The 68,020-nt window shown below is 31.1% G+C and overlaps 6 protein-coding genes across 10 annotated transcripts; 2 read left to right on the plus strand and 4 right to left on the minus strand.

Annotated features, from left to right (window-relative positions):
- Positions 1-16,546: 16,546 nt before the first annotated feature.
- On the plus strand, positions 16,547-20,460 carry LOC113862997. The gene is made up of 2 exons (XM_027496352.1): positions 16,547-17,284; positions 18,026-20,460. The coding sequence occupies exons 1-2, from the start codon at positions 16,672-16,674 to the stop codon at positions 18,223-18,225; spliced, it is 813 nt and encodes a 270-aa protein (XP_027352153.1). The 5' UTR covers positions 16,547-16,671; the 3' UTR covers positions 18,226-20,460.
- A 1,316-nt stretch (positions 20,461-21,776) lies between these two features.
- Positions 21,777-31,035, minus strand: LOC113861874. 3 transcript variants are annotated; one of them, XM_027494959.1, is made up of 9 exons: positions 30,732-30,980; positions 30,473-30,662; positions 28,956-29,324; positions 28,620-28,879; positions 25,789-25,930; positions 25,249-25,620; positions 25,001-25,132; positions 24,798-24,926; positions 21,777-24,685 (listed from the first exon to the last, which is right to left on the minus strand). In XM_027494959.1, exons 2-9 carry the CDS (start codon positions 30,596-30,598, stop codon positions 22,400-22,402), a joined length of 3,816 nt encoding a protein of 1,271 aa, XP_027350760.1. In that variant the 5' UTR covers positions 30,599-30,662; positions 30,732-30,980; the 3' UTR covers positions 21,777-22,399. The 3 variants fall into 3 exon arrangements, with proteins under 3 accessions (XP_027350760.1, XP_027350762.1, XP_027350761.1); XM_027494961.1 differs by having other exon boundaries at positions 30,772-30,959; XM_027494960.1 differs by having other exon boundaries at positions 30,473-31,035.
- A 6,288-nt stretch (positions 31,036-37,323) lies between these two features.
- LOC113862033 (probable protein kinase At2g41970) lies at positions 37,324-39,512 on the minus strand. Of its 2 annotated transcripts, none has more exons than XM_027495191.1 (7): positions 39,419-39,512; positions 38,729-38,982; positions 38,507-38,633; positions 38,147-38,420; positions 37,711-37,843; positions 37,542-37,628; positions 37,324-37,449 (listed from the first exon to the last, which is right to left on the minus strand). In XM_027495191.1, exons 1-7 carry the CDS (start codon positions 39,510-39,512, stop codon positions 37,324-37,326), a joined length of 1,095 nt encoding a protein of 364 aa, XP_027350992.1. The 2 variants fall into 2 exon arrangements, with proteins under 2 accessions (XP_027350992.1, XP_027350991.1); XM_027495190.1 differs by having other exon boundaries at positions 39,413-39,512.
- Positions 39,513-41,870: 2,358 nt separating this feature from the next.
- On the minus strand, positions 41,871-45,855 carry LOC113861853 (E3 ubiquitin-protein ligase SINAT2-like). The gene is made up of 4 exons (XM_027494924.1): positions 45,554-45,855; positions 44,024-44,313; positions 42,639-43,025; positions 41,871-42,254 (listed from the first exon to the last, which is right to left on the minus strand). The coding sequence occupies exons 2-4, from the start codon at positions 44,243-44,245 to the stop codon at positions 41,934-41,936; spliced, it is 930 nt and encodes a 309-aa protein (XP_027350725.1). The 5' UTR covers positions 44,246-44,313; positions 45,554-45,855; the 3' UTR covers positions 41,871-41,933.
- Positions 45,856-49,189: 3,334 nt separating this feature from the next.
- On the plus strand, positions 49,190-52,671 carry LOC113863003 (gamma-tubulin complex component 3). 2 transcript variants are annotated; one of them, XR_003504510.1, is made up of 4 exons: positions 49,311-51,637; positions 51,749-52,213; positions 52,291-52,374; positions 52,558-52,671. XR_003504510.1 is itself a non-coding variant. In XM_027496362.1 (2 exons), exons 1-2 carry the CDS (start codon positions 49,401-49,403, stop codon positions 52,041-52,043), a joined length of 2,532 nt encoding a protein of 843 aa, XP_027352163.1. In that variant the 5' UTR covers positions 49,190-49,400; the 3' UTR covers positions 52,044-52,662. The 2 variants fall into 2 exon arrangements, 1 of the variants encoding a protein (XP_027352163.1); XM_027496362.1 differs by having other exon boundaries at positions 49,190-51,637; positions 51,749-52,662.
- A 2,555-nt stretch (positions 52,672-55,226) lies between these two features.
- Positions 55,227-58,089, minus strand: LOC113862135 (DNA-3-methyladenine glycosylase). Its single transcript, XM_027495269.1, has 6 exons — positions 57,689-58,089; positions 57,543-57,614; positions 57,309-57,432; positions 56,562-56,632; positions 55,471-55,528; positions 55,227-55,396 (listed from the first exon to the last, which is right to left on the minus strand). Exons 1-6 carry the CDS (start codon positions 58,007-58,009, stop codon positions 55,227-55,229), a joined length of 816 nt encoding a protein of 271 aa, XP_027351070.1. The 5' UTR covers positions 58,010-58,089.
- Positions 58,090-68,020: the final 9,931 nt, after the last annotated feature.

Raw genomic sequence — 68,020 nt, forward strand, 5'->3', positions numbered from 1 at the left:
AACATTTTCAAAGATCTAAAAGGGACAGCGTTGGGATAAGGGCTTAAATTAATTTTGCTTATCAAGCAGTCAAAATTTTAATTAGTTAATATGTTGCTAACAGGTAAGTTTTTGACGTACATGTTTTTGCGGATTTTTTTAGTCAACAGAATAAAATTTTATCAGGGAATACAACGAGTACACTAACCCATAATAGATATATAATAGTTAAAATCGGAGGCAGACTAAAGTGGCCTTTAAAAAAAATAAAAGATGAAAACAAGAAAAGGCTCTCCATCATCAAAGACAACCATGATCATGACCTAACCTTGATAAAGTCTAATGCATTATATAAATCCATCTTCTGACCGCCCAAAGTTATTTCATTTCTACGAAGCCATACTAATGTGTTTTTGTGGTTGTTTCTAGGTTAATCAAGCATCCTAAAATTGTGCAGGTTTGTTTGGCATGCGCCTGAAAAAGCTTTTTAACTTTGAATCCAACATAATTCCAAAGACATGTCTTGGTTTAAGATGGTGCATACATATGGCTTTAAGTTGGGACATATAGATCACGTTACTGTTGTAATCAATTCTCTGCAAGTGTTTAATTCTTCTAATGAAACAGAATCATTCCTAGCCAAGTAGCATTTATTTGTAGTCAAATGCTTGACTCCGATCAAATCTTCTTACCACCATTATTCTATTCGGATCGGTCATGAAAGAAAACATCAATCCGTCAAAGTCACATATAGATTGTGATCATAAATCCTAATGTCAGATTTAAGTTTCTCTCAGATTCAATTGCAACTATAAGCACAAACTATTACACATACATCCTTCCACTACTGCAACAACTTTAACATTCTTGACACATTGTTAATTTTATTAACTTATCATGTGTTCCATACAAGCATTAGATGCACTTACTTACCTAAATGGTTATAGTGTCAAATATGTTTTTATCACTATTCTATATCTTTACTTTGATCAATTTTTTACTAACGGAGTATTTTCTAGAAGAACGTCACCCTTTAAAGACGGCCAAAACACTATGAGGAATCTTATTCAACCTTATCCAACCCTCAATACTAGAAGCTCAGCCGCTCCTAATACCAAGTCATAACTAAGCATATTATTCAAGATTGTTATTGGCTGTCAACTCAGTTCTAGGAATTTAATGTCTCTTTCACACATAAATCTTCAGATTTAGTAGCACATAGCCACATATGTTAGCAGTCTTTCGTTTCCATGACGGAACTTGGTGGGGACATATCCGTCAGCTTGGTTGTCATCAATTATTGTATCTCCCATTTTGGTTTCTAAGTAGCAGGCAAGTGCTTTGCATATTGTTTCTCTCTACTACGGGGGAAATGCAAATAGTAATTTAAATCGCATCATGATATCTTATAACAATGTTAGATCAACTTCTCTATTATTATTTTAATTCTTTTGGTATATGGCTGCAAGTGTTTTCTATAAACGACAATAATGTTTGAATCAACCACATTTATATGACGATATATAATAGAACTAACTTTCTTAATAAGGGGTTTATATGTCTTCATGTACGTACGATGATTGAATCTAAGACCTTAATTATTTAAAGACAATTAAACATATGTCATTATGAACTAATTACCTGTCGATTTTTATTTAGAGTAATTTGGCAAGGTTAAATCTAGATGTTTTTCAGTTAACCATAATTTAAATAAAGCAATTGTATATAACTCTCAGGGTCAGTCATAGATAATTCAAAATTTCAAAAACTTTTCCATTAATATGTTTTAATTTACGGTGTTAATTTGATTTATATTTTAGGTGAAACAGTTTGTGTACCTGAAAACCAAGCACTTCCATAGGTTCCTGAAGATGATAAAATCTGTTTTGAGAGTGAGGAAGCAGGAGCGTCGGCTGCAAAGATTTAGAAGAATAAATACCAGAGTTGTCATGGGTCCATGTTCGTGAGTCCTTTTCTTCTTTCAGTGTTCACTTCTTCTTCCCATACAAACAGTCTTCTCCATTTTAATTTTCATTTCCCACATCATCTGCCCATTGTACATGCAAAGAGAATGATAATTGGTCCATGGCACATATTACTGGGACAACAAACTAGTTGAATGTATAACATTTTCCTTCACGTTATGATATCAAGGCCCATATATTTTGAATAAGTTAAAAACACATCTATAGCAATTCAAAAATGTTTGTACATTTTCCCCTAGTGCTAAGAAATGGTATTTTCTTCAGAAAATAGTCCTTTTATGTTAGAACAAATTAAATTCAAGTTTAAGTCACGGCTATTGGTTACTAAGGTAGCTTAAAGAGTTGTGCTAGTGCAATTTAATGCTTAATGCAAATGTATTAAGAAGTAGGGAAGATTGCTGTATACATACTTAAGTAAATGAGTATCTCTTGTACTCTTTGTATTTTATTTTTTATCAAAAAATTAAATCGCTAAGTAAATACACATAAAAAACTTTACATTAGCGATCTATTCTAACCAATGTGATGGATATATACAAAATAAACATTAATTGGAGAGATTGATTCCATTTTTTCAGTGGTACATAAATCTTTTACAATGCATGAAAAAATGGAATCTTTTACATAATTATAGGTACAATGAATAATAAATGGAACCTATAATTATGTAATCTTCGTAAATACATTTATTATTCTTTGTGGATTAAAAAAACACTATTGGTACAATGAAGAAGCAAAAAATTAAAAAATTTAATTTAGTAAAACGAGATTATTAGAAGCACTAAGTTAGTGTTATGTTATCTTCTATTATGTTGCAACATTCTTCGCACTTCTATTATAATCATGTAATCCCACTATCATAGGCAACTTTTACTTGAGGCACTGTCAATGTAATAACTGTACATACAAAATTTTAACAATTAAGATGTAATAATACATTTACACACAAACTTCAGGTGTGGTCTAGAGGTATATATACATACAATAGTTTAGCAGTTGCCTTTCAGAATTACGCCTTCCCCCTAAAGCGCAGCGCTAGATCACAGTTGTACGTAGAACAACAATCATAATCGATTGAATTTCAACGTGTGGCACGTTGATGTTTTTATTTCTGACATCATCCGAAGTTCTTTTGTTCTTCTGATGGATTGGATTTTTTTAATTTTTAAGTCTGGCTTCCGGAAGAGTTTTTCCATTCTCTCGCTGGTGGTACAATATAACATGAGATTAAACAACAGGAAAACAATTTCGTAAAAGAATTAGAAAAACAAGATCATCAATAATCGAAATTATTATTAATCAAACAGTAACTACATCACTAGAGACCCAAAATCTGGAGTAATCGAAGTACAAGACCCTAGATCCCATACCAGACAGACAAGTCCGACGAAGACTAGTCGACGACCAAACTTACAAACTCTAAAGAAAACAAAGCGAAAATCAATTAAGGTCCACAGAACACCCCATCACTTGCTTACACCTTAAGCAAAGAAAGATAGCATCTTTAGCCCCATACCAAATCAACCCAAAACCCTAGATCAGCCTAGAGCTTCAAGTCCAAGTTCACTTCGTCACTTCCGATTCCAAGACGAATCATAGCACCCCATTCAGCACGTACTGCACGATCGGCACCGTTTTCAATTGGTTGGACCGAGTCGGTGCTGTCCATCCCGGATAGATAGTCCCTTGTGGTATTTCTCCCAGAAAAGTGATTATCGCCACGCTGCTTCACATAGGGATGGTAGCGATTGTTATTAACAATCCCATGTGGATAACGAGGCAGAGGGAGAGGGACACCATTTCCCTTGCTTGCACCACCGTTGATGGGTGGTGCATGTGTTTTCTGATGAGGTCTTGGTGGTGGTGGTGGTGTTGATGTTGGTGCTGGTGTTGGTGGTGGTGGTGTTGGTGTTGGTGTTGGTGGAGGTGGTGTTGGTGTTGGTGTTGGTGGTAGTGGTGGTCGTGGTGTTGGTGTTGGTGGTGTTGGTTTTGGTGGTGGTGGTCGTGTTGTTGATGGAGGTTTGGTCGTAACAGGCACTGGGTTTTGACGAACTTGATCATCATCGTCGACAACGATGATGGTTTTGGCCGATACAGCGTTGCGACTTGGTCTTGTTTGGTGTTGGGACAGCAATTGAGAAGAGGGGATGATGTTTGAGCATTCGGCACATTTTACGGCATTGGAAACAACAGGGACATCGTTAGCGTTGTCTCTGTTACTTCCAGTACTGCTCTCGCTGTCTGAGAGCCCAGTGAGATCGATTGTCACATTCTTTTTCATCTTTGGAGTTTAGTTTTTGGAGTGAGTGATAAGGCAGTGGCTGTGTCTGAGCGTAAAAGATGAATTTATAGTGAGGGTTTGGACACTGGAGTTGGGAGAGGGTTTGGATGGTTGTGATGAGGGTAGATTTGATAGTGAAGTGAGGGTTAATTTGGACCTGGGAGAATTTGATCTGGATGTTTCTGATGAAGCATAGCAGAATGTGTGCCATTTGTATCCATATCTTTTTTATAATATTATGTTTTAACTTTTAACCAAAACAAGATTGAAATTAAAATGTGATTTATTAATGCTAAGGATTGGATTCTAACCAAATAAGGTAGACTAAACAGGTGCAATGAGAAGCTCCATAACTCGTGTGACTGCTCGAGAAAAATAAAAGAAATAACATACGATTTCAATTCTACCAAAAAAAATATATTATTTACTAATAATTTAAAAAATATAAACCGGAGGGTTACTTAAAAACCTTTTCTTTTTAATTTCCCTCCTCTCTTTCCCTCCATAATCTTGAGGGATTTAAAGTAATATTGTTGCTTTCAATTAGATTCCATTAAAAAAAAATTAGGCATTTCATTTTCTTAACATTATCCGAATTTCTCAGGCGTTTTGCTTTTCAAGATGGGACTTTCTAAGGATACATAGATATATAAATAAATACAAGTTGTGTAACATATTTTTGGAACATTAAAAAAAATTAACAAGCAATGGTTGCTGGACTTCTGTGACACCAGATCAATTCAAAGGCTGAACCTTTATTTTACAACACTTCTAGAGCTGATTGTTCTTTCAAACCGTTTGCTACGCCTTTATTTCTTGCCTTGGGATGGAGCACCCTCTAGTCTCTTACACATTTAATTAACCACTAGACAGATCGAAGAGAGATCCATTAATTAACTAGATAAATAAACACTTCCATTTTACACATTAATATAATAGTTTCATTTTCAATAATAAAAAGTTGATATACACATCACAAAAATACTCTCTCTCTCTCTCTCTCTTTCTCTCCCTCTCCCTCTCTCTCTTTCTCTCCCTCTCTCTCCCTCTCTCTCTCTCTCTCTATATATATATATATATATACATATATTTATTTTATTTTATTTCTAAAACATAAATCCCTGAATTACACGTACAAGATTTTGTTGGCGGATAAACGAGCTTCTGCAATTACGCCCGACTACCTAGGACACACATGCATGCAGTATATTACTGCGATCAGCTACAAAAGCTATAGATAGTGTTCCACGAGGAACGTCCTTTTAATTCGTTGAATTCCCGAACCCAAACGATGTACCATTTTGCCACCGTCAGCAACAGTACATTTACACGTTTGCATCTTTATTTCATTAGCCACTTGATAGTGCAACTAACCCATCAAGGGCTAACTACGTCAACATCAATGCATACAACAGAATTAATGCTAGCAACAAGTATACTCACTTACACACTGTTATACATATTAGAAAGAGTGTTGCTGGCTTTCTCTTACAGATATTATATAAACTTGTATAGAAGAGAGGTCATTTAATTTTTTAGTATCACAGCTTGAAGTCCAGTCCAGCCCAAAAGTGATTTTGGTGGTACCCTTCCTCCACAGAGCATCCCCACTTATTGATAAGCATCACTCTCACAGGTAACAAAAGCCTTGAGAAAGCTGTCACCCACCAACACCATAGGAGCATTTCAGCTACTTCATGAAACACAGTAAAGATTGGCCATAAGGAGCAGGACTCACATAATAATGATGAGTCCGATCAATCTTAACATAACCACGTGTTTGGTTCTGGATTTTATATACTTTGAACTCAAGTTTAACTTCCAGATAATGTGGATTTTTAAGAATTTAACGAGAATCCAGACATGTTGTGTTGAATCAGCGCGTCCTTCGTCACCTTGTTCGAAGTACAGAAGTAGGGCGCATTTCCAAATCAACTTGAGTCTGATCATTGAAGTATGCGAGAAAATGCGGTTTCCCTCTCCTTTTCATCTAGCATTTTCATGTACATGTTGTGCATCTGAATTGGCAGATCGCGAATGTAATGAACAACTCATGCTTCTGGCGGATTCATCAGAAGTTCATATCTCAGCAGAAGAAGAAGCCCTTCCCAAGCGCAGCATTTTGATTTTGTTGAGGAAATCAACAAGACTAATTATGAGCTTCAACATAAAAACTTTATTATTGCATTAAATTTGGAGTGACTCTCGCAATGCCGCCCTAAGTAAATGACGCCAAGTTGTGATAGCTAGAAAGAGACATGAAACAAAAATGAATATAAGTGAAGAAAGTTTAGCGTTTGATCTTTGTAGACAAACTGCAAGCAGAAAAGGATTGGCAATTTCAAATAAAAATAAAAGGATTCCAAACATAGTTGAGTTGAGTTAAAAATTATAATTAATGTATTATTAAATTATAGAAATTTCAGCTAACCAGCCTTTCCACCGCTTTCTTTGTAATTTTGAGAGCATGGGTAGTATGATACCTACTAAAACATTAGGAAAATAGTTCGTATACGTACATGTACTTGAACAGGGAAAGAAAAAGATAGGAGAGAAATGATAATATATAACAGATGATACAATCTAATAAAAAGAGAGATAAGACGTGTTGAATGAGATTTGATATTTTTTATCGAAAAAAATCAAAATTAATAAATATTATTTGTAAGAAAAAAAATGTCTGTTCAATATATCTCCTTTAGTAATTAAAAATGTTTAGTTTCTTATAATGGAGAAAAAAAAAAGCCGATCTATTCGAATATCCTCTACTTCCCTCCAATGGTAACTAAAAACTTTTTATTAAAACATGATGCATGATCAATATCAATGGGACATGACTTAGATTCTGTGATCAAACGCATGATTGCACCCAAACAAAATCACAATTCTTTTCTGACGTGCATTTGTTCATCATTATTAACTGTTAGTTACAAAAGAAAACTTTGAAATTTTTCAGTAATGCACAGGATCTTACTAGTATAAATTCTAAAAGAATGAAAATATCATGTGAAAAATGTTTCCCACAAAAGTTCACGGCCTTAAAAAATATATAACAAAGGGGGAAAAAAAGGAAGTGAGAGTGGAACAAAACAAAATTATTTTCAACTAATTAAATAATATTTTATACATGCTTTTTAAATGAATTATTGCAAGAGTCAATAGCTTTTAATAATATTTTAATTGATAATTGATTGTATAAGACATATTGAATTAGCCAGTACATTTTTATTGAATTTTGAAAGAATTGACAAATAAAAAAATAAAGAATAGGTGGAAATTATATGAATAATATAATTTATGATTAAGAATTTATCATTAACGATATAAGCAGCTGGGACCACACGGTATCGAAACAATTGGATGACTTTTTCGTATGTTGTAAGTGTATATTGTTACTTTAAATAAAAAAATTAAAAATTTTGTTTGTAGGATTTAAAAAATAAAAATAAACTACATGTAATTAAGATTTGACTCAAAAAGAAATATTTGAATACAAAAAAAAAATTAAAGTAAATAAAGCTGAAATGATTATTCAAAATATTAATAAAAATAAAAGAAAGTATAAATATAAATATATATATATATATATATATATATCATAAAATGAAATTTTGAAGCAATTAATAATTTAAGTATTAAACAGAAAAAATGTTAAATAACAATAGATTCATATATCATAAAAAATATAATAAAATTATCTTACATTAAAAAATTATTTATAATATTTGGATTGACTAATAAAAATAATTTTATCGTTTAAAGCATCTCGTATATTAAATAACGTATTTTTTATTTTATTATTTTTTATGAAAATTTAAACACATCAACTACTTGATTTTGTATTATTGTCGTAACCATAGGTTATAAGAGACTAAAGAAAGTTTTTTTTTTTTTTAAATGATTTTATAAATAAATATTTTTTTAAAAATAAAAGATTATTAAAAAATTTAATAGTCATTTACGTAAATAGAAGGTATTAATACTAAATAATAGTTATCTAAAATTAATCATATAAGCTTATTATAATTTTAAAAATATTTGTTTAATCCTTTAATAATAATTTTTTCTATTTTTACTTTCAAATGAAAATAATTTATTTACTAAAATAATTAATATTCTAGAAAAGAAAATATTTTATTTAAAAAAAACTCAAAATCACGTAATTTTATATAAAAAAGTTGGATAAACAAATTTTTTATTTGAAATTTATAATATTTTTAAAAAAATTATTTTAATATTATTTTTATTTTTAAAAATAAAATTATATTTTTTAAAATAAAAAATAGTGCAATTATACATGTTATTTTATGATAAACAATACAAAAATTGAAAGAAAATCATATATCCACATTGTAAATTGATGCAAAATAATGTACTAATTAATATAAGATATTTTAACTTATGAAAAATATTTGAATATATATTTTAATTTAAAATTTAATATTGAAAAAATTTTTATATAGCATAAAATATACATAAATTTCTTCTAACTTATTCATGAGTGAAAAGACAATGTAAATCATATATTTGTATCACAAAATATTGTATAGTAAAACAGTGAAATAAATTTAAATAATCAAATATTTAGTTATTTAATTTATTAAAGTGTTAAAAATATAACTTAAGATTTGTACAATATAAAATTAATTTATTTTTAAAAAAGAGAATTATTTAAAAAGAAATATATATTTAAATTACTTAGTAAAGATAATTATTTAATGAAATAAGTTGTAATATAACTTAATAATTTTTATTATATAAGGCTCAAAGTAATGTTGATATATAAATATTTTCTACAATTTATAGTATATACGAGTAAATACCTTACACATTGACATTACAAATTATTAAACTTAATTTAGTGACTTAATTTTATTTTAGTTAATAAATTAATAAATTATCTTTTGTTAATTAAAAGAAAGAAATATCTAAAAGAATATATTTTTATTAAATTTTAATTAATTTAAAAATAAAAATATGATTTAAGATAAATTTGTATTAATTATAATTAAAGAAATAAATATTTAAAATAATATATTTTTGTTAATAAAATGAGTATTTAACAAGTTAAAAATAAAATGTACTTTAATTTTTAAAATATTTATGTATTGTGTGAGTCTTTAAGTAATCTAGGTACACATAAGTTTCAATGATTTATCATGCATAAAAGTATGAATGATACACATTAATATTATAAATCATTGCATTAATAAAATAAAATAGTCTTAATTTAATTAATTAATTATATTTGATAATAAAATAGAAAAATATTTAAGAGAGTATATTTTAATTAATTAATTAAATATTAAAGAAAATATACTTAAACTAATAAAATATATAATTAATTGGAGATAAATATCATAAGTTTTAAAAATTTAATGTTATTTAATAATTTAATAAAAAAATATTTTAAATTATAAATTTTAGTTAAATAAAATAATTATATAATTAATTAATTTTAGAAATTTAATTTAATTTTTAAACATATTGATAGTAGATAAGACTTAAAGTAATATTAATATATATAAGTTTTAATAATTCAAAATACATGATGATAAAAAAAAATTATACATTAATATTATAAATTATTTTATAAATTTTATTTATTTATTTATTTGTTTTATAATCTTAAAATAAACTGTATTTTACCAATTATGAAATAAATATAAGTATAAATCAAATTATATTACTCTACAGTCTATATATAGATGAAATAACAATAATGGTAATAATAAACACATAAATAAAACAAATAAATAACTAAGAATGGAATATTTAATAAAAATTATAAAATAAAATTTTTTTATAATATTTTGAATTCATTTCATCATTGATGTTATCACTGAAAGAAAATTAAAAAATATAATAATAATTGTAACTTCAAGAAATTAGGAGAGGATGCATTATTAAAAAAATTGACAATTTTTTAGTTTTATTATTATTTACAGAATTAAAAATATTATAAATTTATAAAAACAATAAAACAAAATAAATTACATATTAAAATAAAATTTAATTAAAAAATTAATTTATTTAAAAAATTAATTCATAAATTTTAATTTTATTTTAAGACTTTGATCCTTTTTAAAGAAAACAAAAAAAATATTTTTTTCTTAAAATAAAACAAATAAAGTTACTTTTATATATATATAGCTAGAGTACATTATTATGTATAAAAGCGAAATGTTGGACATTTTATAAATTTAAATTCTCTTTTTTGAAAAATGGAATAAAACATGTATACGTCTTTTTACACGTATAACCGCTTACTTTGGTCATTTTATAATACATGCATTATATATTTTTATATAAAATAAGTTAGTATTCCTTTAATTAATTATGTAATTAAATGAATTTTTCAATTTCATTAATTATTTTAATTAACATTCAAATTTATTTAATTAAAATTAATTGTTATAAAATATTTAGAAACTAGCTATCATTAAAATAATGATATAAAAAAATTTATTTTAAATAATATCTATTTAAAATTTATGCTTTAAGTATATCATTTTAAAGGCATAATATAAAATCACTTGTAATAATATAAAGTTGTTTGTTAGAGATGTTTTGGATGTTCACCTGCAGTAAACATTGCAAAAAGTGTTAAATTTATCAATCCATAATTGGTATGATATTAGATATGAGTTATTGACTTATATTTGTGAATAAAATGTCATTCATTAAAATATTTTGAAAGTGGATGGAAAATCCAAAAAAATAACAATAAAATAATAATAATAATAATTCATATTTAAATTATGTAAAATTTTATAGATTCAATTTATTTTACAATAATTGTAATTAAACAGTTAAGTTAATAAAATTCATGATAAAAATAAACATATTGAAATGTTTTTTTTTTAAAGTTTGACACATAATATGTTTAATTAGGCATTTGATTGTATACTTTATACAATTACAATACTATTATTATTTGCAATAATAAAGTTATTAAAATAAATTTAAAGTTGTCAAATTGGTCTGTTTTAATTCACGTGAGTGAGTTAAGGTTCAAAAGTCTATAAAGTTAAAAAATTTATTATATAAAAAGTTTATAAGGTAAAAAGTCCACGTTATTAAATAGGATAAGAGCTAATTTATGAATCAATTATCTTTTAAGAAAATTATTTTAGTTCCCTATTTATAAAATAATCATATACTATCTTATAAAATAATTTATTAAAAATATTTATTTTACATAATATATTTTTTAATATAAACTTGTAAATAAATAAATTGTTTAAAAAATATTTTTTTATAATATTAAATATTTATAATAATTATTGTTATTAAATACTATTAAATAAAATATAATAATTTATTCTTAAATTAAGTTACATATTTATTTAATTTTAAACTATACTATTGATAAATATTAAATAATTATATCAATTTTTGTGTCAAAAGGCTAAAAATAAGTTTTAGCGCATTTTTTAAGTATTAATTATAAAATTTTCATGTTCTAGTATTTTTATATTATTACTTTTTTAATTTACTTTTATAAAATTATTAAAAATATTAAATATTTTATTTTATTTTATTTGTGAAAATCATATTTTTAATGTAATTTGTACAAACATCTCATGTTCAATAAATAAAGTTATAATAAACACATAAAGTTAATAACAAAAAGTAACATCGACTAAATTCATTGAGTCGATTAAATAAAAATTAATATATATATATATAAAAAGAATGTTACCATCTTGAGAAATGTAGATATAAAATACTTACAAATAAATTGCAGGACATGTTAGCAAGCATAATAAATTTATGGATACAAAAAGTAACTTGTAAATATAGTAAAAATTAATAAATATGCTTGCAAATAAAATGCGGGATATATTAGTAGGCATAATAAATTAGCAACAATCAGTATTCATATAAGGAAGAAACATGTTAGATAGTGTATTTGTTGTCAACGAGGTGGTGGATTATGCTAAGAGTTAAAAGAAAATATTTTGTGTTAAAAGTAGATTATGAAAAATTGTATGGTTCAGTAAATTGAAATTATGTTATATATGCTATGAAAGTTTGACTTTGTAAAGAAGTAGGTAAAGTGAATAGAGACTTGTATATATATGTGGTGGTCATTCATCGTTCTTAGTAAATTAGAGCTCCATGGAGAAAGTGACGATTAGTAGAGGCCTTAAACAAGACGATCATTTATCTCTTTTCTTATTTTTATTGGCAACAGAAGATTTGGGAGAATTGATGAGGAGTGTCATATCAAAAGGACTTTTTTTGGGAGTCAAAGTTAATGATGAACCTAAAATCTCATTGTTACAATTTGCAGATAATACTTTAATTATAGGCAAAGCTACTGAGCGAAATTTGTGGACGACAAAGATTATTCTACATAACTTTGAGCTTATATATGAGCTTAAAGTTAATTTCATAAAAGTTGTATTGTAGGGGTCAATGTGACAAACGACTTTCTAGATATTGCTTTCTAAATTGCAAGGTAGAATCTTTGTCTTTTCTTTATTTAGGCATCTATCTTAGCGATAAATTGGAAAGAAGACGTGCTTGACAAAAACTTATTAAGGTGCTTAGACGCAAACTAACATCTTGGAAGCACAAATACATTTCTATTGGGGGTAGAATAACACTACTTAATGTTGTTCTAAATAGTCTTCTAATACATTATTTATCTTTTTGAAAAATGTCACTGAGTGTCATCAAGGAAGTGGTGAAGATTATTCAACATCAGTTTCTTTGAAGTGGCGTGAAAGAATCGTAAAAAATAACTTGGGTTAAATGAGAAAGAATATGCATGTCAAAGAATAAGGGTGGTTTTGGTGAGAAATGTAAAATAGTTTAATTGAAGCTTGTTGGGTAAATGAGTTTGTAGAGATTTGAAATTTTCAAATTCATTATGTCATAATGTGCTACAGGCGTGGCATGGTTCATATGTTGTTATATTAGTTTCTTTGAAGGTGACTCATAATATTTCAGATTGGTGGAGGGATGTGATGTGGGTTTGTAAGTAAGCTAATAGATGGATAAATTCTAATGTTACATGAGTTCTTAGCAATGATTATTTCTTTAGTTTTTTTGGAGGAATAAATGGGTGAGAAATATTGCATTAGTGAATTCATATCCAAGGCTATTTTCAATAGTAACTAATAAGGAGGCACAAGTGGTGAACAATAGACGATTTGAAATGAGCCAATGGGTATGAAAAATTTATTGGAGAAGACAATTATTTTCATAGGAGAAGGATTTAAAATATTTGTGTGAGATTGTGGAAGGGAAAAAACCAAGAGAAAATGTGAATGACATGTTGATGTAAAAATGTAATGGTAATAAAGAATAAAGTATTCAATCCCCTTATCTCTACATTTATAATTTCTTTACTGCAAGCAGTGGTTTGGAGTTGTGTTTAGTGCAAACATTACTCAAAATTTGGAAGGTCAGTGCACTCAAAAAAAGTAGTGATATTCATGTGGCATTTGTTGCTTAATGCAGCTTCGGTGCAAAGAAATTTGACTAAATGCGATTTGACAATTCCATCAAACACTTGTGGGTTTTGTGATACCAAAGATGAGGATTTACTTTACCTTTTTTTTTTTTTTGGCATTGCAGTATTTCTATGACACTATAGTACATGGTATTCAAATAGTTTGGTGTCTATATATATTTACCTGAAAATTTGCATGAGTCATTGCAAGGGAGTTGTAATGGTGTGATTTGCAATAATATGGATAATTTGACTTCAGTAGAATAATATTCTCTTTAATAACGGCATGCTAAATGTCAGTGAAATGTTTAATTTTATTGAGTATCATTCTTAAAAGTAGCTTACATTAGAACTTTTGAAAAACTCGATTGTATATATGAATTGAATTAATAATCTCTTCACGTGTATTATTAATTCCTTTTAAAAATGTAATGGATTAAAGTACCCATTGTACTCTGATTTTATCTTTAATAAAAATATAAAATGTTGATGCTTAACAAAAAAATAAATATTTACAAATTTAACTTTTGTTTTATCTTAATTTTATAGAATATTTTTTTAAATTAAAATAACTTGTGCTTCTAAACTTTTATCTTAAAAGCTTAATATAAACTTTTAAACTCAATGCTATATATATATAAAGAAAATAAAATAATTATTAAATACTTAATTTATTTCACAATACTATAATATTAATATAACATAAAAAATATAAAATAAATTAAAACACATATTTATATATTACATAAAAATTGATAAATTAAATAATAATTTAATTTTTAACTTATTTTTTATTTATATAAATATTTATTAATTATTAAATTTTAAATATATATTAACAATTTTTTTTAATTTTTTTACAATTTTTTAACAAACAAATCTATTTATATCTATACGTCTATGTAAAATTTATTAAAAATAATTATTTAAAGTTTTATATATTTATATTTATATAAAAAATTAACTATATCATATATAAACTTAATTTATATTTGTATCATTAATTATTGTTATTTTAATGACATTTTATAAAATTTTCTTTTTATAATAATAAATCATTAACACACCATATTAAATTTGATTTAAAAATTAGATAAATATAAAAGGCAAAGTTAAATTTAATTTAATTTAATTTTATAGTATTTTTTAACATAATTATATTTGAAATTATTTTTTATGATAATTTTTTAATATAATTTAAAAATAATATGTTTTTATTTTTTAAAAATGATTTAAAATATAATTTTAAAATTTATTTAAATACAATTAATAAATATTATATCCAAATCACGTAATAGTTATTAATTACTCTTTAACTTAAATGTTTTTTTACTTATATTGGACCTTAGAATTTAAGTAAATTTATTAATTATAAGACTTTAAAAAATTTATATAATGAGTTAAGTAGAGTTGACTGAGATAAATTTATTTTTTATTACTTATTGCATTATTAAGAAAATAGATATTATATAACAACCATTTATAAATATTGCTACAATATAAATATCTCTCAACAATTTATACATCGTTGAGAGAAAATCGCTCTGAAATATATTAATTCCTGTGGTGAGTCCAGCATAGCGTAGAAGGTTCTCAACCCTTATATTCTTGGTGACAACTGACAAGTGTCAGCTGTATAAACATTTGTGTTTAAATGGACCTCAAATTTAAGATCCAACTCAATTAGGTTGCAGCTCGTTGACGTTCTAAGATTATTGGATTTGGGTTTTGGGCCTTAGAATATACAAACATTCCAACATGAATGCATATAGACAAATTCACTTTATTTAAGATTTATATGTATAAATATAAATAGAAGTCTTTTTATAATTTTTTAAATTGAAATATTTGTAAGGAGTTGGTTTTGTTTCTAATCATATCAAGTGATTCTTTTTATTTTAAAACTTTACTTTTAACTCAATGTTAATTTAAATTTTGATTTTTTCTAGTGCATTTTTAATTTAAACTTTATTTATTTTATTTTATTCATTGTTAATAATTATAATATTTTTTAAAAATATTAAATTTTAAAATATGTATATAATAAATTTTAGATTATTTATTTTAAACTTTTAATTTAGTACACTAAAAATTCACTGGCTAAAAGATAAAATAACCAACGTCTAATAAGCTTGAAGAGATGGCGATTATACGAAATAACCGATGTTCTAAAATATTAACATTAAAACATTTAAACATAAAGAAAAAATGTTTACAAAAAATTTAATAAAAAGAAAAACAATTAAATAACCATTAATTTTGAGTCGAGGATTTTATTATGTGGTATAATAGTATTCTTTTTATGGAATATTTTTCAACTCTTTATTATAATATATTTTTAGAAAAATAAAATAATTTGAACTCCTAAATACTAAATAATAATATAAGGTTAAAAAATTATTTTAAAAGCTTTAAATAATATATAAAACTTAAAGCAAATGTTGAAATAATATATGTAAAATTCAATTAAAATACTAATAGTTGTGAAGAGTTTGTATACTATTATTCAAGCATAAATTTTCATATAATAAAAACAATTTTAACTTTTAAAAATAATTATTTTAATGATATAAAACTTTATACTAATAATATATTAAACTCAAATTCATAATGTAATTTATATTAAGAATTTAACATAATTTATTCACTTGAAATTAGTCTTGTTTATATAACTCTAAAGATAAAGTACTTGTTGTGTAAAATCTTCGCTAATAAAAAAATAATACAAATTAGTTTTATCCACAAAAATTGAAATATTTGTTTAACAATACACCACAATACATAAATCAAAACTATCATTTTCATTTTAACGTATTAGTGGGTGACCTCAGACCTAAGACCTAAGACCCAAGACCCTAAGTTGTCTTCTGCTCTAATCCATTTTGTTTTTTCGACTTCGGTGCCACCGTTGGTTTGAAATTACTTTACCCTTCAACTTCTGAAGCTTGCTTCTTCCATCCATGAATTCACTCTCTTTGGGTTCCTTCGTTCTTATAAGCCCACCAGTATGCAAGTTCAATCCTCTTCTTCAAACGAAACACCAACCTTTTTCGCATACTCTCTGTGGCAATGGTCTCAATCTCTCTCCCATTTCTCTGACATCAAAACCCACTTTGTTGCGAGCCACAGACTCAAACACTGATGCCCCAGTTTCTATCCCTGAAGGGGCAGCATCTTTTGTTCCCATTGCAGAAATTATTGAAAAGGATTGGTCCCTGCTCGATAGTGGTGAACCCGGTCCGGAAGAGGAATTTAAGCGAAGCATCGAGCGAATTATATCTTCTGGGAAGGTTGAAGAGAGTTCGAGTGTTTTGGTTTCAACTGGGTCTGAAGAGTTTGTAGATTTCTTGATGGGGTCTACACCCTGCAAGTCTCTGTTTGTTGTACATGATTCGCTTCTGATATTGGCTTGTGTCAAAGAGAAATATGATAAGGTTAAGTGTTGGCAAGGAGAGATTTTGTATGTCCCGGAGAAATGGGCACCTTTTGATGTTGTCTTTCTTTATTTTCTTCCTGCGTTGCCATTCAAACTTGATGACATTCTGGTGTCTTTGGCTAAGAAATGTTCAGCTGGTGAGCTTTTTCTCTTCCATTTCGACAAGTCTTCAATTAGTTTCCTGTTGTAATGAAAATTTGTTGGTTCCTGTTGCTACTGTTCATTTCATTGCATATTGGATGGTAAGAAACACAACAAATCTGCTTCGGTTGTTTGTGGATTTATACTTTGAGAAATGCTAGTTAAAAACATTTTATATACTGGTCTATTTTTTAAATAGTTGAAGTACTTACTTCGTAAATTAACCACTTTTTAAGAATTGCTTTTAACTTTTTAAATATCTAATTAATCCTTAAAAGAATTCCTTGCAAGCATTACACTTTTTCTTATATTTTAGATGGGAACTTCATTCTAAAATATGAGCTGTCATTCTATTTACTTGTTCCCACACTGTGTCTCAAAATTTTCCTCTCATGAGTGTTGAATAATGTTTTTCTTCTAACTATTTTTTTGAAACATTGAGTAATTCTGCATTAAATCCATATGCTTCATGAAAAACATTCCTTACATGCTGTGTTTTCTAACCTATTTTTACACAAGCTCGTTATTTACTTATGACTTTTTTAAAATAAGATGATAAATTTTAAATATATGATTTTGTTTTACTAGTTGTATTTACACTTGACTTTATCACATAGAAAACTTGATGTATTCTTTTAGTGCTCCATACATTATTTACCTTATGCTTGCCTATTTTGAAGTTCAGCTCAGTGCTCCCAAGATGTTTTCTCCTATTTAATTTTGAATTTGACCTGTAGGTGGAAGGGTGATTATCAGTCATACCCAAGGAAGACAAGTATTAGAACAACAACGACAACAGTACCCAGAAGTAGTAGTTTCGGACCTACCTGATGAAACATCTTTACAAAGAGTTGCAGCTGCTTATTCTTTTGAAGTGGCTGAGTTTGTGGATGAACCTGGCCTTTATTTAGCTGCTTTGATCTACTCGGGGGCTTAAAAACTAGAGTGGGTGCATTTGAATACATAATTTGATCAGACTTTCTATATGGTGTTTGGCTTTATGACTGTTAGCTTAAATTTTTTGGGTAAAGTTATAAAATAATTTAATTTGATCGATAGGTGAGTTTTTCCCTCACTTGTAAAATCCATTGCATGGTATTTGGAAGGTTTTTTGTGTCTAAGTTGAATTTTCCATTCCACTTCAAACATTCCATTAGTCTAACAAAGCTCAACCAAGACCACCTTTCTCCATTCAACTCGAATCAAACCAACACCAAGATTCATCATCAAGCACTGCCATCCCCAATGGTAAAGACTCAGCATCCTCACCACCAAAACACATCCATATAAAAAACCACGATTCACCACCTTCTTCCCCACCAACAGAAGTTACTGGTTCTGCTATCAACATTCACGGAGATGTGGTGGCTTGCTAGACCTTGTGTTGGGATCTTACTAAGGAGGTCAACTAGCTCTAGTGGTTGAAGCCTGAAGGCTGGATGATGCAGTGACTAGCTTTCTGCCAGAGTTCCTTCTAGTTTGATCATAGAGCAAGGTTTATGATTTGATTTGGGGCTCTGAAGATGGTGATGGGTTTTCTTGTATTACAGGATGATAGTTCTAATTTTATGGTTGGGTTGGTGCTATGAGTTTTTGATTCCGTTTCTAGCTTGATGTGCTTCTAATGATCTGTGATTCACAGGGAAGGAATGGTCCCAAATGAGATGAATTTGCTTTTCCTAATGCTGGGAAATATGCTCTGGAGGTGAGGTGAGGTGAGAATGCTACATCTAGGTTTGGTCAATTACAAGGTTGAAGATGCGCTTCGGTGTCAATGCCACTTAAATTTGCTTCCATTGTGAATGAAAAAGGACTGAGGGTTTACATTTTTTTTTTCCTTTTTGGTCTGTGAAATCAAGACCTTTTAGTAAGGAAGCTCTCTTTGGTGAGAACATGGCTTTGGGGAGGATGGTGGCTTTTAGTGTTTTTCAATGCTAGTTTTTGTGTGGCTTTTGGAGTATAGTTTAAGTTACAAGTGCATCTTTTGTTTGAGGTTTTGATGGAAAGATAGTGGTGAGGTTCTTTGACGATGAACTTTTATGGGTTTGTTTTTGAGATTGGAGCATGTGGGAGGTTCTAGGTCTAAATTGATGGCGCAATTAGGCTTAGAGATGTGAGAACTTTAAATTGATGAGTTGATTAGGCTTAGAGATGAGATGAAAAATACGAAATTAGTGAGGCAATTACGCTTATTGTATATTTGAGAAGACGAATTGGGCAAGAAGATGAATCAAGAGAAGAAGAACGAGGACAAGGGGGAACATGGAAGAAGAGTTATGGATTTTTTGTCCCTTTTCTCAAACATTGTTCCATAATAGGGGAAATTAATTTAAAACCAACTGAATAATTTAATTTAAGTTAGAAAAAGTTACTTTGCATTACTAATTTGACATGCCATGTACAGGATTGTGTTAAGAAGCTGACCTATGTATTTGTTAAAACCACGAATGCAATTTTAATTGTTCAGAAGCTAATGTATCAATCACTAGTGAATTTGGAAGTTTATTCAAATTATTAGGTAATTCCCGAATACTATACTTAGTACAGTAAAAACAGAACAGTGTACGGTACGTAATCATTAAGACGTTGGATTAAACTTAAAATGTTATTAAACATGTTGGACTCTAGGAAGAGTGAGCTCGACTTTAGGATAAATTTCAACCCAGATGGGTCATGGAATTTCTTCAACAATATCTAGCATTAATGAAAAAATTAATGAAAATGTTACTCATAAAATATAAGTTAGTGTGTTAAAATAAAATTTAGAAGTTATTTACAAATAGACAATCAAATCTATTATTTAATTTAATAAAAGTCTAAAGAAGTGAATAGGATCTTAAATAATGAGTGATATGAAAAAAATTAAATGGAATGGAATAATGTAAAGATTTATATATAAACATAATATTTATTTAGATATGTTTGAATTACTTCTTTTTATAATGAAAATGTATATAATTCTATTCTGGTTTAGTATAGAATAAATTTTTAACTATAGAATTGATTTAATTGTAGATTATAAATTTATAAAGTATTTATTAAGCTGAAAGAAAATTTTATTCTATTATAATATAGTAAATTATCTCATATGGTTGTGAATATTGAATTTTAAAAGAACAATACAAGAAGAAAGTAAAAGTAACTAAAATGAGAATGTTAAGGCAGATATCCGAATACATAAAAAAGAACAAGATAAAAAATGATAATATATAAAAGAATATTAGATTAACATCTATAATGAAAAAGATGATTGAAAATTAACTAAAGTAGTTCAATCATAGAGAAGACCTTTGGAAACACTAGTAAGAAGAGTAGATTATATGACTCTGGTTGAAAGAGAGTCTGAAAAAGATTCAAAAAAATTTTAGACAAAATTATTAAAAAATACTTTTTAATCAATTAGGTTTTTGAATTTTTTTTAAGGAGTTTAATGACATTATGTGATTGATGTAGCTGATATTGTGGTTGATGTTAGTGTTGCTATTTGGTGGCTTTGTGACAGGAGTGTTAAAATGAGATAGTCCATCCCAATCTGTTTAAAAAATAAGCTAAATTTTGTAGTTTAACCTAATTAAGGATAGACTAGTAGGCTAATAAGCTAGCATGTCAAAGACTAGTGTAGGCCAATAGGTAATAAGTCAACCAACCTAAATTAACACACAAAAAATTACAAGAAATATTTAGAAAGTACTTTTATATTAATAAAAATTAACATTTATTTAATAAATAAATATTTTAAAAATTAAAAATTAGTTAGAAAGACTAACCCATCTCGGCATATCATTAACATACATTTTGACAAGTTAAAATGAGGTAGACTGAACAGAACAACAAATTCAAAACATTCAGCTTGATCTACCATTTTTAGCAAGTTAAGTGGGCTGACTTGTTGAACTAATCTTAATTTGACCCTCATTTTATTGTGGTTTCTAATTAAGCAAATTTTATTTAGTATCATCTGATATTAAAGTAACATTATCTTTTACCGTCATTATTAGCTTTCAATGTCATTGTGTTGTGTATGTTGCCTTTGTTAATGGTCTTTCTTCCTCTCTTTCTGAGGAATCTTAGCTATAATTTTATCTTTTCATTCTGAATGTGTTAGAGTGGTTTGCAATTAAAAATAATAATAAAATATTATCAAATTTTTTTTTAACTCATTTGTGATATAAATATATTTTGTATAATTTTATTTATTTTGATTTAAGCCATATAAATCACCTATTAAAGTAAGTTCAAGCACTACTAAAGTCGATTTAAAATTAAATTCTTAAAAATCATTTACTTTGAAATCTTGTTTAATAATTACAAAAATTTAATCTTAAAATTAAGTTCAAATAAATAATAATAGTAAAATTTTATTTTAAAAAATATTTATTATACTTTTTATCTCTAATATAATAATTTTTATAAAAATACTACTTTAATATGCTTAAAAATAACTTAAAAGACTGAAATTATTAATAATTTTCTCTAAAATTTTTCTTTAACTTTTCTCAATTCCTTTTTTCAAGATTAAAATCATACAAGCATTCTCCTCATTACATCCTTTAGTAACCACTATAAAACATAAAATCTCCACATCTAATTTCACTGTCCCTGCAAATTTTGCATGTCTCTACATGACAAAATCGTGAGATTCACATGAAAAAGAACTAAATTTGAATTCAGCATGTATTCTTTCCATCTGAAGAAAAAATAACAACCTCAGTCAAGCAAATGCTTTAATCATAATGACAATGTCAACTCAAAAACTCCAATACAGCTTTCACCATAGAGACTGCTTTGGTTTCAGTATGACAAAAAGAATTACGAAGAACAAATGCTTCATTGAAACTTTAGGGTGATTATGACCTCACACGCACAAGGAAAAAAGAAAGGACCATTAAAATACCACCACTCTCAATCTTTCCCTACACCCAAAAAATAAAAAAAATAAAAGACAATTAGGCAACAATTAACTGATAAAAAAAAAACTATACGCTAAGTTGGAATTTGCTGAAGGAAGCTTATTGTTCATCAAATTACAAGGTACTCAAATCTGCATTACCATATGTGAAGCTAGGGACTGGATTCCACAACAGCCACCTTATACTTCTCACTTTATCATTTTAGAAAATTGAAAACCTTAAGTTATTACTTGCTGCAAACAAGTTGTATTCCTCCATGATGGTAGTCTGTTTCTTATTGCATGCATGGACCTTTTCAACGTGATCTGCTGAACTTTCTGAGCTAAAATCTCCAACAGCACCACTATTTGAAGATGGAAGTGTCCGTTTAGAACTTGTTGAAAGGGCTACAGGTCCTCCAAAATGAAACAAGGAAAAGTCACTGTTATTCTCTAGTGACTTGGCAGAATTATCATGTCTACCTTCTCCATTTAACATGGATTTTTTGGAAATAGCTCCTGCTGGAGCAGTCCTTTCTGCGAAAGATCCATTAAGATGCTCTTGCAAAGATGCTGGCTTGGAAACTCGAGTCTGTTCCTCTGCATTTAAGATATTGGCTCTGGCAACAGGCTGATAAACTGGAACAGCAGGGTTGAATAAAGGCGTAGGTTGCTGTAAGGCTCCATATTGCAAGCAGAAGCGCGGGTCCTCATTTAAGCCATATCCAAGAGGGCCAGTATATAAATAGTGATTTGGATGCGGGAAGGGCATCAACCCATTAGTGGGAGCTGCCGGCCATGAAACTGGATTTTGATGGAAATAACTCATTGATGAAGGAACTTGAAACACTGGAAATTGTATATTTCGGTTTGACATGGGCGGGAGTATTCTTTGAGGTTGAGAACACACATTAGCAGTGGAAAAACCATTATCAAAATTTTGGGAAATTTCAACAGCAAGATTCCCCAATGCCTCACTTCTTGTACCATCCAAAGACGGACCAATCAGTGAGCTTGAACTTCTTGCCAATCCCTCACCATTTTCATTCTGGTTATTGTTCTCTGTGGCAACTTCATGACAATCAGACAAGACATTTTCCAAGCAAGCTGAACTGTCTCTTAATTCAGATTGCTGGCTAACATCTTCTGAATCTGATGTGGTCGATGATTCTGGATTTTCGCGGATTGATGAGGTTGTATTATTATCACCCTCACTTAAGCATGATGAGCAGTTATCAGAACTAAAAGTGCTACTCTGAGAGGGATCAGAAGAATTATTAAAGACAGAGCTTCCAGTTGGACATATTCCAGGTTCCTCAGAAGCAATATCTGTAGAGCTACAAGAACCTTCAGCTTCTACATGAAAATCATTATGACGGCTTTCATTCACTCTGCTTAAGCTTTTTGAATTACATTCCTCATCATCATTTTCACCTGAATCAACTGCTTCTCCACTAGATGACTTGATTACATCAGGCCGAACTCCTTGAACTTTAGTGGACCTCAAAACAACATCAGAGTCTGAACTACTACGAGGATATTTCTTTTGAGATTCCATAGGCTCCCACACTTTCCTTGATTGAAACAAATCCCTGTTTGGATAGTTCCCCATGATGATTTTGCTTTTGGTTCTTCCATTACTATCATGCATATAGTCTAATTGATTATTCTTACTACCACGATAAAATTGCTTCAATGCATCTGCAGATTCATCTCTTGTCTCCCGACTAACTCTAGTTGTAGAAGAATGTTGCTCAATCCTTATCTTATATTCGTTATTTGAGCTACAACTGCAAGAATGAATGTCACATCTGTCATTTGCCCGATTCTTGGAACTATAGAACTTCTCATTATACTTAGAACCAACATTTCGACCATTGGCTTTTGTAGGGACATTTATTCTTGATTGCCTATTCAATCCATTGATTACCCTGGAAGATGTCACAAAACTTTCTCCATAATACCTTGGCTCAGATCTGCCAACCATCACATCATTTTCTGAAGCAACTGCATATCGGCGTCTGTCAGACCACTTCATAGGCATATCCAGTTGAAATTCTTTCTTACATCTTAGTCTTCGATAAGAAAGCGTTGATTGTTCAACTGAAGACTGACCTGTCTCGTCTTTTGTATTTGAAATTTCTTCATCACATTCATCATAAGAGAGGTCTTGTGCTTTCAAAGTACCACATTCACTGGAGAATTCATCATCTTGGATGTGAGGTGAATCATCCCTCAATACATTACTTTCATCTGTTTCAGTAAGTGAATTCCTGCAGCTAACATGATCATTTTGCTCCACATTAGCAATTGCAGACAGCTCTTCCTTCAAAATTTCAGGAGAACAAAAAACATCGTTTGATTCAGAACCCCTTTTCTCTTTATCTTTTTCTTTTCCTTTTAGTCTTTCCTTCCTCCTAAGTTTTTTCTCCCTTTCCTTTGTCCTTCTCCTCTCCTTGCGTTCTTCTTCTTCACGTTTTTCCTTTTCTTCTTCTTCAAGAAGTTTCATCTGTATACAAAATCATATAATTGGGATTTAGGAAGTGCAATTCCAAGATAGAAACAAGAGCTTTTTCCCCATTCCCAACAGTCATTTTTCCTGAAGGCATAATAACTAAGACCTGCTTTTCTAATGTAATGATTTCTTTGCATGCTACATGCACTCGTTCCTCCAGCAATTTCAGTGCAAGACAAACGAATATGCTGTGTGCATTTTGGCGTGCTGTTCCTTCTCTGAAAGCCTTTTCAACCTGACAGGATAACACACAGTCAGCAATAGAACAAAACAGATAGATGCAGAAAATAATATCAATGCTAAACATGCCTGTTCTTTAAAAATAACAGTAGCAGCATCAAGGAGAAATTCTCTAGCAAGTTCGGGGCTTTTTGCATGTTTTTGGGGACGGGAGCATTCTCCATCAAGCTCATTCCCATCTTTGTCAATTGATTCATCATCCTGAAAATATATATTATAAAACTTAGTCTGAGAAATTCATTATGAATAATTATCAAAATAAAATGAACTACGGATAATTAACAAGGAGGTCTATTTTCTTAGTGCACTTATATAACCTCTTCTTCCTCTGCCTCTTCAGCATGCTCAAAGAATCTTCTAATACTTTCCCCTTTTGTCATTGTAACATAACCATCTCCTACAATTAACCTGCAATGTACACACTGTTGACCCTTCAATGAATGAGCTTTAACAGAAAGTTCAGTACAGCGTCCATCTAATCTCCAGGCTCGAAGGGTGATGAAGCATGCACTCAAACCAGCAAGATCCAGGCCACTGGCTTGAACACATCCATTCAATCCAACATTTTCAAATTCTAAAATGTCATTCTTTCCCTCAGTTGTCCCCACAGCCCACTCAAAGTGATGATAGGTTCCCGAAGCATCAGCAAATGTCTGACGCCAATCAGCTTGAACTGAGTCATCAGATACCTAATAACAAAAGCAAATGGATTGATGTTGTGTAAGGTAGAACTTGTACTCTAGTTCTCAATGGTAACTTGATAAAACGATCTTGTCATGCAAATGATACTTGGTACACTCTTCGTCTGAAATCTCAATCACCATAGATTTTACAGGATAGAAATGTGAAAGTCAGACCTCATACTGAAAGGCTGAATCAGCAACACAAAACCAGCTGGTGCAACGAGGTTCTCTGCGCATGCGCTTTAGTTCTTTTAGTTCCTTGAATTCCCGAATAACATTTCTTCTACAATCTCTGCAAAATCTCTTGCTATCAAACCTGATAGATATGGTAAATCATTAGTAAAAACAAAAGCCTGGAATCTCCTTAAAAGTGTACATTTAAGTAGATGTATAAAGGGTAAGAACAATCTCACTAAATACTATAATACTGCTTAGAAACAGTTTCAAATGATGACAAACTAGATTCAATCAGACTAGGAATAAAGGAGTAAACATTGCTTTTATGTATTTCTGAAAGAGTATTAGAACAAAATGTTGAAAATAAATGACAAAAATAAAAACAAATCTATTTCTCTAGTCTGACACACTAATTCTAATAGCAAAACAACCCACTTGATTATAGAAAACAGCAAGTTCTCTAACCAAGTACAAGGATACAACAAGCCAGCACCAGATACAATGTGGGAAATTTTAAATAAACAGTATGGAACATAAGGCTTCATGAATATCCTTTGTGAAAGACCATGGAACTCTAGACTCCAGAGACAAACACTAACAGAAAGTGTTAAAAAACTGGTAATGACATGCAAAAAGCTAATAGTGCAGTGAATCTGTTACAATATTTTCCTATTGATATCAGAAAGATAAAGTCAATATTCTAATCTACCAAGGTGCCTATGTCGCAATCACTCTGGAAGTGCAGAAGCATTGTCCTATTTCTTTGTCTTTCTCAACTCAAATTCCATTAATTACAGATCATATTACACACACTCCATTGTGTTTACCTTTCAACAAACCTTCTTACAAACAACATCCCCATCACAAAGAGGCCAGTGAACATTGATGTGTTGGCTAAATTATTGTCTAAAACCTCAACAAAAATCAGTAATCACCATTTGAGCAGAGAATGCTGTCTGTTTCAATTCTAACAACAGCTTGCCTGTTGATTTATCCTCAATAATTGTGTGAAAACAACTCTTATACAGCATAATGGTTTTTTATCTAATTGACCATGTCTATAGTCCACAAAGTCCCAAGTATTTAATTGTCTTGTCTCTAACTAAATCATCTTTTCTTATCTAAATTACTTGTGTATCCAATCCATATGTCCCCTGTATCCAATAGCCTGAACCTTAAAGTCAATGTTATAGTAGTCAATCCCAAATAGCTGCACAGAGCAGCCGCCCCAAAAAATGCTATAACGGGATTACTGCTATTTTGAAGACAGTCAAAAGAAGGAAGAAAAATAGATCAAAGAGCATTCAATCACTGGAAAAAAACTCTAATGCAAATGGTTTCACCAAAAAAATATCTCACTATCATTAGAAAAAGTCTACATCTTATCAGAAATAGCTTGGGTTACACTAGACATAAAGAAGACAACCGAAAAATGTTTTGCTCATGTTAGAAATAAATTGGGTTTTGCAGGAGATGAAAAAGATGACCGAAACTTGGTTGGAAATGGTGACTTGCACCAAAAAATTATGCTAGATATGGAGGACAAAGCAAGAATACAAGATAATAAAGGAGGTAGGGTTCGAGACAGAGAAGCATTCCAACTTTCAAAAATATAAAAAAGGGGTGAAATCTCAAGATTTCTCCCTTTAAAAAGCATTCCAACTTTTTGAAAGGGAGGCAAACTTGCCCTTTTGCACTTGTTTGACATATAAAAAGGGGACAAAATCCCAAGATTGTCCCCTTTAAAAAGCATTCCAACTTTCAAAAAGGGAGGGAAAAATTGTCCTTCTGCCCTAAGATGAAATAATTGCTTCTAGGGCTGGGATTTGCTCTGCTTTTTGCCCAATTCACAGCGTAACAACTGTTACAGTAAAACACAACGCAACAGCGATGGAATTGCAGCACCCAGCCGCTCTGCTCCGCACCTCCGCAATAGTGGCCGCCATAGCTGCTATTGACTACTATATGGTCATTACCATAAATAAAGGTTGTCCTACAAATCTATAACAGTCTGAATTATTTCGGTTATCATGATGTTTACCTAATAGCACAAACTGCAACTATGTTGGGTAATGGTTTTTAATCAAGCCATATCTAAACTATTATAAACAAGATTAGACCAAAATCTTCAATATCAGATGGATCTGGCAAGAAATAGATTCATCCTTTGGTTGACCCTGGGGGCTGCTTATGAAAGCAGACAGAAAATAGGCATATCCAACAAAGAAGAACTGAAGACACGTCACCCCACTGATACACATATAAGAAGCAATTGTCCCCCATACAGCCTATCCTTGACAATGTTCTCATTTTTCAACTTAAAAATCCATGAATCACTACAATACTTCTCATTATCAAAAAGAACTATGCAACACAAACCTTTCCATTAATACACCATTTTTTACTCTTCATTTACTGCATCTGTATTCTGTAGTATGTTGCTAAAACATTTTTTTAACTTCATGGCTATGATAAAAACCCCTGTTCATATTTTTTGCATCAATTGTCCTAGAATCCAACATATAGTCGATTACAAATCAATTGTATATAGAGGGTAAAAATATCAAACCCACAAAATCTTTATTTTCTCTCATTTTCCACCTAACACTTTAGGGATGCAAAATAGATAACTTGGATCCCACAAAGATAAGCTATACTCAGGAAATTTATGTTAAACCTTTCAAAGGCATGTTACTTATTCTTATTCTTCGCATATCAATTTTAACTGTGTGATTAATTTCAATATTAGCATTTATATTATTATTAATATCAATATTCACTTATCTAAGGCTTAACACAGTGCTAGGAATGCACAAATAGATAGGCACCTGTACATAAGCCTCTCAATAAAATCTTCTTCTTTCATTCTTAGAAGAGAAAGCCGAGTCTCCTCTCCCAGTGCTGACCAAAAATCCACTAGAGTATCACACGAAAGTCGGGCAGTGTGCAGGGCACATGTTTCTCTTGTCCCATGTCCTCTGCCATAACTGACTACTCCTTGGCTAATCCAACCACGGCCTCCCCCACCACAGGCATCAGGATAAAGCAATTCTCTTTCCCGCTCCCTTGCACGTGCCCCATCAAAGACCTAATGTGTAAAAAAGTTTAGCTATCAAAGAGGGAAAAGAATGGACAAGGATCCAATATGTATGAGCAGCACTTACAATTTGCAGTCCTTTCAGAGACTTCGAATACAAGTAGCAGTTCATAAGTGTTAATGAACCATCACGTGCTGTAGTCAGACCTCCCCAAGGATGGACAGATGGATCTTGAATTTCATCTTGACATCCACTGATAATGCTTGATGCATCATTATTTTGTTTTTTCAAACCTCCAGGTCTGTTGCAAGGAAAGTGAGCATCCACTCCTTCCTGTTGCAAAGATTTTCCATACATGGCAATCTGCAAAAAACCTTCTAGAAGCAACCCATTGCACCTGGAGCAGTACATATTTTTACGAGCTTGCTCAAAAAGGGATTGTTTGTCTATCCTCAAAAGTTTCTGCCGAGACTGTGAAGACAGCTCACTCCAGAACTGCAAATGTAAAACACCAATAAGAGACAAGGTATGCACATCTAGCAACTTTATTGAGACAACAAGATCAACATGACCTAGGTCAATACTCAATCTCTGTGAAATAAAGTTTTCAGTTGTGGCCTACAACCACAATTGCAGCCATAATATTGCAATTATTTAGGTCTATACGATAGCATCCGCTGCATTTATCCACAATTTCCTGCTATATTTTCAATTGCAATATAACCACAACCACGACTTCAAACACAATTTAAAACCTTTGCTATGAATTAATATCAATTCCAATCAATGCTCTTTCCTTTTTCCCCCCTTATTCCCATAATTTTGATAGTTGCTCACTATCATTGATAGGCAAGGAAGCCATACATGACAAGGACAAAGATATAATGCAAAATAGACAAGGGAATAAGAAATTTTTTTCAAACCATAGGAGGAAATGACAGGTAGAAAGGGTATAACATATAAAAATAATGAAATATTAACACAAAATAAATCCTAAAAATTAAGATAGAGATAATAATGTTTCAAAACTCAACACTGAATCATTGCAGAAACAAAAATAATATTATCTATCCCATTTTAGCGGTGTACCATACTAATTGGTATTAAAATTTAAATAAACAAATAAATAAAAGCGAAAACGGTAGGAATGTAGGATACAAGTACAAGTATTCAATACTGCCCGACACTGCCACATGTCCAATCCCCGTATTTTAAAAACAATTTTGAAGTTAGGGGAATTTCTTATTAATAACCCATTGCCTCAGCCAGCAAAGTATCATCAATGTCAACCTTGAGGAAAGCAATGCTTGCAAAATTGGTAAACATTGTTCAATCGACAACGAAAGAAAAATTAAACAGAAATGTTAGAAACCCCATTTAACATCAGGTTTTGTTATTTTACAAAGCATAAAAGTAAAGATATGAAAGAGTAAACTGAATGACATTCATCAATCACAAAGACACCGAAATGATAAATTCAATCCCCAAGAAACTAATCAAAGAATTATTTCAACTGTAAGATCCAATATAAAGGCAATCAAATCATCACTGTTAACACAATAATCAACACAAAAAAGGGATCCAGCGGCAATCGAAAAATCAATACTGAAAAAATTATAAAATATAAAAGAAGAATCCAGTACCTTCTGGAGCTGATTGTAGCTAACGTCGTCGGAATTCTTAGACCAGAATCCATTGGCAGAAAGTGAGTAAGGCAGCGTCGATGAACCATTAGTGAATTGTTCTTTCCTTTGCGCTAATCCTGGCATTTTTCAAAACTCCGCGAGATTCATTCGCCAATGCTTCCTCCGTTCATTTCAATTTTAATCGATTCTGAGAAATTGAATTCAATCAGATGAGAAAAAAAACAAGGATGGATTAATTAAACGAAACCGGCAATACCAGATAGATCGAAATGGTTATCGCTATATTGAAACCGAACCGAAAGACGGATTGGGCGGAATGAAGACGCAACGGCGATCGAAGAGGTGCGAGAATTGAGTGCGAGAGAAAGAGATAATGGAGGTAAGGGTTTTTGATTGATGCGGATGAAGACGGAGACGATGAGATTTGGAGGTGTGAGCGACTGCGTGTGTGAATGTGTTTTGTGGAGAAAATGAGGGAGAGAAGGATTTGGTATTTTGGTAAATTGAAATGGAAATGGTAATAGAAAATGGTTGCTCTCTTATAAGGCGCGGTTAAAACTCAAAAGCAACAAAGCCCATTGTATGTTGCTTATCAACAAGGATTTAGGCCCTCAGCCAAAAACACTATACCCTGGTTACATCCGTGGTTTTTATAATAAACAAAAAATTATTTTGTTAAAACTAATAATAAAATATAGATATATATGATAAATTTATATTATAGTTTAAAAAAATTGATTAAAATATATCAACAATATAAGAATATATATTTTCATTTAATTATAAATCGTTGTATTAAAAAGAATTATTGTTATTAATTTGAAAGTTATATATATTGTGTCTTGTAATAATTGAACATTGTAAATAATATTTACCATAACAATGTACCACAATTAAACTTTTATAATAATGTTTATGATATTTAATAGTCAAATTGGTAGCTAATATATTAAATAAATGATTTATTATTACAAATATCATATCAAATAAGAAAGTTAAAATATAAATTTAATTTCTACATAAAAAATTACAGTTTAGTTCCGACATTAATAAATATTTTTTAATCAGTTCTTGTTATTTAATATGTGTTAATAGTGTTAGACGGAGGGACTAAAACATTAAAAAAATCATAAGAATTAAAACATATTTTTTTAATTATAGGCACTATCTTGTCTCTTGACTAAGGAAAAAAATTTACTTTATTTTATAAATTTTATTAATTTTAATCTTTAAAGTTGAATTTAAATATCTCAAATTATAAAATTTTCATTAAAAAATATTATTATAATAAATATTTTTTTAATAAAAGTTTACTATATTTAGTTGTTTAAACTTAATTTTAAGGATTAAAATTAATATTTTCTTATTTTATAATTTTATTTTTTAAAAATATAAGTTTTTAATCTTCTAAAATTTTGTAATGTTTTCTTTCAGGTACCTTTATTTTTTTTTACAAGCTTATTTTTTAAAAAATTTTAGGTTAAAAACACTTATTTATAAATTACTTTTAATAGTTAAAATTTACATTTTAGTACTTATAAGAGAATCTTTTTATATTTTGATCTCTTACATTTAAAGTCTAAAAATCATCAATACAAGCTTAAACTATAAAGATTAATTTAAAAATATTTACTTATTTAAGGACTAAATTGTAATTTTTTTAATGTATAGACTAACTTAAAAAAAATTGTCAAATATATAAAAAAAACTTATAATTTAACTTAAATAAGAGTATAAATAAAATTTAGTAAATAAATATTTAAGAATCGATCTTTTTTTTAAACTTATTTTTATAATTAAAATAAAATATAGGTAGTTAATTTTTATCATAAATTAAATACTTTAATAATTTTTATAATAACGAAAAATATTATTATCTATTTACTCAACTCATATGATTAGTAGGTACCAGTAAATGCAATATTCAAGTGCACAAGATGAAATAGAATTGTGGATTGGGCCTCTATAAACCACTTTCTTTGATCATGACATCATTGTTATCCAACTCTTTAATTGGAAGTCTAAACAATAAATTGATCAACTTAACTCTTATATTACTTTAGTTACGTCAACCTATTAATGGTATGATCATCAATCAAATTGTTAGAATTTGAACATTTCAAAGACTTAGAGAGTGAAATATGATGAGCGTAGTCATTTTTACTACCAAAAGTGTGCATTGTAAAGGCTTTAAAGAGAGTGTACCATACACGTATTCACTTTTGAAGACAAAAAGTGATTACTCTAAGGACTTTATAGAGGGTACATAGTGTGCGTAAGCACTCTTATCACTTAAAGTGAGTCTTCCAAAGACTTATTAGAATGAGAAATATCCTGTCCATTATCACTCTTGGTGCCAAGAGTGAGTCTTCTAAAGAATAATATTGAGTAAGACCTTATGTGTGATCACACTAGATATCAAGAGTGAGCGTTCCAGAGAATAATATTGACAAAAATCTTGTGCGTGACAAAAATGAGTCTTCCAGAGCTTTAGGTAGTTGAATGTGATTACTTTCGTTATTGAAAGTGATCACTTCAGAGAGCAATTTTGGTTGTAACCTTGTGTCTTATTACTTTCAGCACAAAAGTGAAAGTTTCAAAAGCTATTATGAAAAATGAGCCTGTGCATAAACACTTTGTGCACCAAAATTGAAAGTTCTAAAAGCTGTTATGAGAAAAGACCCTGCGCATAAATATTTTGCGCACAAAAAGTAATCATGCTAGAAGCGTGATAAACTTATAAATAGCCTTAAACTCAAAACTAAAAGGAGCTTTTTTCTTTTTCTTTTACACATTGTTAGAGAGATAGAGTGAGAGAGGTTTGGGGACAAATTTCAAGGCTTAATTCTTGAGAAATTAAGCTTAGAACTTGAAGTCATGAAGATCTTCTGCATTTTCTCTTCTACTATTTCTTTCTATCATTTTTTAGAATTGTATTCAAAATTTATTTTATTAGGGATTGATGGATCCTATTTGTAATAAATTAATTGTGGATATAAGTTCTAGGTTCTTGACTGTATTGAACATTCATTTATCACTATTAGAGAGATAGAGTGAGAGAGGTTTAGAGACAAATTTCAAGACTTAATTCTTGAGAAATTAAGCTTAGAACTTGAAGTCATGAAGATCTTCCACTATTTCTTTCTATCATTTGTTTAGAATCATGTTCAGAATTTATTTTATTAGGGATTGATGGATCCTATTTGAAAATTGTAAATTAATTGTGGATATGAGTTCTAGGTTCTTGATTGTATTGAACATTTATTTATTCCTTAATGCAATTTTTAAATTAACTATTTAATTGAATTGAACTTAGAGATTTTATATCAACGGAAGTTGAGTGAACATCTAAGATTTGAATTGAATGTCAAGATTTGTGATATCTTAGGAATAAGCATTTATTATCTCTTGATCTATTAATTTTTCATTCTTAATGCAGTATTTAATTGATTTATGCCTAAGGAATTAGGATAATTGATTAGATATTAGGATCATCGAGTCAAGGAATTGAACTTTAATTAACCTAGTGAAATTTAGTGAAATTGATCATCAATCAATTAAGGTACTTAGGAATTTAGATCGCAATTAGTTTTACAATTAAAAAATAGGTGGGATCAAACCTAACTTCATTTGAATAGTAACTTCTTTTTGAAATTCTTTATGTGTTTGCTATTTCCTTTCTATTTTATTGTACTTTTATTTTCTTGTTTCAAACATTCAAACCTTATCAAATTTCAATTAGCTCAAATAGTTTTTAATCTTGTGAATTGGTAATTGATTATATCAGTCCTTGTGAATGATACTCGAAACTCATAGTTCTATATTTTATTACTTGCTAAAAGTACCTAATACACTTGCTAGATAGAATTATCAAAAATAATAATTTATATAATTGAAATGTCACGTTCATAAAATTGATTGCACAAAACCACAACCAATTTCTAACCTTTACTTTGTGTCATTGAGTGAAATGCTTCCTCTACTTCAAATCTTATTGTTTGTCATACCTACAAACTTGATGTAAAGTCATAACCTCTTGATTTTTTCTAATTGCACCCGTTAACTTTGAATAATATGTGTCCTTTATTCATGTGGGCTTTTGCTTAACCATTGCATTGTACAAAATATTCAATGAACTTATCATATGTGCATTTCACTAACAATGTTATTAGCAGATTTTGTGTCTCCTTCATAATTTTGTTAATTAAATCTAATAAGTTTGTAGTCATATCATTGTATATATGGTTATGATTGTTATGCGTCATACTTCACTTATCTTTTAAAATGTTATAGAACTATCAATGTGAAGATTGTCTCACGAAAATTTCACAAATTTTTCTCATGTTCTTGTAAACATATAATTATGTCACTAAATAAAATATGTTTCATAGTAATTTTAAAATAATCAATAATCAATATAAAAACTTGTTTTCCTAACAAATAAAATTTAAATAATAATATCAAGTTAATATATTAAAATAATAATAATTAATAAAGTCATCCACTCACAATAACAAAGAATCAATTAACTCACTTTTAAAAACAACTTTAAAATTATATAAAAGAAAAGTTAACCAACATATCTAATTACTACTTTAAAAATAAATTCAAAAATAAATTTTTAGATTTATATTAAGATCGCATGTATGTGTAAAAAAAAATTAAGTTTCCTTATTTTAAACTCTTTTTTTTTTTAAATGAAACAATTCATGTCACCATTGCACACCACTCTACTAAGGTTGCTTAGTTGTAATTTTTTTTTATTTATAAAAATACCTACAAATGTATTTTTAATGAAGGATCAAATTGTATATTCTATTAACTTAGTATACTAATGGGCTGTAATGATTAACATTAATCAATATGACTGTTTAGATGAAATATGTTTTTAGTCTTTATATTACAAATTTTTATTTTAATTATTTTTTTATGAATTTTTATTTTTAATTTCCATTGTTGATTTAGTTCATTAACGTGTTGTCAATTTTTTTTATTAAATCACAAAAGGACTTAAAAATAATAATTTATTAAAATATAAGACCAAAACTTTAAAAAAAATTATTTAGATGAACTAAAATATAGAGATTAAAGTTATATTAAGCCTTTAAATTAAAATTTAACTAGCATTTTAACCTTTAATTTAAATTTAAATTTTATGCCTCCTAATTTTCCTTTATTATATATATTTTAGTATTAATCCAAGATAATGAAATACTTTGTGAATTCACCCTATCTCACGTGATGTCACATCATCAATTTTTTTTATAAAATACGCACTTTAAGTTTCCCTTTACTTGTATTAAGAGTGTAATTTACTCTCTAACATAAAAATATGCAAACTTATTAATTTTTCATGTTTTTCTATTGCAATAGTATTTTTTCGATATGAAATCTTTATATTTTTAACTTAATTATATTTAATATACAAAAATATTTATTATTAATACTAAAAATAATTTTAATTTTTATAAAAAAATATTTTAATTTAATTATATTTATACCGTATAAGAAAATTTGATTGGTAGGTAGTCTTTAATATATATATTTTAGATTATAATTTTTAAAAATTATAATAAAAATAATATTCACAATAATTCTTTACGTAGGACTTCTCACTAAGAAAAAATGTTCTATAGTTCTTCGTGATAACATAAAATATTTTTTTATTCTTATTTTAATTTTTAGTAATTAGTATTTAAATTATATTAATTATTAATATATTAAGGAAAATACAAAGTTAAAAATTATTTATATTTATACTTACTAAGCTATAATAAATTATACATGTTACAAAATCAATTATCTTGTTGATGTGACAATTTAAAATTAGATGATATTATGTCAACTAATTAAATTACATTATGAATTCATCTTTCTAATTAATGTCATTGAGTTGTTAATGAAATGTTCATAAAATTTTATGGTGGCACTAAATTACATAAAAGAGGCTATAAAGTATTATGAAAAAAAAGGAAAAACTAGTCGAATAATATATATATATATATATATATATATATATATATATATATATATATATAATACCTGTAATAAAGAAGAAAATTAAAAGATAGTCAAATAGGATAGAAAATGATAAAAATTTATCTTACAAAAAACTGGTTAAAAAAGGGTGAAATTTGAAAATTTTACGACAAAATAGATACATTGAAGTTTATAAAAGTTATATGTGTGCGGAAAATGATAAATGGTAAAAAAAAATTACATATCCAAACCGATGCAATCTATTAGTTGAAATTTCATTTGAAAGTATTTTTTATTTTCCTTCTCCTTTGTAAGGTCGTGAGAGTTTTCTTTAACTCATTTTGAATTCGTAATTTTATGGGTTTTTGTACTGCTTAGCTTCGTTATATTATATTTATACACACAATTAAAGAGAGAGAAAATGAGAATGTGAATAAAATTGTAGTGAAAGTTATAACTCAATTTTATAATTAGAAATTAGGAAAAAAATGTATTTGCATGTGAGTGTACCGTATGCGTATGAATTAACATTATAAGGGATATGCAATGCAATGAAGAGTCTTGTCAAAAAAAATTCTACTATTGTTGCAATCAGTAGTCAATTACTAGCATAAAAAGGATGGAAGATATTTTCGCCTAACATAAGGCTTTGAATTTTCTTTTCTTACCTTTGATTCTCATTTGTTCTCCGTCGTTCATTATGTGTACAAACAAACGTTCTCCAACTCAATAGGAGAGCAAGGAAACCAAATGAACTTTGGCTTAGCATATAATACAATATCTACAACGATGAAACCAAGTCAACTTCGTCATAGTGTTACAAAATGCAGAAAAATCTATTACTCCGCATATTAGACGAGATCACAATGTCAAGCATTAGAATCAGGACCAGCCGGTTTTGCATTGAGAAGTGGCTGGAGCGCTTTGACAACAATCGTCATGTTTGGTCTGAAGTCAGCTTCATACTGAACACAAAGCGCTGTAACAGCTGCCAACTACATAACCACATCAAATAATCAGTCACAGTCCTAAGCATTTTGGATACTACTTAGTTCAACTAATGTGAAAGAATGGAGGAGTAAAAAACCTTAGCAATAGCCTTTGGCGGATAGTCATTGTTTAGCTTAGGATCCACACATTGTTTCACTTTGTCCTCACTTAGCCTTGGAGTAGCCTAAAATAGTTTAAAAACAAAACAAGTTACCAATAGAGTAGACTATAATGGAAAAGTAAACCAATTAAGGTAATAGACATACCCAAGTTACAAGACTTTGTTGCCCTTTGGGCATCGTGTGATCTACTGGCTTTCTTCCTGTCAAGAGTTCTAAAAGCACAACGCCAAAACTGTAAACATCGCTTTTCTGGGTTATCTGCCCAGTCATGGCATACCTGAGGATGAAAGTGACCATTTTAAAAATAAAATCAGAACTTGTGGTAACATGAAATTATTTCTGAAGTGCACAAAGCATAGTGTTTCCTTTGGATGGAATGCCAAAGATTAGCCAACATGAAGCTCCAATATTTATTTGTGTTGTGTCTACATACAAATTTTTTTATTTTATTTTGCATACAAGGTTAGTAGTCTTATGTCTACTAGTTATATATAACAGTTATCAAGCCTGCTTCATGTTAATGGAAAATGGATCTCAAATTGAATGTTAAACAATGAGGAAGGTTTCTTTAAGGGCATACTCTGGAGCATGATAGCCAAATGTTCCTAAGACTCTTGTTGAATGTAGCCGAGCTGCTGTGTCAGAAGACTGATTTGTCAAGCTGAAATCAGCTATCTTGGCCTCATAGTCATTGAACAGCAAGACGTTGCTGGATCTAACATCTCGATGAACTATAGAAGGCTGAACCTTTTCATGAAGAAATTCAAGTCCTTTTGCTGCACCAAATGCAATTTTTGCTCTCTGATTCCAGCTTAAAACTGGACCAGGTTCAGCCCCTTGTACACCTTTCCTTCCTGGCAATAGCAAAAGCCTAGTTAGTGTTCAGACAAAGAACCAAGAACTATTTCTTTATTAAATAGTTTTTTATTGTTAGGCCTACCATGTAATACGTCATGCAAAGAACCAAGACTTGCATGTTGATATACCAAAATTTTGTTATCTTGCTCAAGGCAATATCCAATCAACTCCACAAAATTGTCATGCTTCAGTCTTGAAACAACTGACAACTGCACCATCCATAGTGACATAATAATGCATAGTGACAACACCATGTGCCAAAACATTGCTTCACTAAATTTACAATCTCAGATCAAAATCTCACCTGAGCCGCGAAATCAGTATCAGGTTCTTGAGAAGAACTGGTGTCCAGCTTCTTGATTGCAGCATCAGTACCATCACTCAATTTTGCATAGTAAACCCGACCATAGGAACCTTCACCAATAAAAGCTTTTGAACCGAAGTTATCTGTTAACCTATTTAACTCATTCAATGGTATAGAGGGTATCTCAATTGGCAATATTTTCTGCGGGGCACCACTCTTCGCAACATTGCCCCTTGGCTCTCCTCTATCATTGCCTGCATCAAATTATTACTCATAATCTTGCAGAGGAAAGACAATATACGGTATGTAGTGGGTCAATGATTGGATTCTAGATCATTGTAATGTATGAAAAAAAAATGAAAATTTGAAACATGTTGCCTTTTGTTAAAATGACATTTACAATTTGGTGATTTAGAATAACATAATTATATACTCATTCTCTATACTGTCCCTTTTCTCATTCTTACATATTCTCTTGTTTCTAAAATAAGGCAGCGCAACTTTCTCTTTTAAGTCATATTTTTCACAAAACCATTCCATCCAATTCTTACACGGGTTTTAAATTGTTGTGTGACAACTCAAGACTACGAAAAACAACTTCTGACAAAAAGAGCAAAAATAGTAGAGTTGATACACCAATTTTCTAGCCAAATACAAAGAAAAGGAACCACATAAGACAGTTACCTCCACCACCACCGTATGTGATACCCCCTCTAGGCGGTGCAGTGTATTGGTTTGCAGGGGGGCCGCTGCTCTCCTCCTCTGCACCTCCGCAGCACAACATACTTCAACTAGTCCTAGCTGCACTCTCAATAACCCATTCACAGTAAACGATATCCCAATGAATCACCTGAAAGTATTTCAAGGATCAAAAAATTTCCACCACAAAAAGTGTTGATGATTTAGCATTCAATTTCACTGCCACCCACAATATGTCTTTTTAATAGATAAAATGAAAATAAGGCAAAGTCCAGTCACAAAACTAACGCCTCAATTGTGAAGAATAATAGTATTCATGGCTTATTGTAAAAAAAAAAAAAAAAGGTGGACTCCGTGCTACTTCTTTCTTTAGTTTCTCCAATTAATAGACAGATAAACACACGACAAAAAGTTCATCATTTGTTCCTATAGGACCAGCAGGCAAACTAAATAGTAATATAGAGTTTATAATACCCAAAATTCTTTAAGATTTGAAAAAGCAATAAATTTCTTGTTTATGGACTTCAAGGGAATGCAGGATTATGAATGTGTTTTGGCATGGTTGCCAAGACAAAATTAACCCAGCATAGCAACATTGTTTAATGTTGCAAGGACCACAGCATTAAAAATTTAAACCGAAGTCTACAAGTAAAAGAAAATGAAGAAACATATGAAAGACATTATCGCTAACCTGTTACCGGACAAAACCACAAAGCTGAATGAGATTAATTACGTAGGACAGTGGCAGAGAGGATAAACCGAAGACGAAAAAGGATATATATATATATATATATATATATATATTATATTAAGAAGAAAATATTAATTATAAAACAACAGAAATGAAGCAGAAGGAGAAGGAGGAAGAGGAAGAATTGGGTGTGTTGGTGTAATGAAGCTGTGTTTTGGAACAAAAGCACATGTTGTTGTGTTTCCCGGGAATTTCGGTTGGGTGAATAAGGGCTTAACCGAGAAACCAGAAGTTGAGTGCGCCAACCTTGCAAGGGTTGTGTTGTGTGTACGTGCCTCCACGATGCACGTCCTTCATTCATTGCCTACTATTTTAATGCTGCCATTATCGTTGGTTGTTAATTCTCATCTCACAGCAAAACACAACGTGCAAATCAAATGTTGGTCAACTCATTTTCCCTTACATTAAATGCAAGAATTTAGCAACACCTGTCTAGATAAGATATAACTAAAAAAGAAAACCCCATTTTGTGAGTTTATCTATTTTTAAAATCTTTGCTCAATTAATAAGAACAAATTAACTTTTAAAATGTTTTTTTTATCCATACAGTCAGGAATGGGAATTTAAGTCACGAGGAAAATATATATATATTTTTTCATAACATTTTCATTCTTAAAAGTTTCATTGTTTCACTTTGAAATATTTTAAATATAATTTTTACTTTATTTTTAATAATAACTATGATATTACATTAGTAGTGCTTTTAAAGTATGTTTGATTCATTCCATCAGCGGCCATTCTTTAACCTTCATTTAAATTCAATATACGCAAATTAATATAAGCAAATTACTATTAATTTTGTTTACAGTAGCTGTCTGAATACACTATAAACTAGTATAAATTTTTTAATAAATTCTTATAAGAAAAAAAAATTAAATAGTAAAAGTAAACTTCTTCGGTAAGTTAAACTTATAATTTAGAATTAATAGTAATTTATACAATATCTTCTATCACATATTAATGACATTTTTATTATCTTTATGTTGTACGATAATTGCAAAAGGAGGACTACGTGGCATACTGTTAGTGTTTGTATATGCCTGCAATTAAATTATTATTTTTTTGTGTTCACTTTTTATCATTTTTAAAAAATATTCAATATAGTAATTTTTGTCCATGCATTTCCCACCGGCCCTATAGTCCATAATTTTCTTATAAAACCTAGATATTTGAAAATTTTATACCATAGGGCACTGTCCCATGGTGTTTATTCAAACGATTCCCATTGGCCTAATGCATTATCATTTTTTTACACTATTATTTATAACTAGAGAGAGAAATATTTTCTAAACTAGTTTTACAAAGCCACTTTTCTCGAAAGATTTTCGCCAATATATGTATGTTTTCTTTGAAGGAGGGATCTTAGGTGTTATTACACTTTATAGGTGCAAGTAACCGTAAGATGTGTTCTTTCCTTTAATTATTTCTCGTAAGATTAGTTTTCGCACCAAACAAACAAAAAATCTTTAAATGACACAACTTTTTATGCATGAATTTCACCCACATCTCATAGTATCCTCAATTTACCAATGTAAAGTTTGATTTCGAACATTCAGAAGCACGTATTTATTTTTCAATATAACAGGAAAGAAAACTGAAGGCTTTATTGAAAGAAACCCTCAAGACTAAGACACAATCTGCGTGGAAATGCAAGAGAATCTACTGAGAGATAAATAGAGCACTAGAGCTTCATTCTTAGCAGACACCAAAACCTTAAAACAATCGTTACACCTAACATTACCATATTTACATCTCTCAATCTTCTCTCCATATACGACCAGTGATTCTTAACTTCAATTCTTGTCTATCACCACCAGAAAAATAAAGGGCTAGGTTCCTCTGAATTATAAGTCCATCTTGACTATCTCGAACTTTTCTATGATCATCACGAATGCTCCTAGGAATTCCTTGCCATATAAGTTTGCGGCCATTTGCACCAACTTCCAAGCTATAGCTGAATTTCTTTGCCTCATTATCATCACCCATAAACCGTAAAAAAGCCATATAAACTGGAGCTGTGCCAAGCTGGAACGCCTCAAAGTGCAAGCAGAAATGCCTTCCAAAACTATTAAAAACCTGCAAGCAAGAACCTTCAACATGTTAAGTGGGGATTTTATATTATTAGGCATATACTATATAGAAATTAACATCGCGAGGTCACAACAAAATTTGTTAAGACATGTATTCAGACAACAAAAGGTGAATCCGTATATCAGTTTAGATTCAAAGAAATGTTTAGAAGCTAATCAAAGAGTGAGCTGCTTCTCAGAAACCAAATTTCAGCATCACTTGCTGAGAATTAAAAATAGTGAAGAAGTATATTTTAAAAATAAAGAATGTTCATGTGCCATATAAAAATTAAATGTTGCATATTAAGAGGTATGACTTGGAATTTACTGATTAAATAACAAAAATAACATGTAAAAATGCCAATCAATGAGAAATAGTTAAATAACTTACAGTTAGCATCCATGTGGCATTTTCAACTTCATGTGGATTTGCTTTAACATATCGATGATTGAAGGTGCATCCATCATGCATGTCAACCTTGTGGTCATCCTTGAGATGGGCAATGAGAGTTGGAATGTCACCCATCACAGAGCACTCAGATCCGGCATAGGGACAATTGTATGGACGAAATCCACAATTTTGCTCATGTTTAAGCTTAGTATAATATGGGAATATATCATGACAACCTAGACTCTGATATCTGCAAGGGAGCTCCAAAGATTCTGCCACTTTCTCCAACGCCAAACACCTTATGTTCTCAAGATCATGGTGACAGGTTGGGCAGAGATTATGGACTTGAATTTTACAATTGGAACATAATGTATGACCATTTGGGCACTGAAACAAACAAGTGCGGCCATAAGCGAAATATTAGAAATTTAGAAGAAAATAACAAGATAAGATAATTCAAAGTAAACATATGAAGCCAAAAAAATGATTGACTTTCAGTAGATTCTAACAGCCATCTAAGATAAACAGTCCTCTCATTAGAATAGGGAGCACAGTGCATGAGGGTTAGACGTACATTACATAGCCTTTTGTTAAAAGGTCCAACAACAACAAAATTAAATTAGCAACAGCTAAAGTCTATACAATTACTTTCTTTAAAAATGTTTTCTTACTTCTCCTTCCTACCCCGCTTGAGTTTAAATCACAATTAAAATTCACTCTCCTTAGCATAAGCCATACAAACTCTACCTTAGACTTGGGATCTCAATCAATATTTATAAATATAGGCGGCTTAGAATCAGCAAGTCTCATTCGTGACCTTCCTTTTTCAGGATGGGCAGGGTATCCAAATCAAACTCAAAATAGATAAGGTTTTTCATCTATCAGTTATTCTTTGACATACCCCAAGTCCCCAACATAGTCACGTATGTAATAAGAAAATTTTATAACAATGGATGTGAAGCAACTTTTAATGGATTAACTATCATGTAACTCACATAACAAAAATATCAAATGGATAACTATGATAATTTCATAAAAGCTCAAGGTTTCAAGATATTGAATTTGTTTATCCAGTGCTCACTATATCTATCCAGTCAGTTTCTCACTCAAGATTAATGAATAAGCTAATCCCACAACGTCCAGAAATTAATGTTACTAAAATTGTTCAACATGCACCGGCATTAAGCTGCATGGTGCAGCCTTCACAGTGAAAGATAAGTAAACAACCAATATTACTTTCCAATGCAATCATCCTGTAAGGATTATGGAGATAAAGATTACAATGCCACTATTTGTATGCAGATATCTATTTCATGTGTGCATCATGCAATACAATAGAAAAAACACACATGGAACCCCAAAATAAAAAATTGCAAGCACTGCACCTGGTGAATTGGGGGATACATTAAATTCTTGCAAACAGGGCATCCAAGTAAGTCATACACATCATTATTTGAACTAATCCCGTTCTTTCCATTCAACCCAACACTGGATTTTGCAAATGTACTGTTACTCTTGGCCTCAGATTTTGCTTTGCCTAATTCATAATCTGAAGACATCAGATGAGATTCAAGAACTTCTTTGAAAGCACTGCCTCCGGGAGCCATTGCTAACCCAGAACTACAGAATTTCTTTCCAAAGGACTAGGAACCACAGCTCTTACTTTTAAGGCATGCTACATTGTTAAATGGTAAAATGGTCAATGCATAAGAACTTAAATATTTGATGATAGTCAAATTTTGATCTTCTTTAGCACAAAGTAGGGAGCAGAAGAAAGAAACATGCAATACAAATTAATATGTGATCTTTCTTTCAGATAGAGTTCTTGTAGGATAATTTGAGAAAGTTAAGCCACGTTCGCATATAACAGTTACTAGATTAACTTAAATTTGACAGCTTAAATATTTCAAGTAAACGTCAAGCAAATAATAATTTTCTTTTAGCAGAACCAGCCAAGATTCATGAAGTCGCAAAAAGAAAATATGTTGTCTGAAACACAAAAAGAAGATCATGCTACAGTTACTCCAAAATGCAAACCAGTCAACCAAACCTTCCACTATCAAGACATGCTGACATGGACATATTACTCAATAAATGACAATTTTCTCATACTATAAAATTCAAAGATCATAAATGTAAACAATAACTTCTTCTCCCCCCCCCCGGGCCAGGAAATTCCAAACCCAAATAAAATTTCAGACATATTCCTGAGTAGGACCATCCCTCACTATTTACTAACATTTACCCTCATCTTAGTTCTTTGTTTTCTAACATTAAAGCATACAAATTCTACTTCTTAATGCCATACTGCAGTTCCAGTGCCTTAAATTTTATACAAAACTATGTCATGGCAGAGATCGTCATCCCTTATTTCTTCCCCCATTTAAAGGAAGATCAGAGAAAATTACAGATTCAAAAAAAAAATTCAGAACTTACAATTAAGAGCACAAATCTACATGTCTTTGCCAGAAAGTACTACCTTTTTCCTACTCAATCCCACCAATTAAAAACTGGAATAAACCAAAAAAATGTATTTCAAACAACAACCAATTTAACAACATAGACTAAGATTTCACTTTCTCCAACAACAACCACCACCAATGCCCATATATCCAACCATAGTCCAATAAAAAACAAGCACATGACAGGCAAATGCAGACGAATCTGAACATATACGTTCAAAACCATCACCAATCAGAGGGAGGAAACAAAAATCACAAGATTTGAAAATTTTAAAATACATAAAATAATAAACAAATAACAGATACCCAATTGAGAATTCCAAGCCTTATTTGTGTGTGTGTCACAAACAATTCGGGCACATAAGAAAACAGAACATAAAACATTAAAAAAAAAAATGAAACTAGAGACGAGAAACACATCGAACAAAGAGCTCCGGAAGTTACGGAAATTACCCCCCGCTATGAAGATTGAACAAAAAAGCGTGTCTTGTTGGTATCGATATGGATGCTGACCACCAAAGTTGTTTGTTGTTGTCCTTCTTCTGCTTCGAAATCGCAGGATTTCCTTGTATTGTGCTCTGTTTCTTTCGTTCTTTATCTCTCTTATGTTTTTCTTTTTTCTTCTATTTGTTTTTCCTTTTGAGTTCTGTGAAATAAAAAAATAATTTTGGGTCCTTCGTGTTGTCTGGTTTCGTTGGTAACGATACGTTGCCAAGACAACACGGTGGTCCAGTGGCTCTTCCCGCACGCGACGTTTAAAAAGTAAACACCTTTTTCTTTTTCATTTTTGGGTTCTTCTTTTCCTTTTATTTTCAATGTCCCTTGCCACCATTTTTCTTGCATTTTAGCGTTATTTACCATTCTAGACCAATTTGTTTTTCAAATTACCACAACCACTACTGTGGGATTATTTTTCAACATGTTTCTATTTTCATTTAATGGTATTTTATTTTTACAGTTCAAGAGTCGTGATTTTGAACAAAATTTACAGTTCTGGAGTTTGTGATGTCAAACAATGAATTGCTTTGACTTTTTAAAAAACAAAAGTCGTAATTGTGAATTATGATTTCAAAATCATGAAGCCTACTTGTGTGAAAATTTAAAAGAAGTCGTGTTTGGAAAACTGACTTTGATGATTTTGTTAGCTTCTAGTAAAGAGAAGATGTGGCGGAGAAAATGACTGGTGCAGTTAAAGTAAACTATTATTAAAATTCTACGGTGCTTTAAAGGAAAGATGTGCTTCTGATACACAATTTATCCTAATGAAAAAATCATTAAAATGTATACTAATATAGTAATTTAAAAATTAAATTGCACTATAATGATTAAAAAAAGTCATGTGAGTAGATCATCAGAGAAAATAGATAGAAAAAATGATAAAAAAAATGAGGAAGTTGTATATATACCGATATGGGTCAGATTAAATGATGTTATATTTCAATAATTTTTATGAAATAAAAAACTTATTAATCTAATCGTTTAATTTAATATTTTATAAAATATATCAAAATTATAACAATTAATAATTTAATTTATAAAATTTATTTTAAATAAAAATATTATTTTATTAAATTTAATTAGTTTCGCAACTTTCGTTTGATCACATCCCCCTCCCTCTCTTTCTCTATGTAAAAATCTAGGTGAAATCAATTAAACCAAACATTCATGATTATTCTATTTTACTTTAGTTTATTATTAATATTTTAATAAATAATATCTATATATATATATATATAATAAAAATTGGTTTTTCTTTCAATATTATTTTGATTTTTAGAAACACGCAATTAAAAAAAAATTATAAGTATACATCAACTTATTTACCCTACAAATGAATTGTTTTAGTTTTTATTTTATGTCTAGCTCAATTCAACCTGATTCATGATTAATTCTAATTATTGTTGGTTTACAAAAATTGTAGCTTTTATTTTTGTTGTTGCATCGTGCAATCTAAGGAGTTTTATGTAACTAGTGTCTTATTCTCTCTGCAACAGTTGAGAGTTTTTTCCCCAATCAAATTACATCATAAATGATAAAAGATTACAGTGTATGGTCACTTGCATCCATGTGTTGGTTTGAAAAAATGAGGAAAAAAAGAAACAAACAGATGCATAGCTTTCAACATTGTGTAAATAAAATAATTGAAACAAAAACAAGTCGGATCAACAACTTTACGCTAAGGACAATAATTGACAATTGTTTCCGAGTTGTGTAACTTACTTCAAAATAAAAGGAGTTAAACAATCTTAATTTTTTTAAAAGAAAAAAAATCTTATTTTAGATGGATCAGAGTAATTATATATATATATATATATATATATATATATATATATATATATTCAAACTAAATTTATTTCTCGTACTTTAATCAAATCTATTAAGCTTTAACGACAAGTTGAGATAAAATCTTAATTTTTAATGCGTGAGCTATAACAAAATAAGTAAATTTTAAATTTAAAAACCCTTGTTTTAATCACATTAATCTTCGTGAACTAGAGTTGTTTAGCCCCCCATTTTTTTTAGTTGTATTTGTCGCATTATTTGTCAACTAAGACGACTTTTAAAATGGAATATTTTAATGTTAATTTAATTTTGAACTTTGCTGTTTCTTCTTACTTATTTTTTCAATAATCTTCTTATCATGTTATAAAATAAGTACTATATATAATTTCTTAAAAATATATAAAATATATAATAATATTTTTATTCAATAATTATATGAAATTATTAACATAAAAAAAAGTAGAATTATTCTTTCATTTTAGATGGACCATGCCACAACCACCTTATTCTCACGAAAAGGCAAAGCCAGAGTACATTTCTTCATACATTCATGGTAATGCATTTCAATGTACGAGTCAACTGAAATTGAGTGAGCCATCATTGCAATAGTAAAGAGAGAAAAAAAAATACTAGCCCGTATTTTTTTTTACTGTAATAAATATTATTAAAATTCACACTAAGTTTATTAAAAATTACAATAAGCAAAAATTAATTAAAAATTTTAAATTATTATTTTTTATTTTTAACTGATGTTCTTAAGATACTATATATATATATATAGCTTGGATTGAATTTGCTCATATGAAATGTATAAAAAGTACTTTTTTAAAATTTTAATATATAATATTTTATTTTTTAATTAGATAAAAAATAAATATATTTGTATTTACAAAATTAAAATTTATTTATATCAAACTTTCATCCAATAATTAAAAAATATTAAATATGTCATGTGTCATTTATTTATTTAAACTAATTAGTAGCAATCTTTAGTTTAAATTGGAAATTTATGTTGTACTAACTTTTTTTTTATAATTTTATCATATCTTAAAATATATAATTACAGATAATTCAAAACTTTGTATATTTTTTAATCTATTGATAATAATTTTAAATATTAATATCTACAAAAATTAATTTTCTTTATTTTACTATGGACATACATGTTAGGAAATTTATTTATTTTATCTCATTAAAAAATAATAAAGTCATTATCAAAAGAATAATAATATAATAGTGAATTTATTTAAGTTAAATAATAACGAAGGTATTACTGGAAAATGTTTTGATCTTAGGAAGGCTAACCCAACTCCAAATGAGATAAAAAAAAGTGTGATTTTTACCTCTAAAATGGTTCTGATTACTGTGAATGAGATTGTAAGCAAATTTGAGAGAGATTTTGTCTTCATTTGAAACAACTGAGTTCATGCCAGCATTGTTCTTAGGAGGGATAATACCAGGAAAAAGGTCACAAATTTGCTGATGAATGAGAAATCTAATTTAAATACAGTCCCAAGTATCCTTAGCTAAAAATAGAGCAATGGGAGAATTTAACTGGTTAATGTAAACAGGATAATTAATATGATGAATTAGTTTACCAGTACTTGGAATTTAATTATCAAAATAGAACTTTATATTAAAGCTATCAGTGATAATCTACAACAGACCTTGAAACAATTCCTGATAGATTCTGTATGAAAAAATGTTAACTAAGTTCATTAATTACAAAAAAATAAACGTAAATAAAATCTTATGGGTCTCCCTTACGAAGAAAAAATATAGATTACACGAAGATGGGAATTGGACAGTTGCAATTGGAGCAGGTTACTGTTGAGAGGCCTATTTCAAAAATAAAGGACCTAAGAGAGCATTTCATTTCCGCGCCCACAACAAATAAAAAAAGCACTCTTTCCCCATCGTCACTCGTTCACAACCTTTTTAATTTTTAATTTTTGAAAAAGAGAAAGTTCCCAAGTGTAGGAAAAGCCTGCACAGTGGGAGTTGAGTTGCACCCACAATGGAGGAAGAAGAAGACCAACAGAAGCTTCCAGATCTGGTGAAAGAACTAGTTCACCGCTTACTCTCTCAGAACCTACCCCCAAATTCCCCACCTCCAAACCCTAACTCCCCCGAATTCCAAAACTCCCTCCGCTACGCCCTCCGCATCCTCTCCAGCCGCCTCACCCCCTCCGTCGCCCCCGACGCCGCCGCCATCGCCGACTCCATCAAGCGCCGCCTCGCTACCCAAGGCCGCTCCGCCGAAGCTCTCTCCTTCGCCGACCTATACACCAAATTCGCCTCCAAAGCCAAAAGCGTTAACAACAAATGGGCCGTTATCTACCTCCTCAAAATCATTTCCCAGGATCGCCACAACACCACCACCACCACCAACCACCACTTCCATTCCCCTCTTCTCTTGCCCAATCTCGCTTTCTCCGACACCGCCAAGGGCTGGAACAACGGTGTTTTATTGGTTTCCAAGGATCCCGAGAATCGCCGCGACATTGCGTTTCGCGAGTTCGTTAATTTGGTTAAGGAGGAGAATGAGGTCTCCGAGGAGGTTTTGGTTAGGGATGTGCTCTATGCTTGTCAAGGAGTTGACGGCAGGTATGTGAAATTTGAGAGCGGGAATAGTTGTTATGCGTTGTTGGATTCGATTAGGGTTCCTAGAGCTACTAGGAGTATGGTTCATAAGCTTTGTGAATTGGGGTCTTTATTTAAGAAGGTTACTGGGTACATATGGCAGAGTATGGATAGGTTTCCTGCGGAAGATGTGGGGACTGTGGGGCAAGCTTTTTGTTCTGCTTTGCAGGATGAGCTTAGTGAGTATTACAAGTTGTTGGCAGTGCTTGAGGCTCAGTCTTCGAACCCGATTCCTTTGGTTTCGGAATCCGCGAGTTCTGGGAATTATCTTTCCTTGAGGAGATTAGCTGTCTGGCTTGCGGAGCCGATGGTGAAGATGAGGTTGATGGCTGATTTGGTTGATAAGTGCAGGGTGTTGCATGGCGGGGCAATGGCTGGTGCGATTCATTTGCATGCTCAACATGGGGATCCGCTGGTTCATGAGTTCATGAGGAGGTTGTTGCAGCGTGTGTGTTCTTCGCTGTTTGAAATGGTCAGGAGGTGGGTATTGGAAGGGGAGTTGGAGGATATCTTTAATGAGTTTTTCATTGTCGGTCAGCCTGTGAAAGCTGAGTCTCTTTGGAGAGAAGGGTATAGGCTGCATGATGCCATGCTTCCTTTGTTCATTTCGCCTTCTCTTGCGCAGAGGATCTTGAGGACTGGCAAGTCCATTAATTTTCTGCGTGTGTGTTGCGAGGACCGCGGTTGGGCTGATGCTGCAACTGAGGCTGCAACTGATACTGGGGCAGCTGCGAGAAGAGGTGGTTTTGGATATGGTGAAACTGATACCCTTGAGTCCCTGGTGGATGAAGCTTCAAAGAGGATTGACAAGCATCTATTGGATGTGATTTTCAGGAGGTACAAGTTCAAAGAACACTGCCTAGCAATTAAGCGGTATTTGTTGCTTGGCCAAGGTGATTTTGTGCAGTATCTAATGGACATTGTTGGGCCTGAACTTTCTGAGCCAGCTAATACTATAAGCTCCTTCAAACTTTCGGGATTGCTGGAAACTGCAATAAGGGCATCCAATGCTCAGTATGATGATCCTGACATTTTGGATAGGCTCAGGGTTAAAATGATGCCGCATGAAAGTGGTGATAGGGGTTGGGATGTATTTTCACTGGAATATGATGCAAGAGTTCCACTGGATACTGTGTTCACGGAGTCTGTGATGGCAAGGTATTTGAGAATTTTTAACTTTCTGTGGAAGCTTAGAAGAGTGGAACATGCGCTTACCGGTGCCTGGAAGACCATGAAACCAAATTGCATTACTTCTAATTCCTTTACCAGATTGCAACATGCAGTAAAGATGCAGTTAGTTTCAACATTGAGGCGCTGCCAGGTTCTTTGGGTTGAAATTAATCACTTCATTTCCAACTTGCAATATTATATAATGTTTGAAGTCTTGGAGATATCATGGTCAAACTTTTTAAGTGAGATGGAAGTAGCCAAGGATCTTGATGATCTACTTGCAGCTCATGAGAAATATCTGCATTCCATTGTGGAGAAGTCTCTCCTGGGAGAGCTATCCCAGTCCCTTTATAAGTCACTATTTGTAATTTTTGATCTTATATTACGTTTTCGGAGCCGCGCAGATCGGCTGTATGAAGGTATTCATGAGTTGCAAGCAAGGTATTGATCTTACTTTTTCATCCATACACCTACCCCCACCTATCCAACCCCTCTACCCCAACAACAAAACAATAGTGCCATGTTTGACATTTGGTTGTGTGTTTGTTTCAGAATCACAGAATCCTCCCAATCCTCTCGAGACCAGAATAAATCACGAAAGCAAGTGAATGATAAGTCTGTAGAACAAGGATCCTGGATTGCTGAGGGGAGGAAAGCCCTAACACAACGAGCTGGGGAATTTCTTCGAAATATGGGACAAGATCTGGATGCAATTGCAAAGGAGTATTCATCGTTGCAAGAGGATTTCATTTCTCAGTTGCCTGTACAGCAACATGTTGATCTGAAGTTTCTCTTTTTCCGTCTTGACTTCAACGAATTTTATAGGCGGTTGTGTCCTAGCGTATAGGAAATTTGTGAATAAGGCTGAGGATCCGGTTGAAGCACTGTCTTTACTAGAAGACAAGGCATTAAAAGCTTTGCAACTAGCTAACTTCCATTGTGTGTTTGAGTGGAACTATTCTATTGGTGCTAACTTCCTTTGGACCAACCATTCCATGGGTCATTAGTTGACTATAGGTATGTTGGATATCTTGACTTTCTCAATTTCTTTTACCTTGTGTTTCCTATGAAGAATGTTACCTTCTTCTCTCCAGGTCACTTTTTTTATTTGCAAGGTTGTTTGTGCGGATGTGAAGCTATTGATATTCAATTGGATGCACGGTGTGAGTAGTACACACGTAAGTATCTGAATATCTAATGACCTAGTGTTTTCAGCAGGCAACTTCTGCAAGCTGTGCTTTAGGAGATTGTTCATCTGTATCCTAGATTTTGTATTGGTTGAATGAAAATGGGTGTCTGAAAATCTAGTTTCTTCATTCCTGTGTATTTCTTCTGGTTTACTATCTCTTCCCACTCCGCAGATTGCTTGAATTTTTGCTTTGTGGCAGTAAAAGTAAAGCCACTGGCAAATCAAGTATCAAGATGCTTGCCATGCAATTCAATTAATTTTATATACACATCTAAGGTAATGAAGGAGCTTTTTTTTTTTATTATTATTATTTTATATTAGCTCAGGCTTTAGTATTGAAGAGTGAGGCCTTATTTTGTTTTTTTTTAATGGTAGCTACACATAAATGATAGAGCTTGTTACTTGAGTAATTGCTTGACACATGCTTAAGTATTAACAGAAGTCATATTTCAACTTGGAAAACTGGGTGATGTAAAGTTTGTTACTTTTCTTTTAGCAGCATTATGGAGATTTATAACATATCAGTATTTGTTAGAATTGTTGAATGTTTAGTGGGAAATAATTACCACTTTGGCTGAAAATGGAGTGGTACAAGCAACTTTAGGCATTTTGGAATGTCATGAGGAAGGTACATTATATGAGGGAATTAATTATTTTGTAGAGCTTTGGGAATAGAGGCATGTGATGCAAAATAATAGTATTCTTGAGCCACTGAACGTTTTCTTTTTCGGTATCATTAAGCCACTGATTGCTACAAAAATAATAACAACAACCAATTCTTATCTTACTAAGTGACATCAGCTACATGGATCACATGATGTCATTATACCACTCATTGTTAACTCAAAAAATTATTTTGCAAGATATTCTTTCTAACTTGTTCTAGTCCAGAAAGATAATACTAAAAATCCAGTTAAAGCAATTGACTAGTTGATAAGATTTTGGAGGAATCTGATGAAATTTTACTACCAATGCTGTTATTGTTATTTTTTTTTTGGTAAAAGTAAATGTTTTTTTTCTTGAAATCTGAGCTCAATATTTTACATCTGCGCTAAATGTGGTATAGTTTAAATTCTTAACTAAGGTTCAATCTAGCTTGTGTAATTTGTGTTTCAGATATTTTAGTTTCTAATTCTGTCCTGTTTTAGAAAGATAGGGTTGGGACAATTCTTTTTTCCCCCTCTAGCAGTAAGTTTGTTGTTCGAACTTCGGTGAGACCTAGGATCAACTTGGTTATGGTATGCACTACCTAATGCCGGTCATCATTGTGTAAGGATTGACAACTGGCTCTTTTGTTGGTTCAATAAGTAATCTGATTACTTGAGGTGTCTAGAGAGATGTTGTGAAAGGCCTTAAAGAAGAAAGGTGTGTGTATTACATATACTTGAGCATCAAGGATATGTAAAAGCCTATGAAGAAAGGTAGGGTTATAGCAGATTTTCTAATAACTATAGGACCATATCAGGAGTAAACTATGAGCCCCTGTCGTTTTGCGTTGGTCTTGGAAGTGTTTACTAAGCATATCCAAGAGGCTGTGCTGCAATGCATACATTTTGTGGAAGATATAATTCTAGTTGGAGAGTCAAGAGAGTAAATAAATATGAAGTTAGAGATGTGGAGAGAAGATATGGAGGCAAATGTCTTTCATAGTTCATTTGAGTAGAATACAGGTGAACTATATAAAGTATTAAAGTATAAGTTTAGCAATAAGTACATCAATCCTAGTTTAGAGGTAAAAATTGGAGACCATACTGTACAAGTTATGCAATTTAAGTATCTTGGGTTTATCATACAAAATGACCGAAAAATTAAACGGGATGTACATATTTCGATCATTGTTGTTGACCACAATAAAATATTATGGTATTATTAGTAAAATTGTCATTCATATCTGCATTAATATCTACATGTATTTTTTATTTTAAAATTCAATAAATTTGAAATAAATTTTATAGACAATGTTTTATTGTGCCGCTGTAATGTGCACTAAAACGGTAGGGAAAGAATAATCCTTTTATAAAACGAAAACTAAGCTAGAAAATTTGTACAGATAAGCAAAGATGGCTAAGGAGCTAAGCAAAGAATAATCCTTTATTTTTTTTTACAGAAAGAAGAGGTAAAAGTGATACACACGGAATTGATTTTGTTTCATCCAAATATTTTTTACTATGACGGAAAAGAACAAGTGAGTAAATGGCCCGTAAAGTATGTTTAGAGAAATTGAGTATGTTTGATTTTTATTTTAAAAACAGTTCTGTTTTTGTTTCTCTCATTATCCTCCTCAATCAAAATGAGGACTCTTTTTCTCAAGCTTTTCATTGCTTTAATAAACAGCCATACATGTTATCATCTTTTTATAAAACTAATTACTCCCGAAGAACATTAATTTTGGTCCGGTCTTAGTCTAGCTTAAGAAGAATTCCTTACTGAGCTTGCAAACATACTTCCAAGTCAAAGGGGAGGCCAGGCTCACCCTCGCCCCCTCTTGGATCTGTCCCTAGTATTGGTTCAAGTAGAAGGGATTTAGACTTGTTAAACATGAGGTCCCAAGTATGGTCTCTAGACACAGATAAGGGTTTTCTCAAGTGACATTTGCAGGACTTCATCATTTATCCTCCTTTAAGAGCGCAGTCGACTTTTACATAATATCGTTTAGAATCAATTTACGTTTAGTTTAAAAATTTTTAAATAGCAACTTACCATAAATTGAGTTTTCCTTAATAAAACAGCTGCAAACGCATTGGCTGATAAAAGTACAAAGTTCATAGGACATTTTAATCTTTTTCCAAGGTGAATATACATTGGATATTTACGTAATCTGCTAATTGACATCAAACAAATTCACTGTAAGGGCGGCCTGAGAGTGTTTTTGGGAGCACTAATCCAAGGGGAACCTGCAATTGCAAATCTCCACAATGCATTTGCATGTTCTGGCAAAGCGTATTGAATGCCTACTCTTGGACCTACCAATATGTTTTCTGGCTCTGGACCATCTAAGAGTTCCAATCCACCTGCATCATTTTCAAAAACCACTGATACATATATTTTCAATTTTACATTTGGAACGCATGAATTATAAGCTTACCAGGTGTATAGAGAGGATGGTTGGACCATTCTGTCGAAAGACCCAGTGCCTGACCGACCTATGATTTGGGAGAACACTCAGTTTAATATATTTCAAATAATTTGGAGTAACACACGCTACATGACATGATTTATGACAGAATATAATTGTATCGTTTAATCATGTAAACGACTTATTAACTATTGAAACAAAAAAGGCTTGGTTGGTGAATATTTTAGATATGCTAAGCAGGGACATTTGAGAAGGAAAAAAATATCATCACCAATAATCTAAATTCTTAAGAAAAAGCATGGAAAATGGTCAAAAAGAGGATGAAAACTGAATAAACAAACCGTTTTCCTCCTATCCTTCTATCATCTTTAATCTTTTCCTTCTAGCAAGATCGTCGGTAATGATTATGATCATAGCAAATAGTAGTTGTGTTATACCAGAATTATGTTTTACAAATGATGCAACCTTTATAAAATCACCACATGTGAGATATTATACATAGACGCTTCTAGGTTCTAAATGTTAATCTACAAACACTTAAAAAGGAGGATAAGCACAAACTTTGAAAACTTAAAAGAGAATGAACCTTTTTCAGAAATAACCAAAAGTATTGCTATACAGTCTATACTTAATATAGTGGACAATAAGTTATTTGACAGTTCACAAGCGTGTAAAATCATAATGAGGGTATGACATCACAAGTATTTATAGTGACAGAGAAAGAAGGGAAATGATATCACACAGCACACACAGAAACTAACAATGTAGCAGAAATAACAGACATACAGTTATACTAACTAAATCAAAATATGTTCAACTGCCTAACTAATTGATTAATGTAGCATGCTGATTCATGGACGGAGTGCAGCACGCTCAATCTCTATTCCAAGAAAGAGGCAAGTCTGTAATTGTAGTTAAATTTGTATTTTATGAACAAAACAAGTGACTAATTGACAGTTGATGGTAAAGCACTAAAATGAAAATAACTTAGACTAGACAAGTCAAATAGAAGTGTCAAACTTAAACCAAAATATTTTCCTCAAAAGCATCTCAAACAGATGAAACGGAGCAAGCAAAAAAAAAAAAAAAAAGGAACGAACCTTCCCTGGACCAGTAAGAAGGACAGGTTTCTCAGTTTTCAGACCTCGGCGCTGTTGAATGACTTCCAATCCTGCGATATTGTTGGATATTACAAAAAAAATCTATTTTATCCAATGTTTCCTTATAATGTGTACTAGTAAAGAGATTGTATGTAGTCTTTCGGCAACATTTAATTGAACCATTCCTGACTCAGAAGAAACAAAGAACAATGTTATTATAACTTGTAACAGAAATGCCGGACTTGCATTGAAAGCCTCACCTTTCCTATCAGATAGTCAGATTCCTGCTATGGTTTAGTGATAAGAGCAATGGTTGCACATACATTTTATTCACACACTTCTATTGATAGCCACTATATGACACTCCAAAATGGACTAGTTTGTACACAGACAAAACAAGCTAAAATTCACAAGCTCATTACTTAATCAACAAGATCATTGCTTAATCATTCCTTTTCCCTTTTAAGAGAGACATAAATAATAATGTATTGATTTTAGGAAGTCACTTGAATAACCCAGAATACCTTATCATTTATCCCTCCGTTCATGCATAAGCTGAATCAGTAACACAAAAAGCATAACCTGATCTATCAGGTCAATTGTTCTTCAGATTAAAAGTAAGCAAGCGAGAAAACCCACAAGCACGCAGAGTGATGAAGATCAGGTATGACACAACAAGTAACAGAATATCTAAACTTAACAGTAACTATGAATGAGCTAAATAACTCCAATAGTATAGAGCATTACCACTAATGGGAGCACAAGAACGTATCAAAACAGCAGCTCCAGCACCTTCCTTGTCAGCAACAACATTGAGCATCATGTGAAGACCATAGCAAAGATAAACATACGCATGCCCGCCAGGTCCAAACTTTAGAACAGGAACACACATAACATAACAATGTTACTCTAGAGTCTAGACAACCTTAATTAGCATTTAGAGATACAACATGAACAAAGATTATGCATATAGCATCTTACAACAGGGGCAGTTCTTGAAGTAACACCAAAACGACCGTGACAAGCCGAGTCATTTGGTCTATAAGCTTCCACCTGTCTGATATATATTACACGTTAAATCACAAAGAAGAGTTGGTGAAGGGCAAGAAGTGCACATTAGTACGTACCTCAGTGATCTGAAGAACGACGTCGTCTCTACGAAGAAACTTTCCAAGCAAGCGAGGGGCAAGGTCCAGCGCATCGATTTGAAAGAAATCGCGGGGCAAAGTTTTCGTTTTTTCGGAAGAAATGTGTGATTCTGGGGTTGGGCTGGGTTTGGCTCTGAGCGAACGCCGAGTTTTCTGAAGCGGTGATCTGGGTTTGGAGACTCGTTTGAAACGGTGCGTTGGGTTCATTGTGGTGCCGCGATAACAGAAGGAAGCAAATGGGTCAATGGTTGAGTTCTGCTCCAATGCGGTTTTGGTGGGGATGAAGTGAGAGGAAGACATGGCGCGTAGTTTTGCATATATACAGATGCCACTGCCACGCTCTTTTGCCTTCTGATCTTCTCCAAAAGTTTACCTCCCCAAGCGAAACTTCTCTGAAAGTTAAAAAAGATTGATTTTGCCTAAATTTATTAAAACTTGATAAATAATTGAACAAGTCTTATTTGGGGCTGATTTAACTAAATAAAAATGTTCTAAAATTAATTACTAAAATAATGTAACATGGAAATTATTTATTAAAATAAATAGTTTGAATGATTCGACTTTCGAGTGCCAAGGAACTATCATTTTTGTTTGTGATTTTTAAGATTTGTCAGAATATAAATATATACAATTGTTAAACAATTTAGTTTCAGAAACACAAAGGTGAAGTATTGTATTTGAAGTGTTGATCTGACAAGTTAAATATCAAATGAAATGCACTTGTGATAAAAATGTTGAGGGATATGATAATATACTGCTTTTTGAATTCCTTCAATTTAAATTTTAGAACCCTAAAATGAAAACTTCAATTTCACTTCAAAGATAACATTTACGCTTTTTGTTCCCACTCTTGTAGATGGTCCTCATCTTTTTCTTTATTCTTCTTTTTTTTTTTCTTTTTAAAACTTGCAACATGTATGAAATGGTGGGTGAGGAGAATAGATGCATAATTTTGCAACCTTCAAATGATGTTGTCAGTAGGGGTGGGCAACATTCACTCATCCCCATGAAATCAAGTCGATCGAAGGAGTAAAAAGCTACGATGAGTAGGTTGGATGGGTTCTCAGGTTTTATAAATAAATAAAAAAAATTGGTTTAAAAAAATAAATTCAAGGGGATGCGAATTTAAAAAAATTTTCTATCTAATCGAAAGAAGACAGACATGTATATAATATGCATGTGTATCTCAGTGACTCAGCCAATTTATTTATATAAATTTGAAATTTTAAAAATAAAACCTAGTAACTAGTGGTAAATATTAAAGTTAGTGTTCAATTACTTGTTCTAATTACTCATTTCATGTTTATCACCTCTTATCTTTTCTCATAGCATTTTTTTATTATTTTATTAACCGCAATTTTAAAGGTTAAATATATACATCTATAAATAAAAAAATATATAATTATTATATTAAAATTATAAAAATATAATAATTATTTTTTTAATAAAATTTTACTATTATTAACTACTTATCTTCTAAATCATTAAACATAAATTTTTTTTTCTTGCTTCCGTCTATTTGCTTTCTTTTTCCAATTCTAATCCTCTACACCAGCCACTGCGATGCGAGACCAACCCACTCCCAATTTCCGATTGAACAAGTTCAACGGTGCCGTTGTCGCTGCTAAGAGTTCAAGTCCTTAATTGTAGTTGCGTTGAATAGTAATTTTATAAGAACTGGTGAAACTATGATGTTTTTGCACTCGTCTTTTGCATAGTATTTTTGGCTAACCTTCCTTAGAAGATTAGAGGGAAGACATTCGGTAGTCGTTCGCCAGTGAGAACATTTGCTTGGAAAGCACAGATGCTGAAGCATGCATGGCAAGAACGACTCTCAATACAAATCTTTTCCTAGCCGCACCACGATTCTCCCTATCTCATCTTCGTTCTCTTTTAACACAAATAGGGCACGCTTAAGAGAAGAAGTAGATTAATTTCATGGCAGAGAGTTTTTTATTTTTTATTATTATTGTTTTTTTATTCTACTTTTAATATTTGTTTTAGTCTGTTAGTGAAGACCTATTATTGTATTAATGGAGTCTTATTTTATGTTAGTGTAACAGTCATTTAGCCAAGTATTGTTAGTAGCATAATTTTAGAAAACAGATAACTTTAAATTATGAAGAAGTTATGAGCCCATGTGTTTTGAAGAAACTAAAAATGCGATGGAGTGACAAGAAACTATGAAGACAGAGATTGAGGCTTTGAATAAGAATAAAACGTGGAAATTGGTGCCTAAACTAGAGAATTGTCATCCAATAACATGCAAATAAGTGTATAAACTAAAAAGGAAAAAGGATGGCTCAGTTGACTGATTCAAGGCAAGGCTAGTTGCTAGGAGTTTTACTCAAAGTCATGGTTTTGATTATGAAGAAATTTTAACTTTGTTTTCATTTGCTGCTTATAAAGAATGGAAGTTGTGGTAATTGGATGTGAAAAACGATTTTTTGTATGGGGAGTTAAATAGAGAAATATTTATGAAGCAATTGAAAGATTTTGTGTCACAAGAGCATCCAAGTTATGTTTGTAGGCTGAAGAAAGCTCTATACGACCTTAAATAGGCCCCCTAGAGCTTGGTATGGTAAGATAGCTCAATTTTTTTTGTTTTGCGGGTTTAAGGTTTCCAATTTTGATTCTAGTTTGTTTGTTTGGAACTGGACTACATGTGGCAATTTTATTGTATGTTGATGACATACTTATCACTAGAAATAATAAAGTGGAGATTGGGAGGATTAGAGATGAGCTATCCTTGAGGTTTGAAATGAAATATTTGGGAGAGGTTTGTTGCTTCCTTGGCCTAGAAATAGAAAAGATTGTTGTAGGATATTTTGTCTCTCAAAAGAGGTATGCTATGAATTTGCTGTCATCATTTCGTATGGATGAGGCAAATGGAATAACCACTCCCATGGAGTTGCATTCCAAGTTAGAGAAGGATGAAGGCAATTTAGTACAAGATTCTACTCAATTTAGAAGATTGGTTGGTAGCTTAATATATTTGACAGTCACTAGGCCTGATTTAGCATTCTCTGTGAGTGTAATCTCTTAATTTATGCAAAATTCTAGGTACCCTCATTTAGTTGTTGCTAAGAGGGTCCTTAGATATGTGAAGGAAACCTTGAGTTTTGGTCTGTTATATTTGAAGAAAGAAGGACCCAAGTTGTTAGGGGTTCACTGATTCTGATTGGGCAGGAAATGTATCTAATAGACATTCAACTTCTGGATATTGTTTTCACTTTGGGTCTGCAGCAGTCTCTTGGTGTAGTAGGAAGCAGAGTATAATGGCCTTATCGAGTACTGAGGCAGAGTATATGATAGCCACACTAGCAGCTCAATAGTGTATTTGGTTGAAAGAATTAATGAGTGATATATGTAATAAGACTGTCAAAGAAGTTGAACTGTTTTGCGACAATGAAAGTTCCATTAAACTCGCTTCAAATCCTATGTTTCATAGAAGGACCAAACACATCAATGTGTAATATCACTTTGTTAGGGAGAAGGTTTTGGATAAAGAGATTGTTTTAAAGAAGGTTAATACAAAAGACTAGTTGGCTGATATTTTTATCAAGAGTCTTCCCAGACCTTAATTTGAACGGCTTAGGAGTTTGCTGTGCTTGGTGGAGTATGAGAGTGCACTAGGGGGAGGTAACACAAATAGCGGGCGCTTAGAAGAAGAAGCAGATCAATTCTGTGGTTGAGAGATGTTTTTTTTTATTGTTTTTTTATTCTACTTTTAATGTTTGTTTTAGTCGCTTAGTCAAGATTATGTTAGTGGAGTCCTATTTTATGTTAGTGTAATAGTCATTTGGCCAAGTATTGTTAATGGCATAATTTTAGGAAGCAGTTAACTTTAAATTAAAGTGTATAAATGAGGAAACTATTGTACACATTATTCATTCAACTTTCAATAAAAGTACAAGCAGTTTGCTCAACAAGACTGCACAGTAGTTTGCTGTCATCTTTTGTTTTATCTTTCCTCATCACGAGCTTAATAATTATTACGGTTACATCATGGTGAAAAGTAATATAAGTGAAGAGTCAAGAAAAAATACTTAGAAAAATGAAAAATGGAAGAGCAAGAGAGAGAAGAGGAGAGAAGAAGGGGGAGGGGAGAGGGATCAAACCACCATGCAAAATAAAAAAGGAGTGCTTGACAATTTGGCATAAAGGGTCTTTGGCTCTGCAGAATAAGATAAAAGTCTGGTGTCATTTAAATTGAGTGATTTGATTTTAGGTCCCTTAACATAGCCACGTTTCAATATTTGGCATTGGAAAAGTAATAAGCATTAATTGAAAAGCTTGCACCCTTCACCTGCATCATGCAATGCAATTTGAAGGATTACAATACTGGTGAGTGATCGAGAATGATGGTTGATAGCATGGAATGAAATGAAGGTGATAACAACATTTATCTCTCTTAACTCTTGCACCTTGCACATATTTTAATTAAAAAAATAACTTTTTTACATATAAATAAGTTAGGAGTATTTTTTGGGTCAGATATGGTATAATTAGTTAAGAAAATGACAACATGTATCCAATTGAATCAATCTTTTTAAATTTAAATATTAGACTCAAACTTATTCCTATCTAATCACCTACTCGATTAGTATTTTTAAGTCTTTAATTTGTGCAATTCAGGTCAAACTTTTGATTCTTGCTTATCCCTAAGCATTTGGTCAAAAATAATTTTTAATTTTTTGTATTTGATTTGCATTGGTTTGGACTTTATAGGCTTGAATCCAACCAATGTACAACCCTAGTTGTTAGTTCACAAAATAGAAAAAAAAAAATACACGAGCAGAAAGTAAGCATAGGTAAATGTAATTTTACCAGTTAAATAACTTGCATTAAAAGAATTGTTTTGGTGGTGAAAAGCTTTCTTGACGAATATCAAATACTTATAGAAACATTGGAAGATTATTTAATATGCTTCAAGTTGCTTGATGAAATAAGAAATATTAGTGCAATTAAGAGTAAATGACATTGAGTTGTTGAAAGTCTAAGTTTAGATAAATATTGTTAAAGTCAGTCAGTGAGTGATATAAAAGTAATAAAAATAAGTTTAAATATGTGATTAATTTCTATAAATATAGTATAATTTGTGATAAGTTTTTTTAATTTTTTTTTAGAATTTAGTCTCTAAAATATTAAAAAGTTAGGATTTAGTTTTTGTCGTCAACTTTCTTTTATTGAATGCTGAGCTAGCTAATAGAAAGTTGACTTAGTACCTCACATGACATGTCATGTTATTTAATTTTATAATATTTTATTATTTAAAATTATTTATAAATAAATTCTTAAATATATCTTAAATATTTGCATAAAACTCTCTTCTCTTTCTCCACCTAGGTGAACTTGGGTGAATTTTACAATGTACTTGAATTTGACATCTAAAGTGTAGGCTTTCATGTACTTGTTGACCTAATTTGTGGTAACTCTAACATTGGTAAATGATTGAAGTTGGTCATTAAGGACTCCAAGGATCATCTCTATGTTTGAACCTTTGAATGCTTGATGAGTTCCTTCATCTAGATAATATAAATAAATTTTCATTATTCAATTTGATTTGTATTAGTCCACCATTGCTTGCTTTGTTGGTAGATTGTTTAGATTTCCTCCGTAACACACTCCCACTAATTGTGCTCTTGCACCATGTTGAACAAAAAATGAGTAAGTGATTAAGATTAAAATCACCAATATAAACATCATGTACACACATATTTATGTCTATACTAATTATACGTTGAAAATATATATCTTATATAAAGTATTGCGAAAAAGGAAAGAAAAAAGAAAATTTTTTCTATAAATATTTAAGATGTATTCATAAACTTATGTATGTATACATATTAAATTTGAATAATAAAATATTATAAATTAAATGGTATGATATGACACATAAACTGTAGAGAATAAATTTAACTTTTTATCATTTTAATGCTATTTTTTTTAAAATGTCATAAAATATATATTATACTTATTCACTACAAAAAAAATTACTCATGTGTAATAATTAACGGCGATTTTAACTGCCTCTAAATATTTTTCTTACAGATATGAAACTGACGTTAAAATTAATAATGCAAAGTCAAATTTGTGACTTTGTTGAACCGTCGTTAAATTTTTTAATTTGTGACAGTTATTTAGTGGCAGTTTTGAACTGTCGCTAAAATTTGAAATTCAAACTTCAGATTGCGCGCGACAATGCTCTGTTTTTTGCTTTCACACTTTTTTTCATTCTTATTTTCTACTTAGATCTTTCTTTTACTATTAAGATTCACATTCCATTTATTTTTTAACATCACAATATATATATATATATATATATATATATTATAATTTATAGTGTAAAGTTGTTGGAAAAGAACCATTTTTTGAAAAAATGAAAAGGATAGTAGAAGATTACCGAAGTTGTCACGGTTTAAGAAGATACTTTGACGGTGGTGGCAGTAGCAAAGAGGACGATGGAACTCAATGAGGTTAAAGTGGAGATGAATGATAGTTTTGAGTGAGTGATAGAAAATGGGAGAATGAGTGATATTTCTTATATTCTGTTATCTTAAATTGATGCTAAATCCTGTATTTTTTGTGACGGTTATGCAAAACCGTCGCTAAATCCCTCATTTTTTGTGGTGGTTACACACAAGTGCCACTAAATCTTATATTTTTTGTGGTGGTTAATAAAACCGACGCTAAATGTTATTTTCAAAATGTTTAGTGATCTTATTGTTAACTGCCGCTAATGAACCGATGGTAAGTGACGCATTTTTTGTAGTAATTTTTTTTATTGAATATTGTATTAATAATTGTTTGTTCAATTTCAAGTCTCACTTAAATTAAAAAAAATAATAAAGTTTTAAAAAAATTAGAATTAAAAATTAGAATTTATATTCTCTTTCACTCACATACACATAACTAAATTAATTACAATTAAAATTTATTTATTTTATTTATAGTGATTTTAATATGAAATTAAATATTTCTCATAATTCATATTTTTTAATTTCACTCTAAAAAACATTTTTATATATAGTTTAGATATAATAGATTATTTTAAAATCACATTTTATTTATAAATCTAAACATAAACTTTACTACTTTTATTCATATTTACAGGAAACAAATACATAATTAATAAAAAGTAATTATATATTATAAATTCAAACTCTATTTTAAAAATATTCATAGTATTAATAGTCCAACCTATATTTAGCATAATCTATAATTTCACTATCTAGAAATATATAGAAATATCTCTAGTCTAGAAATATCTTTACTCTAGATTTATCTTTTCTCTAGAAACATCTCTGGTCTAGAATTATCTTATTTAATATCTACTATAGAATAATCTATGTTCTAAAACTATCCTTGTAATACTATAAATACTCCATTGTACTCCTCATTTTGGCATAAAGTTGAATAAGCAAATTCTCATTCTCTATTAAGAGTTACAAGCTCTAGTTCTCTCTTGTCCTATTTGAGAGTTTTAAGAACTACTTGGTCACTTTCCCCTTCTGGTTTCTGAGCTATTTGGTATCAGAGTCAGGTTCCCAGCTTCCTACGTTCTTGGTCGTTTAGAATTGGCCTAAATTCTCCTCGCTTCTTTCCTTGCTGAAGTTAGTTTCAGTCACTTTTAAGAAGCATTTCGAGTCATTTCTCAACAAGCCAACACCTTAGACGTGCTCGAGAGAGGTTGAAGACAGTGACATCATCAATCGCGTGAGCATCATGCATCGAACATTTTTGCGTCACGTATTGTCCCAAACCTTTTCATAATTTTATTCCCACTCATACAACAAAATGCCACTAAGACGCCAAAACCAAAGAAATGCTCAAGAGATCGAGATGGAGGAGTTACGCCAACAAATTCAAGAACTACAAGAAATTATGGAGGAACAACAAGCTCTACTCAATTGTCAAAGGAACTCCAATTCAAAAAATGATTCTGAAGAAAGTGTTCTTCGTCTAACACCAGTCACCCACGAAGAAAAAGCACTTGAAGCTACTTCAACAACATCAAGATAGACATTCTTGAATTTGAGGGAAGACTACAGCCAGATGAATTTATGGATTGGTTACAGACAGTAGAGTGTGTGTTCGAATTAAAAGATATTCCAGATGACCAAAAAGTCAAGATCGTCCCTGTTAAACTGAAGAAGCATGCATCCATCTGGTGGGAAAATATAAAGAAGAAACATAAGCTGGAAGGCCGAAGCAAGATAAAGACGTGAGAGAAAATGAAAAGAGAATTCACACATAAGTTTCTTCCTGACCACTACTATCAAGATAATTTTATTAAGCTTTATAATTTACGCCAGGATTCTAAGATAGTAGGGGAGTATACTAGAGAATTAGATTTGTTGATAATGAAATGCGATATACAAGAAAAGAAAGAACAAACAATTGCTAGATTTCTTGGAGGGCTAAATTCTGAAATTTCCTAGCTTGTCCAACTACAATAGTATTGGACCTGGACGATGTCATCAATTTAGCCATTCGAGTGAAAAAGAAACTTCCTAAAAGATCAATTTTCCAACCATCATCCTCACGAAGCTCTTTTACTCCTCGCAAAACTCAATTATCGCAACCTACAGCTCCAAACAAAACACTTTCCAACCCTGTTAAAGACACTAGCCCTAAAGAACCAATCCAATCCAAACCGCCCAGATGTTTCAAATGCACATTGCTTCCAATTGTCCAAATCGAAGAGTTTTCACTATCATTGAAAGAAAGGCCTACGAAGCATCTAAAGAAGAACCTGAATTCTACCAAAATGATTTCAATAGTCCTCCAGTGTTTGATGAAAAGTTGACCCCAGCAGATCATGGAGAAGCCTTAGTGGTTAGACGCAGTCTTGACATAGCAGCCGTTAGAGAAGAACCATGGATGAGACACAATATATTCCACACTTGATGCACCACTCAAGGTAAAATTTGTGATGTCATCATCGATAGTGGAAGTTGTGAAAATGTTGTGTCTAGCTACATGGTGGAGAAATTGAATCTTCTACTGATGTTCATCCACATTCCTACAAGCTACAATGGCTGAATAAGGGTAGTGAAGTCAAGGTTAGTCAACGTTGCCTAGTTGCTTTCTCAATTAGACAAAAATATTAAAATGAAGTTTGGTGTGACGTCCTTCCCATGGATGCCTGCCACCTCTTATTAGGACATCCATGGCAATACGATCAGAAGATTGTGTATGATGAGTTTAAGAATACCTACTCATTCGTCAAAGATAAAGTGAGAATTAAGTTGACTCCATTAGGTCTAGAAGAAGTCAACCCAACTTCACGCAAAGCCAAACTAATTGTGTCCCTAATCCTTAAACCACAACTTAAGATGATGCAAGAAGAATCTCAATCAATAAACTTATTACTCATGGTTGAACAAAATATTGGAGCACCTATTCCACAAGAAATAGAAAAACTCTTTGCAGAATACCCAGATGTGGTACTTGAAGAAATTTCTCCTGGTTTATCACCTATAAGGGACATCCAGCATGTCATCAACTTCATCCCAGGAGTTGTTATCCCAAACAAACTTGCTTATAGGATGAGTCCACATGAACATGTTGAAGTACAACGTCAAGTAGAGGATCTTCTCAAAAAAGGATTGATCCAGAAGAGTGTCAGTTTGTGTGTAGTCCTTGTCATATTGGTGCCCAAGAAAGATGGAAGTTGAAGAATGTGCATGGATAGTCGAGTCGTGAATAAGATTACTATAAAGTATCGATTCCCGATTCTATGACTCGATATGCTAGACTAACTACATGGTACAATCATATTCTCGAAGATTGACCTTCGCAGTGGCTATAATTAGATTAGACTACGTTCTGGTGATGAGTGAATGACCACTTTCAAGACAAGAGATGGGCTATATGAGTGGACTGTCATACTGTTTGGCTTATCCAATGCACTTAGCTCCTTCATGCGCTTGATGAATCAAGTACTACGCTCTTTCATTAGAAAGTTTGTAGTTATTTATTTCGACGATGTTTTAATCTATAACAAAAGCAAGGGAGAACACTTAGACCATATTCTCCAAGTGTTGGGCGTTTTTCCGGAAGCAGAAGTTGTATGCTAACTTCAAAAAGTGCACCTTCTTGACCAATGAAGTAAATTTTCTGGGCTACATCATTACGGGTGAAGGTGTCAAGGTTGATCCTAGCAAGGTTGAAGCAATCATCAGCTGGCCTACCCCTAACTCTGTGCAAGAAGTACGAAGCTTTCATGGATTAGCCTCGTTCTATTGAAGATCCATAAAGAATTTTAGCTCCATTGCTGCCCTGCTTACAAATTGTATTAAAAGA

The sequence above is a fragment of the Abrus precatorius genome, unplaced genomic scaffold (assembly GCF_003935025.1).
Source record: "Abrus precatorius isolate BTA unplaced genomic scaffold, Abrus_2018 Scaffold3, whole genome shotgun sequence".
NCBI classification, from domain to species: Eukaryota; Viridiplantae; Streptophyta; class Magnoliopsida; order Fabales; family Fabaceae; genus Abrus; species Abrus precatorius.

What these genes read in the sequence shown, in the direction of transcription:
- LOC113862033 (XM_027495190.1), bottom strand. Translation starts at nt 39,512, where the DNA reads ATGTTGTGCTGCGGAGGTGCAGAGGAGGAGAGCAGCGGCCCCCCTGCA. An exon ending in TTTGCATGACGTATTACATG is followed by an intron (nt 38,421 to 38,506) that starts GTAGGCCTAACA and finishes TGCTATTGCCAG; the next exon opens with GAAGGAAAGGTGTACAAGGG. An exon ending in CGCCAAAGGCTATTGCTAAG is followed by an intron (nt 37,450 to 37,541) that starts GTTTTTTACTCC and finishes GTGGTTATGTAG; the next exon opens with TTGGCAGCTGTTACAGCGCT.
- LOC113861853 (XM_027494924.1), bottom strand. Translation starts at nt 44,245, where the DNA reads ATGGCTCCCGGAGGCAGTGCTTTCAAAGAAGTTCTTGAATCTCATCTG. An exon ending in TGTATCCCCCAATTCACCAG is followed by an intron (nt 43,026 to 44,023) that starts GTGCAGTGCTTG and finishes TGTTTGTTTCAG; the next exon opens with TGCCCAAATGGTCATACATT. An exon ending in ATGCCACATGGATGCTAACT is followed by an intron (nt 42,255 to 42,638) that starts GTAAGTTATTTA and finishes TCTTGCTTGCAG; the next exon opens with GTTTTTAATAGTTTTGGAAG.
- LOC113862997 (XM_027496352.1), top strand. Translation starts at nt 16,672, where the DNA reads ATGAATTCACTCTCTTTGGGTTCCTTCGTTCTTATAAGCCCACCAGTA. An exon ending in GGCTAAGAAATGTTCAGCTG is followed by an intron (nt 17,285 to 18,025) that starts GTGAGCTTTTTC and finishes TTTGACCTGTAG; the next exon opens with GTGGAAGGGTGATTATCAGT.
- LOC113863003 (XM_027496362.1), top strand. Translation starts at nt 49,401, where the DNA reads ATGGAGGAAGAAGAAGACCAACAGAAGCTTCCAGATCTGGTGAAAGAA. An exon ending in ATTCATGAGTTGCAAGCAAG is followed by an intron (nt 51,638 to 51,748) that starts GTATTGATCTTA and finishes TGTTTGTTTCAG; the next exon opens with AATCACAGAATCCTCCCAAT.
- LOC113861874 (XM_027494960.1), bottom strand. Translation starts at nt 30,598, where the DNA reads ATGCCAGGATTAGCGCAAAGGAAAGAACAATTCACTAATGGTTCATCG. An exon ending in CTGTTATTTTTAAAGAACAG is followed by an intron (nt 24,927 to 25,000) that starts GCATGTTTAGCA and finishes TTATCCTGTCAG; the next exon opens with GTTGAAAAGGCTTTCAGAGA. An exon ending in TCATTACATTAGAAAAGCAG is followed by an intron (nt 24,686 to 24,797) that starts GTCTTAGTTATT and finishes TTTTGTATACAG; the next exon opens with ATGAAACTTCTTGAAGAAGA.
- LOC113862135 (XM_027495269.1), bottom strand. Translation starts at nt 58,009, where the DNA reads ATGTCTTCCTCTCACTTCATCCCCACCAAAACCGCATTGGAGCAGAAC. An exon ending in TCGTTCTTCAGATCACTGAG is followed by an intron (nt 57,615 to 57,688) that starts GTACGTACTAAT and finishes TATATCAGACAG; the next exon opens with GTGGAAGCTTATAGACCAAA. An exon ending in TTCTTGTGCTCCCATTAGTG is followed by an intron (nt 56,633 to 57,308) that starts GTAATGCTCTAT and finishes ACAATATCGCAG; the next exon opens with GATTGGAAGTCATTCAACAG.